Here is a 72089-nt window from a genome sequence, read left to right as displayed (position 1 = left end):
GTGTGCTTCAGCATGCGCTGACCACATTCTGTCATGTTACATGGCCTACCACTTCATGGCTGAGTTGCTGTTGTTCCCAGTTGCTTCCACTTTGTTATAATACCTGTCAGGAATGGACTCACCAATGGTGGTGGGACTCACCTGCCTCGTGGGCTGCAGTACCAGGGCTGGCCAGCGGGTGCTCTCGGCAGCCAGAAGCTCACTCCTGCAATCAAGCCATCACCTGAGGCTGATTGCAGGAGGTGTATTTAAGGAATGGCCAGGCCTGCAGTCAGGGCCTTGGTGTATTGTTCCCATGAGCCCCTGTACCTGCATCCTGTCTGCTTCCTGCCTGATCCTGACTCTGCTTGATCTTGACTCTGCTTGAACTCTGCCTGCACTGACCTCGGCTACTCCTGACCAATCTTCTGCCTACTCCTTGTACCTTGTCTGCAGTTAGCTACCGACCCGGCCTACCTGACTACGTTGTGTTCCATATTTATATATATATCAGTTAAGGTTTGGGTTTGTGGCACCTTGTTGTACGTATTTGTGTTAGTTTTGGGTTTGGTTTGTTGCACTGCGTTTATGTCTTTGTTGCCTTAATACATTATATTGTTTTACACGCTATACCTGAAGTCTGTGTTTCCCTGTGTCGGTCCACACACCTCTGGTCATACCCGGAGCCCTGACAATACCACTAACAGTTGACCATGGAATATTTAGTAGCAAGGAATTTTCATGGATGGACTTATTGCAGAGGTGGCAACCTATCACGTTACCACGCTTGAATTCACTGAGCTTCTGAGAGCGACCCATTCTTTCAAAAATGGTTGTAGAAGCAGTCTGAATGCCTAGGTGCTTGATTTTATATACCTGTGGCCATGGAGGTGATTGGAACACCTGAATCCAATGATTTGGAGGGGTGTCCCAATACTTTCGGCAATATAGTGTATATCATATTTTGCCTTAAAAAAGGGATTTTTGGTTTGACTATAATATAAAGCATGTTCATGGTCTATATTTACATACAGGAAAGCACTGACACTATAGAATATTTTAGCTTCTTAGATCCCTCTGTAAGAGGAAGGAAAACACTCCCACTCCGTTTCTAACAAGGTTTTATACATATGGGAGGTGTAAGGGTTGTGGTACATCTCAGGTTAATAACAAGAAGAGAGGTAAATTTGAAGCCCACACTACTGGTAAGACATAAGCTAAAGGAGTTTACGACATACATTACAGAGGGTGTGATTTATATGATATAATGTCCTTGCAGTTAGCAATATGTCAGTCATACATTACAGTCAGTATTAAAGAGCATGTCAATAACATTAAGAAAGGGTTAAAAATGCAATATGTTTCCAAACATCTCAGAGATCGTCATTCCAAAAATCCTGAGAGGCTCCAGTTTTGGGTACTAGAGAAGGTAGAGAGACATTGGGGGGGCATTATATTAGGTGGATGAGCCAGAGCAGAGAAAGTCATATTGGATATATGTGTTGGAATACAATGTTCTTGTATTTTGTACAACTACATCAGTATTAGTATTCAGTAGAGAAAAATTCTTTAACCAGTAGATGGCAGTGTTTTCATAAGCTTGCAGCTGCATCTTTTGTTAAACTCTATTTCTTTTCTCTATAGTAAAGTTTCCTGTTTGTAGTGAAGCAGCAAATAAAAACATGCAGACTGTGCATTGTCTGTTATGTAGGGCTATATACAGAATCTTTAAAAGGTTATGGGCCCTAGACACTCAGTTATAGCCAGCTACAGCAAAAGAAGTGCAAGATACAACAACAGTGAGAAGACGACAACAGAATAAAAAAATGGCCAGTAACATAGATGCAACAAAGATTTAATTCGCAAATCTAACAAACCAGAACTACCAGTCTTGGAAATTCAAGATGGAAATGCTGTTAATAAGAGAAGGTAGAAGTCAGGATAGAACACCCTTCAGATGAGTGGATAGAGAAAGACTAGAAAGCTCAGAGCACAATCTTTCTTAGAAAGAAGATGATCAAATCATACATACAATATGTAAGAGAGAAACTGCTAAAGAAATGTGGGAAGGATTACAAAAGGTGCAAGAAATAGCTACTCTCAGCAATAAACTGTATCTGATTAGAAAGCTATACCAAACCAAGCTGATGACAGGCCAATATATGCAGTGTTGTGGCACTATTACTTAGTGGTTTACCAGAAAGTTATGAAAGGCTTGTCACAGTACTTGATGCATGTTCAGATGATAAACTGACATTGGAATATCAAAATAGAAGCCAGTGCAGCGCTAAAACATTACATAGTGTAAAACTGAAGAAATATTGTTTAAATAATTACTTGTTAGTGATGATATTAATAAATCAATATTAAGTAATAGTGATAACAAAGTCTTATAACTAAAAGTCTTCATAAAGTAGTGAAGGCTTGACACAATCAGGTCAGCATACAGTGCTTCAAACGAGTTCTATTGCACAAGTGGTATCCAAAAATTTCACGTGGCTTTATCCGTGCGGAAGATTGATTAAAATGTGCAGTCACCAGATGCTCATAATTAAAGTGCAATATGTTGAACAAGAATCTGCAGGAAGCCCCCTTTAAATGGACCTGACAGACAGCATGGAACCAGGATCCCTCCTCTGGATATAAACCTCCTCTGCAGCCATGCTTCCACTGGGGTCCTGGGAATCCTTAGCTCAAAACAGAGCTAAGAAAGAAGATGCTCATAGTATAGTAATGTTGCCACTTTATTAGGCAAAAGGCATTATATAACTCTTCCATGTGGAAAAAAAAGCAAAAATTGCAGCATAAAAACAATGTGGCTAAACAGCAACTCTCTAAAATGGCCGCCGGACCTTTGTGAGGCTCCGGTGATGTGACGTCATGGCGTACGGCTCCTCCTTGACGCGTTTCGTGCACACGTACGTTCTCAAAATGGTTGTGCCTTTTGAGAACGTGCTTGCACACAAAACGCATCAAGGAGGAGCCATACACCGCGACGTCACGTCGCCAGAGCATCACGAAGGTCTGGCGGCCGTTTTAGAGAGTGGCTGTCTAGTATTCAGTAGAGATATATTCTTCAACTTCAGCTGGTTTATTTGTGGTATTTTGTTTCCACTATTGTCGCCATGTTTGTGACTTATAATGGGTGTCCCTGAGCCGGAAGTGAAGCTTAATGTGTTCCCTTGGGCCACAGGGATGTTTCTGGAATATATTCTTCCGATTCTTGGGAGTTAGCCATGTCCATGATTACATCACTTCCGGTATTGTGATTGCAGCCACCGGGAGAGTTCCCGTGGGAATGGCAGAGGGGGGAGGCTATATATTTCAGTGTGGCAGCAAGTCCCCACACCTACTGAGGAAGCCTAGAGGGTGTAACGTGTATTGGGGCCAGAGCCACACTGCAATTGTTGCATGTAAGATGCACGTGGTCTTGGTGAGTTTCCTGTGCATACTGTGAAGGGATATGTTATTCGGGGAGTTTGTACATTATGAAGCACATATCATAGCACTCAGAGTGCTGTTTTAATGTGAGTGTTTTATTGGAGGTTTTTTAAATAAAGTGTGGTTTAAGCAGAGAACACTATGGGGTTTATTTACTAAAGCTGGATCGTGCAAAATCAGGCTCACTTTTCATGGAAACCAATCAGCTTCCAGATTTTTTTGGCAAATCTTAAAGGATAAGTTCACCTTTTGGACAAAAATAATAAATGCACATTAATTTGCAGGTAAAAAAATGTGTATTTATTATTTTTGTCCAAAGAAGCCTGGAAAGCATTGCACCAGTGATCAGTAGATCGCTGGTGCCATGCAGGTGTCCTGCAGACCTGTCAGAATATCTGTTTGCCATACTGGATTTACGGTCAAGCAGATATTTTGACAGGAAGCTTCAATGAACTACCACCGTGCTCCACAGAGTCGTGGTAGTTCATTGAAAACTATAAGCCGACAGCCACTAAGTCTAAGTTCACACTAGCTTTGTTAGCAGGCGTTAGACATGCGTTTGGGAAGCGTTTTTAATGCTCCTCAAATGCCTATAAAAATTCTACACATGGCAGCACACAGTGCTATTCACACTGAAGCATTAGTGTTGCATCACGGCAAAATTGACGCATCATGTCGAGTTAGAAGGAGTTGAAGCCTCTGATTCAAGTCTCTGGTGATGCTCCTCAAATGCCTGACAGGAGTTTGCGGGACATTTGCGAGGCAGTTGCGAGGCATTAATACCATTAACCACTTCCCGACCGGCCGTTGCATATAAACGGCCGGACGGTGGCGCTGCAGGGTCGGGTGGCCGTCTATAAACGGCCTCCCCGCACCCTGCTTGTGCGCGCTCCCTGGGAGCGCGCAGCACCGCGATCCGGTGCCCGCTGTGTCCTCCGGACACAGTGAAACACCGATCGTCGGACGGGACCTCTGTACGAGGTCCCGATCATGTGATCACTGATTGGCCAATCAGTGATCACATGCAAAGTAGTAAGCAAGATGTCACTTGTGACATCATTGCTTACTACGTGTGAAATCTGTGAATGATCACAGAGGTCACATGGTACAAGCCTATTCACAACAGGCTTGTACCATGTGACAAGCTGTGACCAATCACAGCTCAGTCAGTACTTCTCAATGAGTGCATGAATGCACACAGAGAGAAAAGAGAAATGATTGCTTTTACATCCTATATGGGTGTAAAAGCAATGTGTAAAAAAAAAAAAAAAAATCTTCATCACCCCCCACAAGTAGTACAGTGTCACCATGGTGACACTGTACTGCTAGGGTGACAGTATGTAAAAAAAAATAAAAAAATTAAAAATAAAAATATAGAAAAATAAAATAAAAATGTAAAAAAAATTTTTAAAAATTATAATTTTTGTTATAAACTAATTTGGATTTTTTTTTTTTTGCTAAAAATATAACGGAATAAATTTTGGCAAAGATTTATGATGAAATATTATTTATTTGCAAAATTTTATAAAAAAAACACTTTTTTTCAAAATTTTTGGACTTTTTCATTTACATAGCAAAAAAAATAAAAATCCCAGCGGTGAATAAATACCACCAAAATAAAGCTTTATCTGTTTCAAAAAAATGGTAAAAAATTAATTTGGGTACAGCGTTGCATGACCGCGTAATTGTCATTCAAAGCGTGATAGCGCTGAAAGCTGAAAATTGCCCTGGTCAGGAAGGGGGTAAAAGTGTCCGGTCTTGAAGTGGTTAAACTTCATTATAGGCATTTGTGGTTTGGTTTTAACGCTTGGCAAATGCCTATCAAACTCCTCAAAAACACGTATAGGGCGTTTGGGGAGCATTTGAGGAGTATTAAAACCGCTTTCCAAACGCCTGTCTAACACATGTCAAACGCTATAGGGGCATTTGGCAAAAGTTAGAAATTAGTCCTGTGTGAATGAGCCCTTAGACTGCTGAGACTTTTAGGCACTCATTCACAGAACTCTGTGGGCGTGTGGGCGGAGCCACGCATGGCCACGCGGTTTTCAAATTTGACAGATAGTACGGGGGAACTTCTCCCCATACTATATGTCAGAGGGAGGGGAGGGGAGGGGCGACGGGCGCTGCTGCAGCTATGGGAACATGTTACATGTTCCACCCTAAAAATGGGTGGAACATGTAACATGCTCCAAAGGTGTTCTTATCCTTTAATTGAACAAGCTAAGGTTAGAAGCTGATTGGTTTCTATGCAGACGTGAGCCTGATTTTGCACTCTCCAGCTTTGGTAGATAAACCCATATTCGTCTCATTTCTGGCCTGGCCTGTATGTGTTCAGCTGCGGGAGGAGGAAGGCATGAGAGTGGAGTGGAGGAGACAATGCCTTGGGAAGAATACTAAACAATATGGTAGTGTGACCAGAGCACCCCTACCTTGAAAGAGGAGGTTACTAAATGATCCACGCGGAGTAATATGGGTTCAAAAATTACAAACAATATTTTATTTGATCACATAGATCATAAGGAGGTTAAACATGAGCACGGTGAACATGTCAAACAGATAAAATCATTTTAAAAGCACTTAGCGTCTTCATTTCAGGGTCATTTTGGCAAGTAGAGTACCATATAAGGCAATATAGGGTAATGGTGTGGTTTGATCCTAGATTTCCATAAATCTCCAACTTGTATTAGAATGAACCATATATTCTGCAGATATGTTCTCAATATGAGCCAGGATGTGTAGAGTAGCCTCCTGGTGTGTAGAAACTGGAACATAAAAATAAAAGATAAAAAATAGATATATATGAAGATATGGGAGCTGAATCGCACCTAAGCCACACCAAACCTCCCTATACAGTAGTCAGTGGACACTTTCATTACCTTCTCAGTTGTAAGGCTGTCATACCCGCTTCTCAAGTGTGGGGACTTCCTGGGTAACCACCCCAAGTGAAACAAAGTCCACAGTACCAAATGATTCTGGGGATATATATAAAGATTATTGTATAGATCACAGGCATCAAGTAAAACCCTGAAAACAGAGACAAAATATAGGTATATTACCATCAATAAAGATCAAGAAGACTCCCATCGACTTGAAATAGGATCAGGTCCTTGATGCTTGCTCAAAGGTGCATATGGGGGTGGGAAGCCAGGTAGTCACAATGCGTGAATTCCAAACACATATATTATGTATGTAGCAGGCCGTGACTACCTGGCTTCCCACCCCCATATGCACCTTTGAACAAGCATCAAGGACCTGATCCTATTTCAAGTTGACGGGAGTCTTCTTGATCTTTATTGATGGTAATATACCTATATTTTGTCTCTGTTTTCAGGGTTTTACTTGATGCCTGTGATCTATACAATAATCTTTATATATATCCCCAGAATCATTTGGTACTGTGGACTTTGTTTCACTTGGGGTGGTTACCCAGGAAGTCCCCACACTTGAGAAGCGGGTATGACAGCCTTACAACTGAGAAGGTAATGAAAGTGTCCACTGACTACTGTATAGGGAGGTTTGGTGTGGCTTAGGTGCGATTCAGCTCCCATATCTTCATATATATCTATTTTTTATTTTTATGTTCCAGTTTCTACACACCAGGAGGCTACTCTACACATCCTGGCTCATATTGAGAACATATCTGCAGAATATATGGTTCATTCTAATACAAGTTGGAGATTTATGGAAACCTAGGATCAAACCACACCATTACCCTATATTGCCTTATATGGTACTCTACTTGCCAAAATGACCCTGAAATGAAGACGCTAAGTGCTTTTAAAATGATTTTATCTGTTTGACATGTTCACCGTGCTCATGTTTAACCTCCTTATGATCTATGTGATCAAATAAAATATTGTTTGTAATTCTTGAACCCATATTACTCCGCGTGGATCATTTAGTAACCTCCTTTTTCAAGGTAGGGGTGCTCTGGTCACACTACCATATTGTTTAGTATGCATTTCTTGGGTTTATGGATCCACACTTACATGTTAAGTGAACCGGAGATATGACTATGACACTTGTCATTCGTGTCATTTCAGGTGGCCTCTTTCTGTTCTATCCTTGGGAAGAATAACATATACCCTCGTGACCTTGATTCTATTGTGGGATCCATAATGCGAGGTGAGCAGCTAGTTTGCACCGGGTAGTCACATGCATGGCATGAATAATTCAGGATATGCATAGAAGATTACTTTTTTGCAAGCACTTATTGTTTTGATGTCAGTGCGTTTATGCCATTTTTTGTCAATATTTTCTATACACACTATTGTTTTCATTTTGTGTTTACATGTACCTTTATCTGTGAGAGTGGAGTTGCTGGAGGAAAAGATGGAAGTGGAATGGATGAGATGCCCCTTGGCTATGATGCCACATGACCAGTGGCGGACTGACCATTTGGAACCTGGGCACTGCCCGAGGGCCCGAGGTCAGTAGGGGGCCTCATGAGATGCCCCTGGTACCTTTTTCATAGGCTTTTTTGAGTTTGGGCAAGGACACAAGGGCCCCATGATCCTCTATTGCCCGGGGGCCCCATGAGTTGACATGAGATGAGTCCGCCCCTGCACATGACTTTACAACCTTGCTTCATATTGGGGTCCACTTTTGCAGGTGAGCAGATATATTGTACTAGGTGGTTGGAGTAACAGCAAGAAAGCATTGGAAGTTTCTAAAAGATGTTTGGAACTTTGCATTTTTAATATCAGTTTTTTTATTTATAATTTTTTGCTACATCTTGTTTATGTAAATAATATTTATATTGTTGAAACACTGTTACAGATATGACTCCTACTAGTCAGTTGCTGCTGGATACATGGCTGAACCTTTTTTGTTTTATTGCAGAAACAACAGGAACACAGAGACAGAAAATTACATTATACTGTGTAGGTCCACTAGGAAGAACCTGACATTATACAAGAACACTACAACCTAGTGGCAGAACTGTTAATTAGAGGATAATATAGTATAGGAGAATGGTTGTTGCACCTAGGTCTGTATAATCAGCATGCTAAAATATATTAATATTGTTTGTATCTGAGCACAGATATTTCCAAATTTTATTATCAGTTGAGAGCTATCATAATGCATGCTGAATGTCATGTCTAGCACCTGACCCTTAGTAAAATAACACCAGAGCAGAGAACCATAGTTAAATTCAGATAAAAGGCACTTCATATTTGCCACTTCTGGTTCACCTACAGTTCCTTGCAGGCCCAGACTGGCCATAGGGCACACCGGGCCGCTGGGCTTAGGATGATCAGGCCGCTCAGCGGGAGGTAAGCAGCAACCACTGTCTAGTCTAGGCTAATATAGACCGCTCACCTCCCGCTGTACAGCTATGCCCAAAGCAAGGCCGACAGGAGGACTGGCAGTGATGGCTTCTGAAGACAAGCAGGAAGCACCGCTGACACGCAGACACCTCCTCGGCCGGCTGCTACACTGAAAGGAGAACGGCGGCCTCTCTTCTTCACCCACCAGCACACTGTGACAGGTCTGTAGCGGCGGTGGATGGGGCTGCCTCTGCTGGATGGGCTGTCTCCTTGCTGGATGAGCTGTCACTTTGCTGGACTAGACGAGCTGTCTCTTTGCTGAATGGGCTGTCTCTTTGCTGGAGGAACTGTCTCTTTGCTGGACGGGCAGTCTTTTTGCCCAGACTGGATGAGCTGTCTCTTTGCTGGAGGAACTGTCTCTTGCTGGACAAGCTGTCTCTTTGCTGGATGAGCTGTCTCTTTGCCTGGAATGGGCAGGCTGTCTCGTTGCTGGATGGACTGTCTCTGCTGGATGGCTGTCTCTTTACTGGATGGGCTGTCTCTTTGCTGGACTGTGCTGTCTCTTTGCCCAGTTGGGACCAGCAAAGAGAGAGCCCAGTCCAAGAAGGAACATCCCCATCCAGCAAAGGGACATCCCTGTCCAACAAAGGGACATCCCAATCCAGCAAAGAGACAGCCAAGTCCAAGAAGGGACATCCCCATCCAGCAAAGAGACATCCCGTCTTTGCTATATGGAGATATCTCTTTGCTGGATTGGGCCATCTCTTTAAATATATCGGGGGCACTGTGATTAGATCTCTAGGGGCACTGTAATGTAAACAGGCACTGTGATAAGGCACTGTAATATAAAGGGAACTGCACTGTAAAGGGGCCCCTGTGTCAGCAACTGCCCCCGCGAATGCCCTTGCACCCCCCCTCCGGAAATTGTCTGCTCCGTCTAAAATATCCGGGCCTATATTTTGTCCCAGTCCGGGCCTGGTTCCTTGCAGCAAAAATATTTCAATTAATGTACATGTAGCACTTACCCCCAAAGTGGCCACTGAGAATATTCACAAGCACAGTCCCATACACAATGACAATTAAAGAGGTTCTAAAGACTCAAGGTTTTTTACTTTCATGCATTCTATGTGTACAGCGGCTCCCCCCAATCCTTAGCTGAGCCCCCTTGGATTCAGCAATGTGCAGGATAGCCTCGGCTGTATGGGGACTCTCCCTCCCCATTGACTGAGACAGCAGCGGGAGCCCTGCTGCTGTCAATCACAGCCAGTGACCTAACAAGGAGAGAGTGGGGGGGCGGGACTGAGCTGGGGCTTTATGTGTCTTATGGACGCATAGAGCAGTGTCTCTGGAGCAAGCACACAGCAGTGCCCTCAGGGCAAGTGGTTTTCTCTGGGGGCACTGCTTGAGGGGGAGGAGCCAGGAGCGCCAGTGGGTGACCCGAAAAGAAAAGGAACTGGGCAGCTGTGTGCAAACTACTGCACAGAGCAGGTAAGTATGACATGTTTGTTATATACAGTAAACAAAAACCCCACAAAGCTTTAGTATCACTTTAGGACTCAGTATAGGGGATGTCCTTTTCAGAATGTATTTCTAAAGAATGTTAAAAGAAGAGGGGTTTAGGGTCACAAGATAATCCAAAACATTAATAGAAAGAAATGTATCAGGAATCTCGTACAGCAGATGCAGAGTGGGCAGTATATCCAGAACCCTACAGCAGCAGTCTATACCAGGGGCGGACTGACAACTCATGGGGCCCCCGGGCAATAGGGAATCATGGGGCCCCTGTGTCCTTGCCCAAACTAAAAAAGCCTATGAAAAAGGTACCAGGGGCATCTCATGGGGCCCCCTACTGACCCCGGGCCCTCGGGCAGTGCCCGAGTTTCCAAATGGTCAGTCTGCCCCTGGTCTATACAGCATCCTCTGGCACTTAATTCCCTCTGGCACTTGCACAACTAAAAGTCCACAGCAAGTGTCTATACTCACAGTATCCCAGGAACTGTCTGCCACCCAGCATCTGCAGGTAGATCCTCAGTGAGGGAAATAACAAACCTTTTCCAGATCCAGGACTTCAGTACAGTGCTGTCCAGCAAATTTATTCATTAGACAATCTTACCCAGGTCCTGAGCCCAGCAGCTGCTGAGGCCCAGACTGCAGTTTCCTTTCTTACTGGAGCTGCCTCCAGGAGCAGCAGCTTGGAACCCTCTCTTAACCCTTTAAGGACCGTAAGATTTTGGAACGCCAAAAGAATCAATTTTTTTGTTTTTAAAGTTCGTACACTTCAGTTGCTGTAACTAAGCCATTTCATGAAATAATTGGCAAAAAGCTAGATCCATTTGTTGTTTGTTGATAAGAACTAATATTTTGACTCAAACAAAAAAAATTAAAGAGTTTTAAGTTCTTTATCAGATGATACACGCAATTAAAAACATGGGACAAATATGTCCCTTGGTCCTCAAAGGATTAAGGGAAAGAACATTCTGTTCAGGCCTCCTGCACATTTATCACCTCCCCAGTCACCTACTGGACATCTCCTCCCAGGGATTGACTGGGGCATGACAAATATTAAACTGATAATTTGAATCTCCCTGCCCTATGCTCTGGAAACTTCTTTCAAGGGAAAATAATCAAACTCTCAACTCAGGAAACCTTGAATAGACTAACACAATCAACCACCGTACTATTTGCTACAATGGAACCAAAAACTAAATTTACCTAACAACCTAAGTAGCAGAGGGCACTTCATCAATTTACATTCTCTTACCACCAAAGCCACTCAATTTATTTTACATAGCGAAAACAAGAATCAGTTTAATAAAAGATTGCTCAATATGAGTTTTTCTGCTCGATATACACAATATACTATAGAACCAAGCCCCATATACCTGAAAAACAAACAACAATAATAATACGAGCAAATAATGATTTTACAACGACTGTAGAGTAATGATTAAAAAAAAGGCTTTACTATTTGGAAAGTAGACTGCGTCATACACCATCATTAAAGCAATCTGTAATCTTGTGAACTACAAAATATTTCCTATTCAGCCAAATTCATGCTCCAGTGCATACTAATGTGAATCAAAAGACAGACTGTACTTTTCCTGAAACTGCCCTCAAAGGAATTCATTAGATTGTACTTAACATGACTGGGAAAGCAGTGAAGAACACAAAGGAAACTATTTCTTTTTAATTGATTCTGCCATGGTTAAAAGTTGTCAACCTTAAGTCAGCGAGTGTCACATAATCGTGGTTGTACTTAATGTAAAGTCCCACATGTCAGATTCTACAATAAAAATGAAGCTGTTTAACCAGATTTTTTCGGGGACATCTAAAATTCCTAAAGTGGAAGCATTCTCTGTATCAAAGCTGCAGCCCCTTACCCCTGGGCAGATAATGAGGACCCTTAGGTGGCTTAGCGGGTTAGCATTTTGACTCTCAGGGCAGAACTCTTGGCTTGTTGTGTGGTAAAGGGAAACTAGGTACCAGTTACTTCAGTATATTTTTAAAGCTTATTCACCAAAATAAAACTCAGAAAAGAGGGCTAGGGCACAGGAAAAATTAAGCTCAAGACTTCTCTTTTAGTTGAAGAACAACATGCATTGTTCACCATATCTGCTGTAACAATTCCGACCTATAGGAAATATTTATTTATTATTTATTTCAGGTACTTGTATAGTGCTGTCAATTTACGCAGCGCTTTACATATATATTGTACATTCACATCAGTCCCTGACCCTCAAGGGGTGTACAATCTAAGGTCCCTAACTCACATTCACACATACACATACTAGGGGCAATGTAGACAGGAGCCAATTCACCTACCAGCATGTCTTTGGAGTGTGGGAGGAAACCGGAGTACCCGGAGGAAACCCACGCAGGCACAGGGAGAAGATGCAAACTCCAGGCAGGTGGTGCTGTGGTTAGGATTTGATTCAGCAACCCTAGTACTGCCAGGCAGAAGTGCTAACCACTTAGCCACTGTGTCATCCCTTACCCCTGGGCAGATAATGAGGACCCTTAGGTGGCTTAGTGGGTTAGCATTTCGACTCTCAGGGCAGAACCATTGGCTTGTTGTGTAGTAAAAGGAAACTGGGTACCAGTTACTTTAGTATATTTTTAAAGCTTATTCACCAAAATAAAACTCAGAAAAGAGGGCTAGGGCACAGGAAAAATGAAGCTCAAGACTTCTCTTTTAGTTGAATAACAACATGCATTGTTTACTATATCTGCTGTAACAATTCCGACCTTTAGGAAATGTCTTTGATACTTACTGCCATGCAGACAGGAAATTTACAGATTTTAGCCACCATTTTCTGTGGCAGGGCAGTAGGTGCAACCACAGTCACACATATATACGTGATCCAGCCTGCTCCGGTGAACGCAGTGTTCACTGGATACAGCAGATTACTGTTAGCAGTAATCGGTAACCAGGTATCATGTGATTGCTATGATTGGTGCTTAAGATCACATAGCAACAATGAGTAATGAATGGCTTTCCATGAACAGCTTGCTTACTGTTTTTATCTATGATTGGCCCACAGCAATCACATGGTACCTGGCAACCAGTACTATGTGATTAGCTGTAGCCAATCACAGATTATAACCATACGCAAGATGTTCTTAAATGGGAAACCCATTCATGACAGCTAAACTTACTGCATATACAGTGATCATCACTGTATAAGCAATAACAATGTAAAAAGAAAAATATTGTAAAACAAAAAAGAAAAAAAATGTTTAAAAGATTGTAAAATATATATATTTTACATACTGTCATCAGTCAGTATCCCTGATAACTGCCACACCAGTAATATCATGACACTATACTGCACTATGCAAAAAAATTATTAAATTTTTTTATTATATTTTTTATTTTTAATATTTATTTTTAATATTTAATATTTTTATTATTTTAAAAAATTGTGATAAAAATTACAACTTTGAAAAACTTGCCATGCCTCTTACTAAATGCCTCAGGCTGTCTGCTTTCCAAAAACGGTCATTTTTGGGTATATTAACTATCCATTTTAGGGCCTCAAGAAATGAGATAGGCAGTCAATACATCAGGACTGATCAATTTTCAAATATATCTACCATAGTTTGTAGACGCTATCACTTTCACACAAACCAATTAATATACACTTATTGGGATTTTTTTTCACTAAAGACATGTAGCAGAATACATTTTGGCCTAAATTAATGAAGAAATTTGATTTTTTAATTTTTTTTATTGGATATGTTTTATAACAGAAAGTAAAAAACATAGGTTTTTTTTTAATAATGTTTGGTCTTTTTTTTGTTTAGATAATAAAAAATAAAAAAACCTATGGTGATGAAATGCTGCCAAAAGAAAACTCTTTTTGAGAGAAAAAAAGACAAAAATTTAATTTGGGTACAGTGTTGCATGATCGTGCAATTGCCAGTTAAAGTAGCACAAAGCTGAATAGGAAAAATGGTAAAACCACTGGGGGAAATTCCTCTGTCTGTGTCTACGCATGTTTGATGTGGATGGAGAAATCTGTTAGATTCCTTTTGTTCAGGATCTGAGCATTTGATGTGTATTTAACCACTTCCAAACCGGGCTATAGTCAAAAGACATTCTTGGTTGGAGGTGGAATACCAGGGTTATGGCTGCAGCGATGTGCCACAACTCCGGTATTTTTTTTTTTTTAGCTAAAAGTGATCCTAGCAGTGGATTTTCCGCTGGATCACTTTTAGAAGCGGCGGGAGTGGTCGACATTTCCCACCTGCCATAGGCTTATGATTCTTAGGCTTACCTGAATGATCGGTGAGCCTGAGAACCGATCTGACAATAGCAGTGACTGGACTTAGAGATGAGTGAAGGAAAGATAGCCTCCGCTCATCTCTATGGCCTAGGAGTACTGGAGAGATGTCATTACATCACTTACTGTTCAGGCCTAAAGTAAACAAAGCCATTTAAATCAACGCTTATTTTTATCTAATGCCTTACATTGTAGAGGAGATGTTGGGTTTTATTGACCCCATATCTCTTCATAAAGTGGACCTGTCACTGCATAATTCTATCACAAGTGATGTTTACATTCCTTTTGATAGGAAAAAAAAGTGATCAAAAGTGGAGAGGGATTAGAACACCTGTCAGTTTTTATTGTTGTCTGTGCCCCTGTTATTATTATTATTATACAGTATTTATAAAGCGCCAATAGTTCGCTCAGCGCTGTACATTACAAAGGGGGACAGAACATGTGACAGAACAATAACAATACAATGCAGAACATGAGGCGATTGAGGGCCCTGCTCTTTCGAGCTTACAATCTAGGAGGGAGGGGATGGTGGTACAGGAGGAGATGGCTGTGGGGGATGGAGTGGTAGGAAGAATGGAGGAGGTCGGCAAGTTAGCAGGGGGTGGGGTAGGCTTCCCTGAAGAGATGGGTTTTCAGGGTGCGCCTAAAGGAGAGGAGAGTAGGTGATAATCTGATGGGTTGGGGCAGGGAGTTCCAGAGGATGGGTGACACCCTGGAGAAGTCCTGGAGGCGGGCATGGGAGGAGGAGACCAGGGAACTAGAGAGAAGGAGGTCCTGTGAGGAGCGGAGTGTGCGTGCTGGGTGGTACTTGGATATTAGGTCAGTGATGTAGTTCGGGGCAGTATGGTGGACGGCTTTGTACGTCAGTGTTAGGATTTTGAATTTGATCCGTTGCGCAATCGGAGGCCAGTGGAGGGATTGGCAGAGGGGGTGGCGGAGATGGAGTTGGAAAGGTGAATGAGTCTGGCAGCCGTATTCAGGATCAACTGAAGCAAGGATAGTGTTAGGAGGGAGGGAGTTGCAGTAATCGAGTCGCGATATGATGAGGGAGTGGATGAGCTGTTTAGTGGTTTCCGGGGTTAGGAACGTGCGGATTTTGGCGATGTTGCAGAGGTGGAGTATGCACGAGCTTGTTAAAGATTGGACTTGGGGCTGGAAGGATAGGTTAGGTTAGGAGATTCCCCCTCTTTATTTGTCATGTTTACCATTATCATTGAAAGTGAAAGTAAGGGAAAATCCCAAATTTTGGGTTGTCCCCAGAAAAGTAATAGAGGAAAAATCTTCCAATGGGAACACTAGTTCTGGTGACCTGGGGTCCCTAAGGAATTCCCTTAATCTGCAAGGATTTCCTCCCACATCTTGTTTGGCTATGGGACAGGAAATGAAGCTAAATTTCCACAATGGGACACAGATGGTGAAAAGAAAAATCTGACCAGGGTTATAACCCTCCATTACTCTATCCAAAATGAAAAAGAAAATTTTGCCTATAGTTCTGCTTTAATGACATGAATTCATACAGTTGCTCTGTTGTGACCTACAAGGAGTGGGAAGGTGCTTTCTATAACAAAAGCTCCACTGAAGAGCCATTGGTATGTGTAGACAAATAATTTTAGTAAGAAGTGTGAAGTATTGGTTCTATATACGTTACAATAAAAACAATGGTAACAATCATCATTATTTCCATGTCTGAGGGTTCATAATAATCTAAATGCAAATATAAATCAAATCTACAGTATAAATCTTTTATCTTTACCCAAAAGTGGAAGAAAACCATAACTATACCTATTCGTAAAAATGTTCCTACCCCCTGCTCTTAACTATTCTGTCTAACCTGCGTAAAAAAGATCTGCATGCTTACCTATTTTCACTCCACTCCAGTCAGGTCAAGTGATCCTGAAGCTCTGGCTATGGGGGGGTTGTGGTGTCACCCATAGGTTCCCATGTCTCAGCCATTGTCAGCTCCCCCTCTTCTCCCCTGCAGCAGCCTTTTGTTGACACAGGGGAGCTGGAGCTTCTGGATCACATGACCGGAGAGGATTAAGAATTGGTAAGTACGATGTACACACACTCTTTTTTCTTACATGTTGAGCAAGATAGACAGCAAGAGGTGGGGAGGAACACTTCATATAAGATGCGTGAAATGATGTTTCCCTCATAATGTTTTAGCACACAAAGCTCTGATTGTCCATCTATATTGCTTTTCAGTGTATGCACTCGTATTCATTTAAATAGATAGTAGTACAATATTTAAAGTGTGTCTAAACCCAAGAACAAAAATGTAATAATGTAAGTATGTTATTTCAACTCAACCCAGTTAAAAGCATTGTACCCAGTGGCAGAACTACCAGGGTTGCAAATGCCGCACTTGCAACTGGGCTTTAGAGTTCTGCCACTGTAGGTGGGGGGGGGAGGGAGGTAAGAGCCTGGACTGTGGCTTTGTGTCTGAGTTGCTGGCTTCAGTTGTGAGTAGAGAGTGTCTAGCCCTAACAAACCCCCCACACACACACCCTCGCATGAACCGGAGGATTCAGATGTAAAGGAGAACTCTGCAGATTCAGATGTAAAAGGAGAACTCTGTGGACTCTGATATAAATATATAAATCCATATGATTAGAAATGTTTAATAAAAAAAATAAATGTATAGTGTACAGTGCACCGCTAAAGTGTTTGGGCTTGGCTTAAAGAAAAGGTGGCAACCCTACCCAAGACGGCAGGAAAGGGGTCTGCTGCAGAACATGTGAAGGGGTCCCAATGCGGGACCATAAAAAAAGGCCTCATGACAGGAGTAAAGGACATCAGGATCAATGGGAAGGGCTCCGGGCTTGGAGGGAAGGGCCCCGGGACCAGAGGTCAGGGGGGACCTTGGTGGTTTCTTCCATCAGGACCCTGGAGGTTCCAGTTACTCCTCTGATTGTACCATTATCAGCTTACCATCCTAGGTGCTAGTACCAATGCCCAACATTTCTGAGCATTACTAAATTACTCCGGTATATGAAATCAAAAGAGATGTCCCACAGTATCAATGAATTGGATATTCATGCAAGTATGTGGAAAAAGGGAACCAGATCCAAATAAATGACAGTCCCCACAGGACAATCTTTCTTTTAATACTGATAATCCACCATTATTTACATCAAGCCTTAGGACAGTAAGATTCAGTTATAAATAGTACAATTTCTGTGGTACAGATTAAAGTACATATTATTATTTTTTTTTTATAAATTCTCTTTATTGAAATTTTGTGCAAAAATAAACATTATAAAACAGAGCCTCTGGGCATTCCCCGGCTCAGATTAGAAAACAATAAATATAACATACAAAATAACAGAACAATAGCTCACTCTCAGCAGCTAACTAATAACCTGAGAATTATATAATTTAGAAGGAATTATAGGTCTCAGCATACACGGTAAGAAGAAAAGTAGGCAGTAGGAACCCTAAAAATCTCCGCTGAACTCCCTGGGAAGCAGACCATAGGCACAACGAATACACTAAGTGCCACAAGGGAAAAGGAGCGAATGGGAAACAGCTTAACCACAGTTAATTCAATTACCCAAAATCAGTTGCCACTGTTGAGGAGGATTCTAACCAAACATCCCGAATTCTATTACATTTCCTTGGACATCCCCTCAATATATACGTCAATTTGTAATAGGGCACCACAGAATTAACCAACATCTTCCAAAAGTTCAATGAAGATGCCTGAATCCTTTTCCATTGCAACACAATGGCCTTTCTACCATAGAAGAGTAATAGACCAAGAAGTGTTCTAACCGCCCTAGTATGTGCCAATGAATTTACTAAGCCAAAAAGCACACATCCACCGTCTGGGGAATAGAGATGGAAGTCAAAGAGTGAATAAATTCCCTCCAGAAGGTGGAGACGTGGGAACAATGGCAAAAATTGTGACAAAAATCTGCTGTGGTCAAACCACAGCACCAACAGTCAGATGTTGTTCCAGGAAAAATTCAATGGAGCCTGGACGGTATTAAGTATGACATATGTAAGATCTTAAACTGTATTAATCTGTCTCTGGTAGCTACTTGTTGTGTAAAAGGGTAATCCCAGGCATCCTCCCAGTCCTCCCCATCAAAGTCGCCAATTTCTGTCCGCCACTTCATCTGGAGAGATTGTAGGCCCACATGAATCGTAGGTAGCATGGCCTTATAGATAGATGACAATGGCTTTTTAAGGGACTCATTCCAAAGGAGAAACTCCAGATCATCCGTCATCAGATGAATTGATTCTGTTCCAAATTGCATACTGAAGGCATGGCGGAGTTGGAGAAACCGGAAAAAGTGTGAGTTGGGAAGATCATATTTGAGCTTCAAGCTATCAAAAGTGAGTAGTAAGCCCTTATCACATATGTTCTCTAGATATTTAATACCTCTTGAGGCCCACACCTGAGGATCCGGGGAAATCTCAAATCCAGGCAAGTTGGGATTGTACCATAGGGGTGTATGTGGAGAAAGTACATATTATTTAAATACTTATTCCATTATTTGTTCTTCTAAATTTTCCTAGAAATGTTGTCAAATTCTCCTATTCCCCAAGGCAGAGCATTCTGGAAATCAAATATTATTGTTAAAGAGGAAATATAACAATTCTGTGCAAACATCTTCATACAGTCCATGTGAACGAGAAGGCGGGGAGGAAGAGGGTTGGGAAAAGTTTTGTCCGGCTGTTTGTGTAGAAATCTCATTTAGTTGTGTGTGTACAAGTAGTAACTGTCTGCCCAAGAAGACAGAAAGGTAGCAAGGCCCTTTATAGGTGCATAATCTCTCAAGGATCTCTCAAAGGATAACCATGCATCAATTAAAAGGAAAAATGTTAATAATGTCCATTCAACCTAACATTCCAGGTTGATTGATACTCAAAACTAATAAAAATGAACAAATCCTGCTATATTCATAACTTAATAAGGGCAGCACAGTGGCTAAGTGGTTAGCAGTTCTGCCTAGCAGTGCTGGAGTTGTTGGTTTGAATCCCAACCACGGCACTACCTGCATGGAGTGTGCATGTTCTACCTGTGCGTGAGTGGGTTTCCTTCCACACTGCAAAGACATGCTGGTAGGTTAATTTGCTCCTGTTTAAAGTGGCCCTAGTATGTGTATGAATGAATGTGAGTTAGGGACCCTAGACTGTAAGCTCCTTGAAAGCAGAGACTGATGTGAATGTCCAGAATATGTAAAGTGCTGCGTTAGTTGACAGTGCTATATAAGTACCTAAAATGAAAAAAATCACTACATACACATTACATTTGACTACTCCAGAAAAGACTACAACATCACCCCACCAGATGTATACCAATTCAACATAGAGCATTGTATCGTACACACAGATGTAAGCTGTGGAGGGGTTACAATTTCTCAAAGTGTTTTGCAGACATTCTTCTTTAGGAGTGGGGAGTTCATAAAAAAAGGCTGAGCAGGCCTTGCTCATAAGATCTAGGCAACAACCATTGCCAAGCACCCGAGGATGAGGGGGTGAGTATAACAGGGTGGGCACCAAATCCTAGATCAAAACAACAGGTGGATAAAAATCACAGATTGTGGGAAAAAAAACTGACAGGGGTTATAACCCTCCCTTACTACCCAGGCTCCTGGCGAGTACCAGCCTAACCTACTTTTGCTTTGATAGCTGCAAAGCTAGAGTTCGAATTACACACACAACTGACAATGCAATGAGCGCGATTGGGAACTACTTAGCACTAAATCCCAGAAATCATGAACAAATAGTAGTTGTCTGCCCAATCAGACAGAAAGGTACTAGGGGACTTTATAGGGTGCATATCTGTGTCCCAATGGAAAAATTTCCCTTCATTTCATGTCCCATACCCTAAATAGGAAGTCTCTTCAAAATGAGGAAATCCTCTGTTGCTTCTGGGGTCGCTAGAACTAGTGTCCCAATTGAGAGGATTCAGCACTATTCCAGTTCAGGGGACAACCTAAAATTTGGGATTTTTTTTTACTTTTAGAGATAACAGGAAACATGACAAATACAGAAAGCAATATACCCATCTGCACTCTGTCCAAAACTAAAAAAAAAAAAGTTTTTCCTTTAGTTACACTTTAATATTCCTCTAAAATAAATAAAAATATTTTAATTTATAAATTGATTTTTAGCCATGGGCATAATAAATGATAATATAATAAAATAATAAATAATTGTATTGTAGTTACTTTTAATTAGGCTGCAGCAATCCAAGAATAATTACATCACACTGACCTGAAGATCTCTTCCTGCTTCTGGCACCATTCTGGAAACTGCTACCCTGGGTAAGAGGTGGAGTGCAGTTGGCATCACTCCACATGGGACAGGAGCCAGCACTATAGAGGAGGCATCAGCACTCTGGGATGGCATGGGATTGCTGACTATATATATATATATATATATATATATATATGAATTGCCATATAAAATCTTGGATGGATAATAGAATCTGATACCACTCTTCATGCAAAAATTGTTCCACATCTCGCAGAGATGCTGGAGGCGGAAAATGAGTCCAAATATTGTTCTCCAAAATTGATCATAGTGGCTTTATGATATTGAGGTCCAGTGAGTGTAGTGCCGCGGGAAGGTGCAAGACTTTGTCTGCATGCTCGTCAAACAACGAACACCAGCTGTGTGATACGGAGCATTATCTTGGCAAACGACGCTGTCTTTGGGAAACAATGACTGCACCATGGGATGTACATAGACGCTGGCAGTGACTCTACCTTTCATGGTGATGATGGGGCTTACAGAATACCAAGATATGGCTGCCCAAACTATGATTGCACTACCATCATGCTTTACTGTTGGCACAAGACTGTCCTGGTCGTAAGCTTGGGAAGGTGTTTGCCACACGTAAACACATTCGGTGGTTGCAAACAGTGTGAAGCTCAATTCATCGAACCATAATACAGTCTTCCATTGATCGAAAGTCCACGATTTATGGGTGTTGCACCACTCTCTCCTCTTCCGAGAATTAATATTGGTCACTAGTTTTTGCGGACATGGGCTTTTGAAGACTGAGATTTAGCTTTGCAGTCACTTTTGCAGCTATTGTTTTATTTCTGGTCACAATCCTGCGCATTGTCCTTTTAGCTACATGGCTTATCAGACAACATTTTCCAGGAAACTGTATATGCTGTCATAACCTTTGATACTGTACCTCACAACACCACAAATTAATTGGCAACTTCAGTCATAGAGGCATCAGCTAAGTGCGTACCAACAATTTGCCCTTATTGAAACTCAGTAAGCTCTGACATAACTCCTGTTAGCTAGGTGTCTCATCACACAGCAGAAGCAAAATAATATTCATACCTGCAAATTATGTAGTGTTCCATATTTTGTCCAATATATATATATTGGACAAAATATGGAACACTACATAATTTTGTGTTCAAAATAATAGCAGTGTGTTGAAAAAAGTGAATAAAGCTCAAAATCCTTCTAATAGCTTTTATTTCCATACACACAAATGCATTGGGAACACTACACATTATATTCCAAATCAAAACATGAAGAAAAATATATCAAATTTGTGTTGTTCCTCTAAAAGAAATTGAAGAAAAGTGAATATTGCGTCAGAAACCGCATTTTTGATGTCACCCCACAAGTTTTCTATTGGATTAAGATCCGGGGATTGGGCTGGCCACTCCATAACATCAATCTTGTTGGTCTGGAACCAAGATGTTGCACGTTTACTGGTGTGTTTGGGGTCGTTGTCTTGTTGGAACACCCATTTCAAGGGCATTTCCTCTTCAGCATAAGGCAGCATGACCTCTTCAAGTATTCTGATGTATTCAAACTGATCCATGATCCCTGGTATTCGATAAATAGGCCCAACACCGTAGTATGAGAAACATTTCCACATCATGATGCTTGCGCAACCATGCTTCACTGTCTTCACAGTGTACTGTGGCTTGAATTCAGTGTTTGGGGGTTGTCTGACATACTGTCTCCGGCCACTAGACCCAAAAAGAACAATCTTACTTTCATCAGTCCACAAAATGTTGCGCCATTTCTCTTTAGGCCAGTCAATGTGCTCTTTGGCAAATTGTAACCTCTTCAGCACGTCTTCTTTTCAACAGTGGGACTTTGCGGGGGCTTCTTGCAGATAGCTTGGCTTCACATAGGCGTCTTCTAATTGTAACAGTACTCACAGGGAACTTTACACCTTCTTTCATCTTCCTGGAGCTGATTATTGGCTGAGTCCTTGCCATTTTGGCTATTCTTCTATCCGTTCGAATGGTAGTTTTTCGCTTTCTTCCACGTCTTTCAGGTTTTGGTTGCTATTTTAAAGCATTTGCGATCATTTTAGCTGAGCAGCCTATCATTTTCTGCACTTCTTTATATGTTTTTCCCTCTCCAATCAACTTTTTAATCAAGGTACGCTGTTTTTCTGGAACGACCCATTTTCCTGAGAATTTCAGAGAGAAATGCACTGTAACCAGCATGTACAACATTTGCTGCCTTCCTTCCTTAAATAAGGGCAATAATTGCCACCTGTTTTTCAAAGAATGAATGACCTCACTAATAGAACTCCACACTGCTATTATTTTGAACATGACCCTTTCAATTAGTGATTCAATTACACAGAATCAGCAGCATGTATGTCATGACTGTTGGGTCTGTTGGATTTCTATTACTCTACTACACCTGCTAGTAAATTATTTGCCATGTAGAAATATAATTTCTACTAAAAACAGTGATTGATCAGGTTAGTGATGTCTGACTGCTATTATTTTGAACACAACTGTATCTCGCTACCACCATACTGTAGGTGACTCCTTCCCTGCTGTCTACTATCCCTATCTATCGGTCTGTGCTGACATACTTGCTTTGCAATGATCAGTCTGTGTTGTAATGCAAACGATAGCTCCAGCTGAGTTAACTCTCTCTATGCCATCCCTGGAAAATCTCTCTACACAGGCAACGCTTCCAGGTGTGGTACAGACACTTTCTACCATAGCACAACAGTTCTTTACTCTGCCATCCTGCAATTCACACAGTAATGTAGAGTATTCTCCGTCCATTGCCGGTAGCAACCGCTGCGATGTCCAGGGGAAATAATCCCGGAGGATGCCCCTACATATAGCGCTACCCCCATAGTAGCCACTTGTATCTTCCCCTAGATCTTCTCCCGCAGCCAAGCACACAGCATTTCCTATAGCCAGGTGCACACAACTTTTGCTCGCTACTCCAATGATCAATCTAGTGGTTTTAGTTTTTGTTGTTTTTATTTTGTTTTAGAACTGGGATAGGGAAGGGATAGAGTGGAACACTCTGAATTGAACTATGCACACTTGAGGACAGCTTTCTCTAAGTAGATCTGTGTAGCAGACTGTATAAAGAATGGAGCAAAGCCCCTCTGTAGAAATGCACAACTAAGTGGACAGTTACACTTCTGGACACCAGCTGGTGTCCCCTCTAGGTTACACCCAGCAGCTGACTATGAAGGTCCCAAGGGGGTTAAGCAACACAAGTCTCAGCATCCCTATAGAACAGCCTGTACTCACAAGGCCCTTGCTGCAGGTCCTTACTCTGATAGCAGACAAGATCTGTAGACATCCCCCTCAGTCAGCTCTTAGAAGCACCCTTAATTTCAGCATTCTGGCCCTTGGGTCGCCCACCCGAGGCCTCCTGGCAGCATGAGCCAGGGGAGGCATCCACATCCCTGGCTGGAACTCCCTTCTCAGGGGAAGAGGTAGAAGAACCCAGATCACATTAAACCCAGATAAAACTGGATACTAATATTTGTAGGTAAAGTTGGTGCAGGGAATATCAGATTGTCTCTCGGGGGATCAGGAAGGAATTTTTTCCCCTGCAGGAGCAAATTGGATCGCGCTTTATTGTGGTTTTTTTCCTTCCTTTGGATCAACTTTGGGTATAGGATTGTTATATAGGGTTGTATAGTTTTTTTCCCTTTTATTGGTTGAACTAGATGGACGTGTGTGTTTTTTTTTCAACTGGACCAACTATATGACTACAGTATATTATATGTCCTCACTGGATATAAATACTATTACCCAGCATGCTCATGGGCAGCACTTCCTGTAATTGGCTGGTACTGCATCCATATTCATGCTTCTGATCCACATGGGTCACTCCTGTTCACCCAGAACCTTCCAAGGTCATCTGGCTACAGAGGAGCCAATCACAGCAGCAGCACTGTGAGTCACACAGGATATCCTCACTAAACAATTGTAGCTTTCTGTTAAGCAGCTGCTATGTTATGCCTATACGCTATACTAAACTAAGCTATATACATCCTAGCAACCTATCTAAGAGCGTGCTACATATATATACAGTATATTGTATATTTGTACACTTTTGCTACAAAAGCCTTGTTTGTAATTTTATGGTCTTGTAATTGTCTATTTGGTGTTCCCAGCAGTTCTTTCCATATTATAACACTGGGATTGGTCATGTGACTATAGAAGGAAAACCACTCAGTAAGTAGGGAGTAAGTGGGATTCCTGTGTGAGCTTCAATACAAGGACAGCATGCAGGATTCTAAATTAAGTGTGATAAAATCCCTTTAACTGACTAGAGGAGGGTTTTTTTTTTTTCTTCCCAAAAATGATGATAAACTTTTAAAGGAGTATTTCATGAAGCAAATTTGAAGCACCTTCAGCAAAAACCACCAATACCCCCTTACCGCTAATACCATAACAGAGGTTACCGTGCGATACTTGGCTTGACTGAGACTGTACCAGCAGATTTACACCCCCAGTACTGAATATCCTTCTGACAGCCCACCACATGCTCCATGATGAGAATGAAGAATGTCCATAAAGATAGGAGTTGCCACCTTTATCTTACGTATGCACTGGAGAGAATGCAAAAAAGAACTGAGATGACCCCTTGGATAGGCCAGGCAGTGAGCAATGAATTTTTCAATAATCTGCTGGCTTTCGTAATAATATTACTTACATTGATGTAGAGGATGGCTAGGTGGCATTGCTGGTTTTCTTGCTTTTATCTATATTCATACCATTTTAAATCATGCAGAAGCCCAGGAGTGCTGCTTTACTTGAAGCAAAGTTCACTGCACCTGAGCACCCCAAACCAAAAACACTGTTTCATTCATTTTTAATGTTCAAACAAACTCTCCAATAGCTAAGAAAATCCCTACTCCCATGAAGATTCCTGTGATGTATGACATCATTTGCCTAGACCTGGACATGGAAATGTTTAAAACAAGTAAATATGACATACTTTCCTATCTATTTACCAATGCTGGCAGGATAAGGATTAAACATAGTCAATGTTGACTGAGAGGGTGAAGTTCTACTTTAATGTATCATGAGTCAGTCCTATTAGAGAATTTCTGTGGATAAATCTCTGGATAACTTCACCCAGGAATCCATTGGTAAAAAGCAAAATGGCTCTTATATATGTATTTCATCTGTGTATTTAGCTGTTTTCCTGGTGTTCAGCTTTAAGGTATTTGCAACACAAGGTCCTGTAACACAAACGTAAAGCATATTTTCACTTTTGCAGTCAAATTTGAGAAAACCCCATTATAGGCAATTGTGTGTTCCTATGTACAGTGAATACTTAAAAAAAATGTTGAGATATTTCTTGCCTTTTAGATGTTTCTCAGGAGAAGGCCTCATGGCAGACTTTACGAATTTCTGAACAATTTCAAGGCAAGTCTTTCCCAAAGCCTTTCTGAGTTTCCATTCATTAACAGGCAATGCTTTGTTTGGACAGACAGTGTTGAAATCTAGTTTACAACTGATAATGAGATCCGCCAGCTTACATATGACAAACACAACTCACCCGCTGCCCCTCTCAAAAACAGAGAGAATCAAATAGGATTTTGCAGTGCTTAAGTTATCAGAAAAGTGAATCTAAAATTGTAAGCAACAAATTGTAACTATTTTTAAAGTTACACTGCATGAATGAGAACAGTGCAAGTAGGTGTTATTCAAGTTTGGCTGCCAAAGCGGAAATACACTTTGACCTTGTTGTAATATTTCTGTATTTGGCAAATGATCTGTCTACCTACCAGCAGACATACAGTGGGGCAAAAACGTATTTAGTCAGCTATCAATTGTGCAAGTTCTCCCACTTAAAAAAATGAGAGAGGCCTGTAATTGGCATCATAAGTAGAACTCAACAATGAGAGACAAAATGAGAAAACAAATCCAGACAATCACATTGGCTGATTTGGAAAGAATTTATTTGCAAACTATGGTGGAAAATAAATTTTGGTCACCTACAAACAAGCAAGATTTCTGGCTCTCACAGTCCTGTACCTTCTTCTTTAAGAGGCTCCTCTATCCTGCACTCATTACCTGTATCAATGGCACCTGTTTGAACTTGTTATCAGTATAAAAGACACCTGTCCATAACCTCAAACAGTCACACTCCAAACTCCACTATGGTGAAGACCAAAGAGCTGTCGAAAGGACACCAGAAACATAATTGTAGACCTGCACTAGGCTGGGAAGACTGCCAATTACAGGCCTCTCTCATCTTTTTAAGTGGGAGAACTTGCACAATTGGTGGGTGACTAAATACGTTTTTGCCCCACTGTATAGTAAACATACCACAGATGGCTCTGGCTTTATGACTGCACTTACAATGGAGTACCAAATGAAATAATTCCATTCTTAATCAAATTCTCATGTACCTTTAGTGCCTCATAACAATGCATCATATTATATTGTGTTCTATAGACTTCTCCCTATGTGTGCATAGGCCTCCTCAAGTTTAATGTGCTAATAAATAGAAATGGAAGACAGCCTAATATATTCAGATGGATGACATCACTTATGGGAGCAGACACACTTATTATGGTAGTACACATGCTTTTTCATGGAGAACAAGATCTCCTTTTGTCAGAAGTGATCTGAGGATAGAATTGTGTCCTTCAAAACATTATTGTGCTGCCAGATGTGTCTGCATAAATAATGGACTTCACAAACTCACTTTCTATGAGGGAACCCTTCTAAGCTATGGTCATGATGGCAAAGTGCAGACTGGAAGGGGTGAACAAAACAACCTTTAAAATAAAACCATCTCTAAGAAATAAACAATACCCTGATTGGTAAAGACGTAGAGTTCTAATTCCTCTAATTAGATATGGCAGTATGACAATGATATCATAGAAACTGCAACAGAAATATCTTTAAAAATATGTATGTGATATATGGACTAAAATAAAGTTTCTATGACAACTTAGGAATTGCTGGCAACTGCTTACAATAATCGCATGAAAAATCCGACAGGCTGCATGTACCCGAGTCATTCAACAATTGATTTGAGTACAATCAGCCTGCCTATAGATGGTTAGAATCTTGGCTGGTCCCTGCTGAAATGGTCGAGAATCGAACCATCTATGGCCGGCTTAAATCAGTTTCCTTGCTGTTATTAGCCATATCAGGAGAAAAGATAATGTCTATACTGACAGATACCATCACAGTCTGAGATCCATCAAGTGGAATAAAGATCTGGCAGGTTAAAAAAAATCTTATCCTATCAAAAGTGTGTTCTACCTGATTAGCTGGCTCTAGAGGGACCTGTAAAGCACGTTTCTTGCCTCTCTCTATTTTAAGCATGAACACACGTTTAGGGAAGTATTCTATCATGTCTGACCACCCTTGGATATCTATGGTGGCCTAAAAGGTCTATTATAAAGGGTAAGCCCCATTCCAGTAAAGTGTTTGGAGGTGGAATACACAAAGATTTGAATTTTAGCTCACAGTAGGGTTGATATACTAAAACTGGAGTGCAAAATAGGGTGCAGCTCTGCATAGAAACCAATCAGCTTCCAGATTTTTTGTGAACATTTTAATTCTGTAAAGTATTATTTGACTGTACAATGACTCAATGGGGGAGATTTAGCTAAACTAGTGAACTCAGAATCTGGTGCAACTGTGCATGGTTGCCATTCAGCTTCTACCTTCAGCTTGTTCAATTAGGCTTTGACAATAAATCCTGGAAGCTGTTTTCTATGGAGAGCTGCACCAGATTTTGCATGCTCCACTTTTAATAAATCTCCCCTTATATGTTCTTTAGACTTACGTACAATTATGTATGCCTTCCTACATAATCAATTCAATTTTTATCCAATTAAGTTGGCTCTTTCACTGCATAGCTGAAGTTTGTACAAAAGATGGGTGGCCATATAGGGGTGTGGGTAACTTAAAATGGAGCTCCATCCAAAAGGGGAAGCTCCACTTGTTTGTACCCTCCCCCCCCCTCCACTGCCACATTTGGTACTTTTTGAGGGGAATCAGGTACCTGGTTTTGACAGGTGACCACTCCCACATCTGCGGCAAACTGAGCCCGGAAGTTCAGCCCCCTTCCTTCCCTTCCGCAGTCTTCTGGGACACTTCACATGGCCCAGAAGACAACAGGACCAATCACAAGACACAGTTCAACTGGCGCATGCACAGTAGGAAACCGGTTATGAAGCCGCAAGGCGCTGGACCTGTGGACAGGTAATTGTCCATATAATAAAAGTCAGCAGCTAGATTTGTAGCTGCTGACTTTTTGGGGGGAGCTGGGAACTCCTGTTTAAACATCAAAGGGGAACTGTAATGGGTAATGTCAATATCATTACTCCATTTTTTTGCACTCCAAATTTTCTAAACCATTTAATGTGAGTCATCAATATGTGTATTGAATGTAGTGATGCCATATTCAGTACTACATACAGGTACCAGGCATCGATCCATGTTTGGTATTTAAAAAAGGTGGAATTTGAGGCTTGATAATTTTTTCAGTTCAGTCCTTACTTATCCTAAGAGTTAGACATTCTTTTTACCATGTTTCTAGCTCCCGCTCTTCAAACTGGCAACAATGCTGGAAATATACAGTCTCTATAGGGAGGGAGATCACTCTGTAGAACAGTACTGGGACTATTGGTGCTATACATGTATGCCTGACAGATCCTATAGTGAGATTTGCTATCTGAAGCTCTTGGCCTGCCAACCCCGTAATCTTCATTGCTAAACTTTCCAAACAAGTAACTGAAAAATTAAATGAGGCCAGTGTACATATTCCCATATTTTTGTGGATTTTCCTTCAACTAAAGGCAAAACTTTAGTTTTAGTTTTCAATAGAGTGGAGAGTGATTAGACCCCTGTCAGGTTTTTATTGCTGTCTGTCCTTGTTAGGGAGATCCACCCTGTTTGTGCTGTTTGCCATTATAATGTTGGGTTTTCCCCAGAAAAGTAATAAAGGGGAAATCCCCCAATGGGGACACACTATTTCTGGTGACCTGGGGGACCCCAATGGATTCCCTTAATTTGCAGCAATTTACTCACTTACTGTTTTGGCTCTGGGACAGAAAGTGAAGGTAAAACTCTCCAATGGAACACAGATGGAAAAAAACTGACAGGGGTTATAACTCTCTTACTCTCTCCAAAATGAGCAATGTTTTAAATATAGTTCTACTTAAAACTGGGACCTCTTTGTTCTGGTTTATTTTGCATGTTGCAGCTATATGAATTACACCCTTGTGATAAAAAAACATAAAAGTGAATTTTGTGCTTTTCAAAGAAATAGTCATGACTTCCATAACGGCATAAAAATGTCATTTATTTATTTAAAGCACAATTATATATTGTATATGCATATATTGCTTTTCCTCAAAAAATATTTATATATTTATTGTCTCTAATAGCTGCAAAAGATGAAACGGTAACATTGTTTCAGGTTATATAACACATTTCTTTACTAAACGATAGGGTAAATAAATGTTCCGCATATGTACCATGCAATATGTTCTCTCTTTTTGGATATTTATGTGGGGTACTTCCTTACAGAAAAAACCTACATTACAATACAGGTATATGTTCTGCTCTAATATATGAAACAGTAGAGACAATGTTGTGGGCTTGAATCAGATTTTCCAGCTTCACATTATCACAGTGAGCCCTTAGTTCACCTATGCCAGAGTCTAAGCAGAAAAATCCTGTTTGTTTTAAAAGCTATCACTGTATTAAATTGAACAGGGAAGATCAGATCCAGATGTACAGACAGATCTATTTTTCTGATAAGCACAAGTGATCAAAGGAGGTCAAAGAGGGGGGTGACCCCAATGGTAACCATCAGCCAGTAAGAGGAGAATTTCGTCATGACAAGGAACAGATGGACTTTTCTTTTAGGTCACACATTACAGGTTCAAGAGAACAAAGACCACCACTTAAACTGGGCAGAGTTAACCAACAGGTAATATTTTAAAATGTTGGTTCAGGCCACAATGGCTTGGCGACAGTTAAGCAAGTTATTCACCATAAATTATTATTTTCACTTTTCCTAAATATGTTGGGCATGGAGATAAGTGAACAAGCCATGTGGACCAGATTGAAATCCTGATAGTTATTCAAGGATCAAGAACAGATGGACATTTAAACATTCATTCACCTTGGCTTTTCATTTTTACAGGTAAAGATTTATAATCTGATGTACACTAATCCAGATTCACCCCCAGAACTTGCATTTTAGCACCAGAGGCTTTGAGGAAAAGAGTTTTGGCTAACTTGGGTAAACATTCCTAGAGAGGCATAGAGAGGGCTAATTTTCATAGAGGAGTTGTAGTTGAGAAGCAGTAATCTCATTCAAAAAGCCCATCTGGCTACCAATTACCCCCTAGAAAACAGGCATTCAGGGGATGGCAGTATCGCCATCTGAATTCCTATTGGCCACTTCCGAGCTGCTCTGTGTGTAAACAAGCCCTAAATGTCTCTAATTTGTAGCTTGTACACTCTGACTTTTAAGCAGATCTGTTTTTCTTTAGAAAATTATGAAGATTTAGTAATTGAAACTTTCCATTAACAGCAATAGTTTTTCAGTGACTTGCTGTCACAACACAGGATAAAGCTGGAAATATTAAAGGGAAAGTATGCTTTGTATCTAGCAAGCACGTATTTTCAGGTATGCCACAAAGCATGCTTCGGTGTGACTTTTGCACATTTGCGTTTGCTTTTCCATATTTTTGTTATTGAACGAAATGTAGAAATTTGTAGAGTGACTACAAGGGAGAGCTCTGCTTTTTTATTGCAAACACATTGCCTTCCTGCTGGAAGATATCAGCCACATTGGGAGTGTATTGTTTTGAGTTGGCCAGTAGACCCATACTAATGTGCCATGTGAAGGAGTAGTAAAGCACAACAACTATGTATCACTGCAATGCAGGAAACTCAGCCTGTACTGGGCAAATATGCCTACCTCCAGCTATATATAAAATGGCAAACTATGCATAGAAGCAAGTTTTTTCAAATATTAACATACACGGATAGCAAGCTTGCCTTTTGTACCAGCATATCTCAAAACGTAAACATTCCCTTTAATACTTTTTCAATTTTGCATGCCAATACATGAGTGAAAGTAGGACCACACACTCATTTAGAAATGTAGCTTACTCTGTGTTTTTTATGAAGTGGTACTATAAAAACAAATTTAACTGTTTCATGAGAGGATAGTCCTGATCAAATGATAGCCTTTTTTAGACACTAAACATACTAAACCTTTATTAATAATCTGGGGTCAATGTTTCAAGGTTCAGTTTAAGGTTTCAGGTTCATAATTTGTTAGAGTGTAACCAATAAATGTTTATAAGATAAAAAAAGAAATAGAAATGACATGGTACATTTAAAGCTGCTTTTTATGATAGGACAGAGGTAGACAGGTAGATTGATATACTTAGTGCATTGATCTTGTCAGCACCTTGCAGTCCTGGAAATTCTGGTTGGTTCTTCACCGTAAATGTAACATTCTAAATGTTGAAACTCCAAGCAGCATAAGTTTCAGTCTGCATATTTCAGCCGTAAAAGCTAACTTTAGAGGGCAAAAGAATTAGGTTTAAACCCTTCATCAGCAGATAGGGTTGTAATTGGAAGCAGGCTGTTATAAGAAAGCTACGTTTTGATATTTGCTTTGTTTATAAATTGAGTTGCTTAAAAGCTAGTTGATTGCTCGTTTCCAGCTTTTTAACGAAAGTAGGACTGCAGGGTTCCACGGCGACGAACATCACAGGTCCAGCAATGGAAGCCACCTCCTAAGGAATTCGCATGGCGAATACTCACTTTAATGGTGGAGATACCTGCCGATTAAAACAAAGTTTATATTTATGATTAACTGAATGTATCCTAAGGAACATATTCAAACAATGTGTAAAGCTAAATTACTTCATTCTAAAAGTAATTGTCATGAAAAGGTAAACACCTAAAAGACCAGTAAACATTTCAGTTGAACCTTATTTGGAAAATACTCCTCTGACTTCATTATTGCGCAATCCAGCCTTCACCCGGGTCTAAACCAACTTAATTTTGCCTGGTGGACCAATACAGGTCTTATATGCATAGCGGATTTGTGCAACCATAGAGGTGTCTTGTTGAAAGAATCCTTACAAGAAAAACATCAGTTTGCTGATATCAAAATTTTTAGGTATTCAGATTGTAAATTTTTCGAATGCCTTAAAAAGCAATTCAGATTTGACCACTTCCACCTCAATGGAATACTTATTTAAACTTCGACAAACACACAGGTCACATATCTAAACTTAACAATTTGCTGACCAGTAGTCATATGAATCGGTTTTATATGGACAAATGGGAAAAGGACCTGAACGAATTGAGGTAGAGAAGTGGTGCAAACTGGCTCAATGTGCTTCTAAATCATATATTAATACCTCTCTGATCAAGGCCAGCTGCAAGGTCTTTTTAAGGTGGTATATGGTACCAGCAAGAATAGCATCTTGTGTCCTAGGAGCCTCTTTACTATGCTTTAGGACAGTGGTTCTTAACCTGGGTTCGATCGAACCCCAGGGGTTCGGTGAGTCAGTCTCACGGGTTCGGCGGAGGTGAAGACCCACATCCGACTCATATGATTCGTAATGACACGCCCCGCTTGTCCATCATTGGCTGCAGGTGGTCACGTAACATCGCTTAGCCCAGTGGTCGGCAAGCCGTGGCTCGCGAGCCACATGCGGCTCTTTACACGCTTTAATGCGGCTCTTGTGTGCCGGGCGCCCGCTCCCCTCCCTCCTCTCAGGCGGCAGGGACTCTGCAGCGTGATCCAAAAAAAAAAACAGCCAGGGCAGCTCGCTCAAATGCAATGATTGGCCAGTCTCACTGCCACTCACATCCTGATAGCCAGTGATTGGCTGTCAGGATGTGTGTAGGCGGGGCAGCGTGACGAACGTGAGAGGAGCTAGGCTCCTCTCACAGTCCGCCCTGAAGACCGGAACGGCGCGAGAATATGGCGAGAGGAACGCGCGGAGCAAAGGTAAGTGAATTGACACAGGGGGGACTTGGCTTACTACTTGCTACTTACTTACTACTACTATATAAGGGATGAATTAATATGGGGGATGAATTACTATATGTGGGATGAATTACTATAGGGGGGATGAATTACTATATGGGGGATGAATTACTATATGGGGGATGAATTACTATATGGGGGATGAATTACTATGGGGGATGAATTACTATATGGGGGATGAATTACTATATGGGGAATGAATTACTATGGGGGATGAATTACTATGGGGGATGAATTACTATGGGGGATGAATTACTATATGGGGGATGAATTACTATATGGGGGATGAATTACTATATGGGGGATGTATTACTATGGGGGATGAATTACTATATGGGGGATGAATTACTATGAGGGATGAATTACTATGGGGGATGAATTACTATATGGGGGATGAATTACTATGGGGGATGAATTACTATATGGGGGATGAATTACTATGGGGGATGAATTACTATATGGGGGATGAATTACTATATGGGGGATGAATTACTATGGGGGATGAATTACTATATGGGGGATGAATTACTATAGGGGGGATGAATTACTATGAGGGATGAATTACTATATGGGGGATGAATTACTATGGGGGATGAATTACTATATGGGGGATGAATTACTATGGGGGATGAATTACTATATGGGGGATGAATTACTATAGGGGGGATGAATTACTATATGGGGGATGAATTACTATATGGGGGATGAATTACTATAAAACAGTGGTTCTTAACCTGGGTTCGATCGAACCCCAGGGGTTCAGTGAGTCAGTCTCGCGGGTTCGGCAGAGGTGAAGACCCACACCCGACTCATATGATTCGTGCAGTAAATATTCATTATTATGTTTTTGTTTTTGTGTGAAAATCATGTTTTAATGGTTTTGTTCTTTGTTCTTAACGGTTTTGTTCATTTTGTGCACCTATGTATAAATATACTGTATACCTATGTTTTGAATTTTAAAAATCATATTTTATTTTTCCAATTAAGAAGGGTTCGGTGAATGCGCATATGAAACTGGTGGGGTTCAGTACCTCCAACAAGGTTAAGAACCACTGCTTTAGGAGATGCAGCCAAGGGGCGACAGTCATCCATACATGGTGGTCTTGTCTGAAAGTGAGGAGGTTCTGTATCTGTACATATGACTTTATCTTTTCCCTCTCTCAAGTGAATCTTGGTTAAATCTCCCCTAGAGGCTTTACTGGGCCATTTGACACATGAAAAGACTCATTGCATTCATCTTTGTGGTGGTAAGAATCTCTATTGCAAGGCCGTGGAAATCCTCCACAATCCCATTTGGATTGTTAAAGGCCAAACTGTCATAGATTATGATAAATGAATGTCTCTCGGCTCATTCAAATAATAAGTTGGTATTTTTTTAAAAACCTGGGAACCATTAATTATATCTATCGAACTGTCTCTTAAACGGAGTGGACGACCAATGTACTGTTGTAAAGGGTGTCCTCTCCTCCTTCCTGTCCTCCTTCAGTTTTCCTTTACTTTATTTCTTTTTCTCCCTCTTATTGATGATTTTGTAGCAAGGCCATAAGGCCAATTATTATGGGTTAATGTACAGTCTGCATGGGATTCCCACGGTATCTCTGTCAGGTGTGCACCATTTTAACGCTCCTACTAACTAGACAAATTTAGTGTAAGAGGAACCATTTTGGTTATAATGTTGTTTCAAATTTAATACTCCTCTACCCATGATGAATTTGGAGGGTGGAGTGGATTTCTGCTAATCCCATTGTTACGTGATGCAGTCTTATGCACAATGAGGAGAAAAATGTTTGTACCTGAACACACACCATGTTTATATTACTGTGTATTATTATATGCATTCAGAGCACTCAAACTGCCTTATGACTCTATGCTGGCTTTTGTGCCCTTTTTAACTGAAAAACAATCAAAAATATTGTAAAAGAACCTTATCTGGATAAAACCTAAAGCAGTGCTAGCTAGATTTTGTTATGAGATACCAAGAACGGTGGACACTTACCCAACTTCTCAAACATCTTCTGAATGGAAGTTTCATTGGCATCCACCATTACACGTTTTTCATCCAACATTAGGACGTTCATTGATAGCCATTTTGAGGACATCCACAGAGGATGATCTATATAAAAAAAAAAACATGAAATAATGCAAAATAACCAGGATCTTTTGTGGTTGTTTTATACCGTTTCATATTTTGTTACATATATAAGAATAATTTATGGAATTGTAGTTCTTTTCATTTGCAGAGTTTACAAAAGGATTTTTCTAAATTAAGCAACTATTTGGCTAATTTGTTTCAGAAGATATGCCAGCCACAAACTGCACTGACTGATACAAAGATCTTGTTTCGGTCAATGCATTGAAACCCCCAAAGAGGTTATGTTTGGTATTTGTATTTGAATATAATGGCTCATTATTAGATGACAGCATGCATGTAGAGACGTCAATGCCTACCATCTGGGATGAGTGGAGTGGGGGGAATGACAACAGTCCAGCCAGCTTTCTTGAACAAGTCAACCTAAGAAGAGACACAAGAAACTAATTTTAGCACATGTGCTACCAAAGGAAACACGTATGCTCATGCACTTTCATACAGTTAGTCTACCCTAATGTCTTTGACCTACCTGATGGCAGGGACGATCTGGGTTAGAAAGTACAAGGCCTGGTCCAATAATGTTGAAGGTGGCATCGATATGCATAGGATTTGGGTCCTTAAATGAGATAACGTGCACCTTGTACTCTGGAGCCAGATGTCTGCGCATCCATTCAATTCCAAGGTAATTTGTCACCTGGTAATAAATTTGAAAAAATCGAATTATCCGCATGAATAATTTCCAGAGCACAAAAGCGTAAAATCGAGGGTTCACAGCAAAAAAGAGACAGCTCAATTTTTTCACTTTTTAGGTTATATATCCTATTTTGTTCAGAAAAGTCTGCTCTTTCAGTTGGAGGCAGGAGGCAGCACTGAGCGATAGTTCCCATGTTCCTCAACAGAGGACCTGCTTGTCTAGAATGTTGGACAAAGAGAAACGAGGCAGCTCCAAAATGTAAAAATTCACCTTGTTTGATAAGATATTTTTGTATGCCAACAAAGTTGTAATATGTGTAACTACATGGACAACAAGTGGGCAAAACACTTAAAAAAAACAGTTTTTTAAGTTTGTCTAAAGTTAGTAAAACATAAGCTGCCTCCTTATTTCTGTAAGCCATTCAATTCTATTATTTTTTGTCTTCTTGTTTTCTTAGCATAGACACCAATATTTGTATTTTTAATTCTGGGTACCAGGCCTCATATAATGTGGTCAGGTTAATCTTAATGAGAATGCTAGCTCACATCTTTAATTACTGAGGCACATTAATTATGCAGGGTCTGTGGCTGATTAAATACTTCTAAGGGACTGAAATAATCCAGTTAGCCATGGAACCAGTAAAGATTAGGTGTGTCATTAAGTTATTAAAGGAAACTATAATTATTTGTGGTCTGTTTAGTTTAAAATATCTGGTTTACAAGGTTTTTAACTTATATTCTATATCTTTTCTATATTTATATCTTATCTATATTTATTTTATATCTTTTTTTATTATTTGCATACAATTGTGATTGTACAAATATAGGATAACAAATTATACTGATTTTGCTGAGAATTCTGGGTTGTTTTAAAAAAGCCCAGCCTTGTCTCATTTTCTTTAGATAAGTCTATTTGCATATAAAAATCCAAAAAAGAGACCAAACCAGTGGGAAATGAGTACACTGTAACAGCAAAGTTTATTACATATGACAGTATGTGCTCCTTATATGCCTATGTGTGTAACAGAGATAGAAGGGTTATACTGTATGTGTAATTAAGCTCCTGCTATGTTTACAAGATATGTAATTGACACCAAAACATTAACTCACCTTGTAAAATGGGAAACTGACCTAGAGCCCCGCCTGCTGGTTGCAAGTGGTACATTTTGTAAATTACAATAATTCCTAATTATCTGGCTGAAAAATATTTGCCTACATGTTATTTCTTAGTCCTGTACATAGGATATAAAGAAAATATATTTAGCAGCATGAGCTGCCAATCTTGTTGCTGTTAAGTGGAGGCTGTATAAAATGTACTGGATCCAGCAATGCTCTTCAGAAGCCATTGTGCCCAAGATGTCAGCATGTAGGAAGCAGGGACGGACTGATCATTTGGAAACTTGGGCACTGCCCAAGGGCCCGGGGTCAGTAGGGGGCCCCATGAGATGCCCCTGGTACCTTTTTCATAGGCTTTTTTGAGTTTGGGCAAGGACACAGGGGCCCCATGATCCCCTATTGCCCAGGGGCCCCATGAGTTGTCAGTCCGCCCCTGGTAGGAAGGCAGTAAAATAAAAGGCAATGAAACAAAGCATGACAATGGCTGGCAGTAAGAGCAACCGTACCTGGCTTCTCTGTGCAAAGATGTCTCTCCCGGCTCTCATGAAGTCAGCAGCATCAAAACAGGGCTCATGTTCTGTAGTAACAAATTTCCCCTGAGCAGCCAGTTTGTGTCGGTCTTCAACAGTACGAATGGGATATTCCTGAAAGGCAGATATAGGAGAAGTCAGCATCCGGAATTGGGGATGAGTGCAGATCCTGACCTTTCCAGCATTTCCCATGCTGTATTCATCCCACACATACAACATGTGCTATACACACAAAACAATCCACACAATTTAGCGGTGTCAGAGGTACACAGATATTACACAAGAGTTAAAAAAAAATTATGTTCGAGACCCATAAGCAACCGTTATTGTAATTCAACTTCCCACAGCCAGGTATAGTAAGCCAAGAAAAACACAAACAAAAACACTATACAAAATGTATATTTTCTAATAGCAGAACTGCTTAGATTTGTCAGAATGACATACTGAATATATATTTATCTAATCTGTAGCGCTGAACAGGTTGCCAATATAAAAATGAGATAATTTCCGAAACCAGATAGAATATAGAATTATATAGAATGTGTCAAAAATATGTAAAAAATAAAAAGATACAATATCCTAAATATAATTTATAAGTCCAATTTTGGACTTTAAGATATTTTATTTATTATATTTCATATAAATTGAATACACATTCTATATAATTGTGGAAAGATTGTTTTAATTAAATGTTCCCTTTGGTTGCAGTTGTATTGTTTTTTTTTTAATTCTGAGTTACTATAGATTATAATATATATATTTAAGTGTATTTATTGTACTTTAGTTACTTTATGAATGTGCAGTGTGGAGTTTCAGTTATTCAGTATTATTTTGGGTCTGTGCCTGGCTTTTTAAAATCCCACTGATAGTTGGTAAAAACTTGGTGTTGTCTGTCCCTGCGCCCACCACTGCATCACCCTGACTGATAGAATAGCTTAGAGCTGTCTAGTTTAGGAATGACCTGTTGAACGGACACACAGGTCCTTTTTATTAAAATGAACATATTTGAATGTAAATCGCAAAACCCAATTTTTGCACATAAAATGTTTGTTTTTAAATGTTCATATTAGTTATGTTATATTAGTATTATCAGTTTAAATGGTAAAAGTGGTCTGTTAACTAAATATGCTATATAGCTACGACTTCTGAAATAGATTTTATCCTCCTGTATCTGCAAGCCTAAATTTAAGCAACTTCCTAGCTGCTATTTCCTTTCAGGTATTAATCATATTCTAGATCATGTAAAAAAATATTCCATTTTAGAACCTGAGAAATAATAAACTACCTAGATGGTGAATACATCCAGCAGTTGAGGTCATGTGCAATGTGGTAATCATAGGTTATGGCTCACACTAAATTGGACCATAGCGCCCTCTGTTGGAGGAAATACAGGTACTGTACCGCAGTTCTGTTCCTTTAGTCTACTGTATAGAACAGGATGTCTACCATAGGATAAAGGGTGGGATAGAGAAAGGTTTCCTGTATTTCTAACTTTAGTCTGGATTTTAGATATTAACAAGAATGTCATAACATCTATTCAATTTAAAAAGACTACTTTTTTTGCATACCTAATATTTTCAGACAGTTTTTTACTTATAGCAGAGCTATAATTCTTTTTGTATTACAACATCTGAAAGTAATTTTTGTATTTTAGATATTTTTAGTGTTAGCCTAAAATAGGATTCTAATGGCAAGTTTTAGTAGGGACTTTAAGATGGATGACATAATAATCTGGCCATAATAAACCTCCTACTATTGTTTTCTTGTAGACAGTAAATGTAGCAATCAGATTTATTGGGAATGTCTAGGGAGATAAAAAATAGAAAACTCAATCGTGCAGAGGAGTTGATTCAAGTCTTAAATTTTTTTTTTAACTATAAATACATGAACTGCACTATATTGTGTGATTATGTGTAAGAATGGGAATATATATTTTATAGTAGGACTGTTTCTAGTGGTTGCAAAAGATTTCATGATATGTGAAGTTTAATGGAGAATGGTTATAATAAGCAGATTATATGTAAATTAATATTGAATAGTCTGTATTGTGCTGTATGCTAGTGCAGTTGTAAATTGTTGTTCTCATAATCTGAATAAAGATCTTTGCTCAAGGTATCTATAAATGTTACTAATCTAATAATATCACTTTCATTGTTCCCTGTAGAATGGACTGATTTCCAGTACATCTTCTTCTGATCAGCCAGTAATGAAATTTCTTAAACCGGCCATAGATGGATTGAATCCCAGCCAGTTCAGCAGGGACTGGTTGAGATTCGATCCATCTATGGGCAGTTTGGTTGTACTGAAATCAATCCATCGATCGACTTCAGTACAACCAGCCTGTCAGATTTTGTGCATGCGATCGTTGCAGGTGGCTATAGCTGCTGACAATGATTGATGTGATCTGTTGGCAGGGAAGGCTCCCCACTAGCAGAAAACAGCACTGCGGGATGTATTCCCTCATAAACTCTCACTGTGGTGGTGGAAGAGAAGAACATTGTATAATCTATGGGCTGCTTAATGCAGAGAATATAGACCCTATTCCAGTGTGCATTACTTTAAATAAAATATATGGTTACATACGAGTAATATGAGATCACATGAAATGGGACCATGTTTGTACACAGACATATACAACACAAATGGCATAGACACAGGTTGCACAGGACACACCGTATACCAGCACACACAAAACACACCTGCCATCATGCTGCAGAGAGGAGCCAGGGCCCCGCAAGAAGCCGCGGCTTGTGCTCTTCAGCACCCTCTGATGGTTGGGGAGTGCAGAGAGCTCCCCTTTTTTCAGTCCTGCCACCAAGGATACATGAGAGATAGTGCAAATGGAGGAGTAAAAGCTGGAAAATGTAGCATGTTCTATGTCTAGAATTTCAGCACAATGTAAAAGTTGTGAAAATATGCATCTTGTTGTTAGAAGTAGATCCTAATCTCACCTCTGCCCTGAGGGCATTCTTTTTCTTAGTTCTATATAAAGGCTATGTCCACTAGGAGCTGGTAATACAGTACTGGGTGGAAAATAGCTGCTTGAAGCACCCACAGGCATCTTATACCTCACCCATGCTCCAATGGCGAGATTGTCCAGACTCTACTTTATATTTCCTGAGGCCATCAAGAACATACGTGGTTTTAGACAATTAAGACATGTAATCACACTCTCTGCTGGATTTTCTCCAAGTTGGCCATGCATGCATAAATTTCTAATGGGAATCCAAAGCTAAACAGTCTGCATAGAGGAATCTTCTCTGACACTTATTATATTCTTACAAGTTGAGCACCCGTGGCTATCTGTAAACCTGAACCAGATGCAGACATTGTTTGGCCAACAATTTTCCACCGGGCTCCTTCAATTTTTCAATCAAAGATTGTCATGCCGGATAGTGCTGACAGAGCTACCCGTGGCTCGAATTTCAGCCATGTATGGCCAGCTTTAAGCCCCGTACACACAATGAGAATATTGGCCGAATGATCGTTCATTTTTTTTGCATGATAGTCTCCATATCAAAAATGAAGGGGTTACCAAAGTTACGAAAATTCTCGTATGACAGAGTGAAAATTCAGAAGTGATGTAATGCACAGTATTGTATTTTCAGATGAAAACTGTACTGCTTAAATGAAAATCGTGCGATCTGGTATCATACGAGAAAAAATGTAGCGCTTGTCCCTTCGAATAATTTGGGAGGAAAGCTTTGAATTAACGATCAGATTATCGTACGATCACTTCAAAAGCGTTATCTGTTGTACAATTTTTTGATCATGTGTACTAGGCTTTAGCAATTGGTAGATAATTAGCAGAATCAGGCCATGATTACATCCAAACAGTATGTTTTATCTGATGGTGGTGGTAATGACAGTGAACTGCAGCAATTTAAAGCAGAGCTACATTCACTTGACTACTTTTAATCCTTATGCTGCTAGCATTAGTAAACAGGAAAATGTCTATTTACTTGTTTTAAGCTTTTATTTTCAGTTACTTCCTGGTTTCAATGCCTAGGCAAATGATGTCATACATCCCAGGAGTCTGTAGGATGAAAGGAGGGATTTTCTCAGCTAAGCACACCCTCCTGTCTGCATGCCTGAGCTAAGAGTAGATGGATTCCATGAAGTAAATGCTACATGAATGATCTGCCCTTCATCTGCTCAAGATGGGCACAGTCACATATCCTAGGTGGGTGTTTTTCAAAATGATTTCTCAACAAAATAAAGCATTGAGACATGGGTGGATGGCCTTTGAATACTAAAAATGTATTAATTAGCATATTTGGTTTGTGATGTTTAGATGCAGTGTATTTCCGCTTTAAGGAAGAAGAGCTTGGGGATCTGGGTTGACAAATCTCAGCATGTAGCAGAGGATTGGACTTGCAGCTTCCCCCCAGTAGTGATTTATCAGCTTTGCATAGACTTGGCCTTTTTGCACTTTGTAACCATATGCTGTACAGCTACTTTTCTGTTGCCTCATCTAAATGTCCTCAGTATGTTCTGACGCTATATTATGTAAAAACCCCGGAGAAGAAAATCACTGGGGATGCATATTTCTGATTTACTTCTGATTTATTTCCATAGCCACTAGAAGGTATCACTTTGACAATACTTTCCTTATAGTCCTGGCTAATATAATACATCAATTTATTGCTTTCTGAATCCTTCAATCTCTAATGTTCATTCTGCATTTCTTTCCAACTTTTCTTTATCTGAATCAGGACAATATTTTCTTGTTCTATTTGTTTTTAAAATGTAAGATTTAGAAACATATACATTTTCAAAAATCCATAGAAGAATGTACCTGGTCATAGAGCTCATCAGCCATTGTTGGTTTAGGTGCTGTGGTCCACTTTGCCCCACGACGGAAATAATCCTTAATTAAGGGACGGTAGGCCCTGTATTCAAAGAAGCGGGACCTCCATGCCATGGGAGCTTCAATGATCTCATTACCAACAACCAGCAGGATGTCTCTAGGCATAGCAGCATACAGACCTGCAATTGAACAAAATCACGGTTCATTATCATTGAGAGATTTGTCTTACCCACACAAATCCTAGTTAGATGTATCTAGATTGTTTGGGGGTTGAAAGGTCAGAAAATCTAAATATTTATTCTCTTCTCTGTTTATGAGGAGGATGGGAAACTGTTTGATATAATGAATGCTGTCTGTCCTGTGCTGACAATTCTCATTATCAGTTGTCAACAGGGGCGGACTGACCATTCGAGCACTCGGGCACTGCCCGAGGGCCCGGGGTCAGTAGGGGGCTCCATGAAATGCTTTATAGGCTTTTTTGAGTGTGGGCAAGGACATAGGGGCCCCATGATCCCCTACTGCCTGGGGGCCCCATGAGTTGTCAGTCCGCCCCTGGTTGTCAACTAGATTTGAACACTGCTTCACTCTACCACAGCCTGCTCTAGTGTCCCAGACTGGATTACCGTCTGCCTGACCTGGAAGACATTCCATTAATTATAAGACTACATGGACTGTTCATGCGCCTGTTTACTCTGTTTGTACTAGATTTGAACACTGTTTGTACTAACAAAAAGTTAGAGATTAAAGGATAACTTCAACTTTTTTTTTTACATGTTACACCCATATTCAGGGTGTAACATGTTACAAATGCACTGGCCCCTCATCAAAACCTCACAAAGTGGACCACACCTCTCAAAGTATAGGAAGCATGAAGGTAATGCATGAGAGGAATCTAACCCCACAGGAGAGCATGGGCGGACTGACAACTCATGGGGCCCCTGTGGGAGTTCCACCCACAAGGGGAAGTTCCACTTTAAAGATTGGTCCCCCGCTCCCCATTGAGGATTGGCACCTTTGGGGAGCGTGGGGGGGGGGAACAGGTACCCGAATTTGACAGGTACCTGCTCCCACTTCCGCTGCGATCGCCTAGGCGATCAGAAACGGAAGTTGTCCTCCTACTCTCCCTCCCCAAAGTCTTGTGGGACACATGACAGGTCCCAGAAGACTAGAGGACCATTCATGAAGCACAGCGCTACTCGTGCATGCGCAGTGGGTACCCTGCTGTGAAGCCGTAAACTGTTACAGCCGGATGCCCACACTGAAGATATCGGCCTCCTGGAATACAGGATGGCTGGTGAAACGGGCTGCAGCGTGGGCAACGCGGGATCGTGGGACAGGTAAGTGGCTGTTTTTTAAAAGTCAGCAGCTACAGTTTTCGTAGCTGCTGACTTTTAATTTTTTTACAGTGAGAGTGGAACTTCGCTTTAAGTGGTCACAAATGTCTACTATTCTTTCAGTTTCCTTTAAATGATTTAACATTGTCCAGTAAAAACACACACTTTTTTTCTTGGATCACTTTCACAGAAAGTCATTGTAATACGGCAATACCACGAGCACTCAAGAATGTTTCAGGGTGTATCCGGTCACCTGGCAGAGGGGTGGTTAATTTGACCCATCTATATTACGTCAGGGAGCAGACATTCCCTCAATGGTTAGCGTAAGCCCACGCAGATTGTGGAACTGGTTATTATGGTTGAAAGCCATTTGCTGTCATGACAACACACACACTGGTATGAGAATCCCAGCAACAAAGCTTCTACTCATGAGCTCGGAGTGGATTGTTTAATGAATGTCCTTTTCATCTGCTGGCCTGTGGGAAGACAAGTGCCCCTCACTGTTCTTTTGCCACCTCAACAAGATCTGACCGATATGCTCCGGGGCTTGCCTAGGCTAATAATAACTGGCATGCTTCAAAACAAAATAACACAAGGCCAAGCTTATATCATTTAACCTGATTAAAAAGTGAAAGTTACCACTGCAAATGTTTATTCCAGAGTATTACAGCATGAGGGATGTTACACAAAAGACGTATCAGCCTCCTGTGATTTTCCCATGCTAAAGAAGAAGGATCAGTCACTTTTATTTGGACAAAGTTGACCTCTTCTGAGTTAGTTCCACATAACACAAAGCAAAGTCCAAAAGTGGGTCATTCATTAAAACGTGACAGTTTAATCCAGTGTTTCTCAACCTTTCTTCAGTCAAGGCACCCTTTAAAACTATGGATAATCTCAAGGCACCCTTTAAATCTAAGGATAATCTCAAGGCCCCCTTTACAACTATGGATAATCTCAAGGCCCCCTTTACAACTATGGATAATCTCAAGGCCCCCTTTACAACTATGGATAATCTCAAGGCCCCCTTTACAACCATGGACAATCTCAAGGCTCCCTCTAAAACTATGTATAATCTCAAGGCCCCCTTTGCAACTATGGATAATCTCAAGGCCCCCTTTACAACTATGGATAATCTCAAGGTCCCCTTTAAATCTAAGGATAATCTCAAGGCCCCCTTTACAACTATGGATAATCTCAAGGCCCCTTTTACAACTATGGACAATCTCAAGGCTCCCTCTAAAACTATGGATAATCTCAAGGCCCCCTTTACAACTATGGATAATCTCAAGGCCCCCTTTACAACTATGGATAATCTCAAGGTCCCTTTTAAATCTAAGGATAATCTCAAGGCCCCCTTTACAACTATGGATAATCTCAAGGCCCCCTTTACAACTATGGACAATCTCAAGGCTCCCTCTAAAACTATGGATAATCTCAAGGCCCCCTTTACAACTATGGATAATCTCAAGGCCCCCTTTAAATCTAAGGATAATCTCAAGGCCCCCTTTACAACTATGGATAATCTCAAGGCCCCCTTTACAACTATGGATAATCTCAAGGCCCCCTTTACAACTATGGATAATCTCAAGGCCCCCTCTAAAACTATGGATAATCTTAAGGCCCCCTTTAAAACTATGGATAATCTCAAGGCACCCTCTAAAACTATGGATAATCTCAAGGCACCCTTTAAAACAATGGATAATCACAAGGCACCCTTTAAAACAATGGATAATCACAAGGCACCCTTTAAAACAATGGATAATCACAAGGCACCCTTTAAAACAATAGATAATCTCAAGGCACCCTTTACAACTATGGATAATCTTAAGGCATTCTTTCAAATTCTGCACAATCTCAAAGCACCCCAATCTAAAATGTAAAAAGCTATTCTTCATACATCCAGTACACCCAACGTTAGAGGTGATTTATTCTTCCAATAATACTGACTAGTGTTCCAGTGTGTCTCTCTCATTATCTCTCCCTCACGCTAATGTGACCCCAGTGCTGATGGAGAGAGGAAAACAAGGATGATGTGCATGCACCCCACGTCCTCCTTAACAACTAATGATGTCATTGGTTGTTAGGATGCTGGCAGCTAGAAAATCATAAAAGTGCACAATAAAAAAGTGTGGCTTTGTGTACTAAAAAGGATTTAGTACAAAAATTATACAATTTTTGGGCATTTTGCCAAGGCACCACTGAAGAAGCCTGAAAGGCACCTTGATTGAGAAAGACTGGTTTAATCTACCACACACAAGTGTGTGGGGGACATCTCCCGGCTGAAAGCTGCACTTTGGGCACAAAAACTTTGATTTACATATCTTTCTTAATGGTCATAAAGGACATAAATCCAGTTTGTGTGCATTAAAATTCCTCTGCATATCCAGTTATTACCTTTTAAAAGTATCAGTGACACCATCACTGTGCTTTACCTAACCTGTGCAGAGAGCAAAGCTGTGGGAGGGACCTAGCAACTCCGCCCACTACAGTATCCCTACAGGAGAGGGTGGAGATAAGACCAGTCATCCTGTACAAGGGGGATTAGGAAAGAATTTTTTTCCCTGCAGGAGCAAATTGGATCATGCTTTGCTGGGATTTTTTTGCCTTCCTCTGGATCAACTGTGGGTATAGGATTATAACTTTTTTTTTTAATGGTTGAACTGGATTGACTTTTGTCTTTTTTTCAGCCAGACTAACTATGTAACAAGGAGAGAGAGCAGCAGTGACAGGTCTTTATTATAGGACGCTCCTGCACAGAGGAAATGTTTCCCATTGGATTACTGCACAGATCTGAAAGAAATACTCAAAGCACATCAAGATTCCAGGAAGAATACACATGACTCTTTAGAATATAAGCAGGATTAAACCTACAAAAAAAATTGCCACTGAGACCAAGCCCCTGATGGGCAGGACGAAACACGTGCCCTGATGATCGGTGCCGATCCGTCTTCTGACAATTGCCAGTTATCGGCAGTACTTTACTCATGCTGTGACAGCATGAGGAAAGTGCAGCTGATAACTGGCAATTGCATTTACCAGTGATCTGCTGTGTCATTGGCAGGGACGGACTGACCATTTGGAAACTCGGCACTGCCCGAGGGCCCAGGGTCAGTAGGGGACCCCATGAGATGCCCCTGGTACCTTTTTCATAGGATTTTTTGAGTTTGGGCAAGGACACAAGGGCCCCATGATCCCCTATTGCCCGGGGGCCCCATGAGTTGTCAGTCCGCCCCTGGTCATTGGACACAGCTGCTCATGTGGCAAAAGGCCGCTGTGATTGGACTTTTACCACATCACGTGATCAGCTGTGTTCTTAGGACACAGCGATCACAGAGATTGCCGGGTGCGCACCCCCGGGGGTGCACAGGAGGGCGCATTCTGAGAGGACGTCATATGACGCCCTCCCACAACTGGACAATCGCGCTGTAGCCGTCAATCGACTATAGCGCAGTTGGCAAGTGGTTATGCTATGAGAATGGAGACATGTAACAAATATAAAACAGGTGTCATTTAATTTGAAGCCCAATACTTACTGTATTAGTAACTTACCTGTAGATTCGAAGTCAGGTGTTTTATATTGAACTGACCAATCAATTAATTCAGGTCTTTGGACAATAACGCCTTCATGTCGTAAAATATTGCACATTTCCTCGATTTCCTGTACAGCTTTCTTCACATGTTCATGAGGAAAGGTCTGTCCTCCATATTTCTGGTAGAAAGGCCAGTACTTATCATACGTGTTTGCCTGATATGGACAAAGAAATGCGCATTTTATACTGGCACTTTAAAAATATTGTTCATCTGATTTTCTCATGGAACCACCACCATAAATCTAGTAATGCGAGATGTCAAGTTAGAACATTGTAATTTGTCGATCAACAGACATCTGTCACCCTTGTCAATGTCTTTGACTTCTATGTTATATAATACAGTCATTTCAGCTTCTCTTTTACTCTCTGGCAAAAATATTTTAAGAAACAGATGCAATACTAGATGTCACGGACAGCTGCCTCTTGACGCTAGTTAATGGCTTTGCCAGACCAGCACTGTCACTATTGCATTTCTCAGTTAACGACTATGACGACTGTGCTTTTAACCCTTCCTACTTCTTGGTTGGTTTTTTAAAGGGCTGCCATAAAGCCGTGGCTATTGGGGTGGTTCCATCCCCTCTAGCCAAACCCCAGAACAAGCAACAGAAGTTCTGTAGTTGATTCTTCACATTTTCCCCATTTAAAAACCACAGTGTATTCAGAAGGGAAGAGTCCCTTGGGAAGATGTCTCGTACGGTCTGCTGTTCCTGTCTCTAAATTATGAGCTCTGCAGCCAAACAAGAGCCCCAGCTGTCCTTATGTCCCATGCTTCTCATGTGATATTTCTCACATTCCTCCCATGTCCACGTATGTACACTAGAATCAATTAGGGTCTATGTAATAATCTGCAACAGCATATACTGTAATACCACTGTTCTATTCCTCTCATTCTCTTCAAAATATATCCTCTAATGATATTACATGAGTGTTGTAGCTAACAGAGAATGGGAAAATATGTTTTTCATTTAAAGACAACAAAAATTTCAGCAAATTATAGGCTTAAAATAATAAGTATATAATGCAAAAACCATGCTTTGTTCTTCAATTTTATTTAAATTTTTGTTTACACATTTATTAACTGATCTTTTATAATGTATATCTAACTGTTTTTATTGTGCATACATTTTATTTTACAAACTTTTACTAGGTTGTAGAGGTTGTAAAGTCTTTTTTGTTCTTAAAACAAACATTTATTTATTTATTTCAGGTACTTATATAGTGCTGTCAATTTACGCAGCGCTTAACACATATATATTGTACATTCACATCAGTCCCTAACCCTCAAGGGGTGTACAATCTAAGGTCCCTAACTCACATTCATACATACACATATAGGGCCAAACATGGTGTACTTACCTAGTCTGTGCAATGCCATTGCACAGAGCGGACCCGAACCTCCTCTTCTGGTATCCCCAACCAACTGTGTCTGCGTCTCTGTGTACCACAAAAAGAAGGTGCTTTCTATGGGGGTGCACCTGCAGGCTTGCTCCCAAGTTGGACTGTGTACGTCCATAGACGCACACAGTGCAACTCAACCCCGCCCCTCATTCTCTTGTCACAGGATTTGACTGACAATAGTAGGAGCCAATGGCTCCCGCTCCTCTTGGGCATATTTTTGAGAGCATAACAAATCCACAGCGCTCACAAAGACTAGAGCGGGCTGGAAATAGGTAAGTATACACATCTTTCCTACACAGGTTAGCCAGCACAGGTGTTAGGAGAGGGGAGGAATCATTTTTAAGACTAGTTAGGTTTTTCCCAGAATTCTACTTCAAAGTGGTTGTAACTCTTATGCCCCGTACACATGGTGAGAATATCAGATGAATGATTGTCCTTTTTTTTTTTTTTCCGCATGCTAGTCCCATATCTAAATTACGAAAATTCTTGTACGACAGAATACAACTTTGGAAGTGATATAATGTATGTAATGTATTCTTTTGTCTCTGAGCATGCATGGTTTTGGTCTTCTGTTTTTTTTTCAGATCCTCTTACATAGGTTGTACCTGTTTATCTGCAGTCTTCTCTCTTCTACATTCATTCAAAGTGCAGAATTTATACAGTTTACCTGAGCTGTCAGAAAACAGGGGGCGGGGAGCTGAAATTACAAACTGCAGAGCTCATTGAGGAGAGTTCTGAGAAATGATTGGAGAGAAGGGACACACATCCCTACATGCAGCACACAGGAACAGAGCTGAGGCTGTCAATCAGCTGGAGGTCCCTCCCCTGTCACAATTTTGCTCTTGGTGTCAGGAAAACTTGTCAGAAGTGTCTCATGCAGATAGCAAAGGAATGAGGCAGCAAACAGAAATAACACTTAGTGCTCTTAATTGAGATAAGCACACACTACTGAGGGATATACAGTGTAGATCCTGTGAACTAACATTAAGGTTAGAGGAAATAATTGATTAAAAAAAACATTTTATATATATAGATAGATAGATAGATAGATAGATAGATAGATAGATAGATAGAGAGAGACACAGACAGACAGACAGACAGAGGACAGACAGACAGACAGACAGATAGATAGATAGATAGATAGATAGATAGATAGATACGAGGGGATGTTAATCTATGGAGTCTATGTGTCCCCACATGGAAATGATATCTTATAGAAAGGTGAATGCGGTGCTTAAACCAATATTAGCTCAGCCTGGGTTCACATATGTGCGGTGCGGTATATCGTATGTGATTCGCACAGGAACTGCACTGCATACCTGTGCAAATCACATGCGATTTGTGTGCAGTGCAATAGGAGCCATACATTTTGTATGGCTCTAATCGCACCACACCAAAAACGTGCAGGACCCTTTTTTTGGTCCAAACTAGAATCGGATTGCATGGGTATTCACACCCATGCGATCCGATTCTGCACATCGCACTGCATTTTGAGGACTGATTTCAGGGTGTTGTTAACTTAACATACACACCCACAGCAGTTCACATGAATGGGGTGCGATTCTGATGTGATGCGGAATTCGTACAGAAAACGCTGCGAATTCCACACCGCATCAGCATGAACCAGGGCTTACGGTGTCATCCTACTGCTGTTAACTAATTAATTGACATACTGATTATGTGCAAATAAAAAAGTATGGGTAAAATGTGTTATCAGTTTTTTTTTAATTGCACCTAATCAGTATGTCAATTAATTAGTTAACAGCAGTAGGATGACACCATGAGCTAATATAGGAGTAAGTGCTGCATTCACCTATTTATAGAGGGTTATGCTTTGTTCATATTTCATGTCTGAGGTTTACAACCACTTTAAGCTATTCAGTCTATTCACTGCATAGCATGATTGATCCATAGGCATTACTTCACTTCCATCAGTTGGCAAAGAAAAAAAATAATTTTTAGTCCTTTACCACATAAGATATATTTGAAAGCATTATACGTTCTCTTTAAATGTGATTATCGATGTTTGTATTGCAAATATACATAAATAGTTTGACAGATTTAGGCTACGTTCACACTAGCCTTGTTAGCAAGCTGCAGACAGGCATTTGGTAAGCATTTTTACCGTTTCCCAAACGCCTGGGAAAATTCTGCACATTGCAGCACATGGTGCTGTTCAAACGGGAGCATTAGCGTCGCATTTGCATCACGGCAAAACAGACGCCTCTGGTCAAGTCAGGAGGAGTTGAAGCCTCCTATTCAACTCTATGGTGCCGCTCCGCAAACGCCCAGCCGGCATTTGCGGTGCGGTTGCGACGTGGTTGCGGGGCGTTTGCGGAGCAATAACACCATTCAAACTTCATTATAGGAGTTTGTGGGGCGTTTTTAACGCTTGGCAAGCGCCTAGCAACCGCCGCTAAACCATGCATGGGGTATTTGCGGAGTGTTGAAAACACTCCGCAAACGCTGGCCCAACGCTTGTCAAACACTATAGGGGCGTTTGGCAAGAGTTGGAAAAACAGTCAAGTGTGAATGAGCCCTTAGTGTATTTAATATGTAAATCAATGAATCACAAGTCTTGTATTTATGTTAAAATGTGTAAAAGTGTTACATTTAGGGGTACTACAGGATTCTGGAATTACCCCAAGTCACATATTGCCAAAAAGGTTGCAGTGGGAAAAAATTTACAGTGCTGTCATGCTTCACATGACTGTCATATGCCTTTAAGTGTTCTCTATATGTTGTCTCTGCTCCCCCCTTTCCTCTGGTTTAGTTAATGCTGTTTAGATTGCCCACCCTTTTTCCCAAAAATGCATTGCAGCTTCTAGCCTCATGTCATGAAGCAGTTCACATTATGATCTTTTGACCTATCAGATGTTCATAGTTGTAAGATTCTCTCAGTTTATAGAATAAACTTCACAAGATCTACAAGATATCTTCTGGATGGAGTCACTGACTGTGGTATTCTACTAAGATTGGAGTTATCACTGTCTCATCACAACATTAAGTTACAGAGATCACACTATCAATGCTTAGATTGGAGAGACAGAACAAGTACCAACAGGGATGTGCTTACAAGAGGGTAACCCAGTTAATTCGCCCAATACCATGCCCAAGAAAAGCATGAGCTGAAACCATGTATTATCAGTACATTTAAGTGTGTATCCACTGGCAAAGAATCTACTAGCCAAATTCTATGAAGTATCCATACTATATCCACAGACGGTTTTTATAAATACCGACACCGGATGGCAGTCTAGCAGAAAAGCTCTGAAATCCTTCCGCTGCTCATGTAAATGCCTGTGCACATGTTACCCCTGGCAGAATTGTGGCCTTTTTGGGAAATGTGTTGTGTCAGTGGGGGTTAATACCTGCACTGTGAGAAAGTAGAGACAACAGCTGACTGTTTGCCACCGCCTGGCATAAATCAGTACGTTGACACCAAATCCTATATATAGATGTCAATTAGCAGCTTACCTTGACTTCCACTGTAAATGGAGGAACACTTGCATTTTCTGGTCTCCCCACAATTACTTCTTCTAGCGGGTCCCACTCATTGTAGGAGCAGACAGGAGAGTCTTGGAGGATGGTTTCGTCAGCAGTGCAGGCTTTTTGGGTAGCTGCAGCTGCCTGGGTGCTCTGGAAAGTTCGCTGCACCCATCCGACGAGGCCTTTACTCAGCTGAAATGATAAAAGAACCTCAGTAAGGACAAAGCAGACCTAAATGATTTTAATTAAACACTATGCAAGTGTAATATATTTTTTTTTCTTTAAATGTGAATTCACACTATAGCGGTGAGGGAAATCGCATGTGATTCGGACATGAATTGCACCACATTCCTGTTCAAATCACATGTGATTCTTTGCTGTGCGATTTGAGCCCATTAATTCTGTATGGGCTCAATTCGCACTGCACCCGCATGAAAAAGGTGCAGGAACCAGGGGCGGACTAACCATTTGGAAACTCAGGCACTGCCCGAGGACCTGGGGTCAGTAGGGGGGCCCCATGAGATGCCCCTGGTACCTTTTTCATAGGCTTTTTTGAGTTTGGGCAAGGACACCGGGGCCCCATGATCCCCTATTGCCCGGGGGCCCCATGAGTTGTCAGTCCGCCCCTGGCGGGAACTGTTTTTTTCGCCACACGGGAATCGGATCACATGGGTGTTCACTTTTCACTTCTTAAGCCCTGTACACACGATAAGAATATTGGATGAATAAGCGTCCATTTTTTTTTTTTGTGCATGCTAGTCTCATATTGAAAGTAAAGAGGTGACTAAAGTTACAAAAATTCTTGTACAACAAAGAAAATTCGTAAGTGATATAAAGTATTGTATTTTCAGACGAAAACTGTACTGATTAAACGAAAATTAGATGATCTTGTATCGTACGAGAAACATTTTTGTGCTTGTCCTTCCAAATAATTTCAGATGAAAACTGCGTACTAACGGTCAGATTATCGTACGATCGCTTTGTAAGCGGTATTTTTCGTACAATTTTCTGATCGCGTGTACTTTAGTACAGACTTCTGAGAAAGTCAGCAAGCAATCACACAAGCAGAAAATTACATGTATGGGGAGCATTCTGTACACCATCTGTCTACAGAAGGCCTCAAGGTTGCCATATTGCATTGAATTTGACAGAATATTACAGTGCTGCAAAATGAAAAGGAAATGTAATTTTTAATGACATTCAATCACAATATATCTTGTATAATATTTGAATATGCTATATTTTTTATTTGCATTTTTTTTCTTAAACAAATTTCGTTAACCCTTAAGTCATATCTATCTATCTAAATCTGCATTTTAATAATTTATATGCTTTGTTTTACCAATATCAAAATCAAGGTATGGCTCTAATTTGTGTATTCCAGTTGGTATATAAATGTTTTTCCATAAGTGTAAAATCTTCAAAGACATGCAGTAGGTTAACTGGCTCCTGTTTAAAATTGGCCCTAGGCGTAAATGTGAGACAGGGACCTTACGGCCCTTGAGTGCAGGGACTGATGTGACTTTACAGTATGTAAAGCCCTGAGTAAATTGTTCATGCTATAAAAACACTAATAATAATAATAATCAAAAGTTATAACGCACGTTTGAGATTTGATAGTAGAAAAGTGTATGTGTTAGCGTGCATCCACCTAGTGGTGATTGGGTGTACTGCTTGACTGCTGTACAGCATAGTTGGGATGCACGCTCCTGCATAAGGGCCTCTTGTCTGAGTTGAGATTAATGGCCATGTAGTAAGGTCTTTCATGCCACGCTGCACGTACACATGTGACATATTTGATCAAGCACTCCAGAGAGTTGCACAGTGCTCTTGGAGAACCAATGGTCAAAGTAAACCATGTAACAGCTGCTGTAAACAAGATTATAGCTCCTATCTTATCAGGCACCTCTGAGCTGAGCATGCGGTCTTCCTATGGACAGAGAACTTCCTATGGTTGCCTGACTGGAACAGCTAGCTTGCTTTGCACAGTTGTTTAACCCCTTGCCTTAGGTTGAATTCTATCTGGACTGGACTCTAGTGGGCACAATCAGTAAAATACAAAATAACGTTTCCCTAAAATAAGCAGAAATGGAGGCAGTATAATTCAACACACCTCCTGGGGTTGATTTACTAAGGCAAATAGGATGGTCACTTTGCAAGGGAAGTTGCACTTTCCAAGGGAATTTTCCTCAGAGTTTAATGAATGAGGTGAAGCTCTGCTGACTTCCATCATCCAATCATGTGCTAGCAGAAAATGCTCCATTCCTTGCACATGATTGGATATTCTTTGCAAAGTGAATTTCCACTACGTTCTAATAAGCTGTGGGGAAAACTCCCCTGCAAAGGTCAACTCCCCTTGCAAGTGAACAGACGATTTGCCTTGAGTAAATCAACACCCTTGTGACATGGAATGGCTGATTATTGTGATAGATTTGTCTTTATGGTAAGCTCTTTGTTAACCTTTACATTGACAACGCTAATATTTGAGGACTTAGTATGGGCTTATCGTAAATTTGCAGCCAGTGGTGGACAATCACCAAGGGGCTCTTGTATAAAACCAATTTTTGGATCCCCCATTGAACTGCCTCTCAAATAAACAGACGTGTATAAACTGACAGCTAGATGTGTCATGTTTAAACATAGGTGACTCTGGGAGGGGTTCCAGGCACCCAAAGACACCCTTCTATTAAAAATGAGTCCCAGGGGACCATTGTACAGCTGCACTGTCTGCACACAAGCCCACCCCAGTTTGCAACACATTCAATGCTCTTGGCTGCTTTGGGAGCTGGGTGATTTTAATTTTAACAAGGATCACTCCAGCAATACACATGCATGTGATCTTAAAGCTAACCACATAACTATGATCCTGGACCATGCGAATGTTTACCATTTATGAGATTACAACCAATAAAATGCCATTCACAAGGAACATATAAGGTTCAGTGTAAAGTCAAATAGCCTGATTTCCATCTAGTGGTATGAAGCCAATTCCCAATCATGACAAGGAAAGATACTAGTCTACATTGGCTGAAGTTCATTTCTAAGGCGTGCTATGAAAAGTTATTAATATTGGAGTTGATTTACTTAAGGAGTAAGTAAATAGTGAATATTCACACAGCTTAGTAAATAAAATGAAGATTTGTTTTTTTACTTTGGACACCCAACCATGTGCAAGAGAATAAAATATGGAATTTTGCTTGCAAACGATTGGATGATGACGCGAACACAGCACCACCATATTTACTATTTACTAACCTAGGTGAATATTCACTTTGAATTGGGAACATTCACTTTATTAAGTAAACAGTTTCAAGCATGTAATGGACCTCTAAGGCTAATGTGCTATAGCTGTAGACTGGAACAGGTTATTAACTTGTGGCAAGTATATTACTGCCCCCTGTATACATGCTGGAAACATACATTTTCTATCAATCAAAAAGAAACCATAAGATCACGTAAAAGCTAACACAAAGGTCAATAACTCATGTTTACTGCCCCTGGGGAACTACAGGTTCCAGCACTCTGGGGTATTGGAGGCAAAGCTGAATTGTAATTTATTTTTACTTATTACAGGTATTTATATAGTACCATCAATTTATATAGTGCTTTACATATATTGTACATTCACATCAGGTGTACAATCTAAGGTGCCTAACTCACATTCATACACATACTAGGGCCAATTTACCTACCAACATGGCTTTGGAGTGTGGGAGGAAACCGGAGTACCCGGCGGGAACCCATGCAGACACAGAGAGAACATGCAAACTCCAGGCAGGTGGTGCCATGGTTGGGACTCAAACCAACAACCCTAGTACTGTCAGGTGGAAATGCTAACCACTTAGCCACTGTGATGCCCAATTTCTGTTTTATTTAGAAGATCAGCCTAACTCACGGCTCAAATAAAGCAAGACTAATGCTACTTATCTTACCATTATCTAAAAAAAACTAAATTAGCATTCTGCAATCTAGAGAAGGCGTTGTTATACCGTGGTGCTGAATTTGGGCAGGGGGCATTCCGGCATGGCCTTTTCACTGGGAACTGTATTTTTATTAATAGCTGTAGAGTTTCAGCCCTTCCTGAAATAATCACATACCAAGCGTCTATTAGGTGGATTACATTGCAATGACTTGGGGGGGGTTATTTACTAACAAAGCACACGTATGCAGGAACCAGAGCCTGTTACTTTGTCAGCTGTGAAACCCAATTTCTGCAAACGATCCCTAGACAGTGTACACAACCCCTTCTGTTTGCATATTTATATCTATATTAACATTGTTACATAAGAACACAAAGGCATATGAATGTTTATTTTCATTGTTGTAGCCATTGTAAAAACATCTATATTATAAAGCGCTGCACAAACTGTTGGCGCTATATAAATTATGTATAAGAATAATAATAATATAATAATAATAATAATAACATCCCTACACAAAAGGTACATGTAATTAAGCTGTAAGGCCAAATTTTGGAAATGATTCAAGTTTAGTGTAGCTGGACACAGACATTAGGGGAGCTTAGATTGAGCAATAATGGTATGTTCATGGAAAAGCAGTCATCATGGCCAGTGCCACAAGGTCAATTGTCAATCAGGCATCATGGAAGCCATGCACTGTTGTCTGAACTGCTCCCTCCTCCATAGACATATCTGTAAATGGTCAGATAACCTGAATATGCCATTTTAAATTGATATATGACCAGAAAGGAACCTTGCAAACATGCTTGTACACCCAAATGACATTTAAAATCTATGGTTAACTTTAAAGCGTAACAAACCAATTTTTATTCTTTAGTTTTGCAGCATTGGTGAAGGGTTTTTGTTCTTGTCAGTGCCCCCGTTCATGCCCTGAATACAGCTTTGAACTGGAAGTAGTGAGAAATCTCCCCAATGAGAGAACAGCACTAAAAAAAACTGGATATTTCTACTTTGCCAAAAAAAATGTTGGGCTTTAAACCTTGTATGATATACTACCATTGTATGGATAAAAATAGAATTTAAATTGTTCTTTGATTTTCTTGGGCATTTTAAGTTTCAAAGAAAACATTTTCACATATTCCCTAAACAAGCATAAAAAAGTAATCAGTTTTCAACTGCCAAAATTAAAAAAAAAAAAGGGAGGGAGTGTGGATTCCTAAAAAAAATGTCCTTAGGCCAGGTTTACAAGAATGCAGAAAAAACTGCTGAACTATCATCTTAGGAACACACAAGACCTTGTAAACCTTACTGGATTCTAATTATTTGGTAGTATTCTCTATGTATTACTGCAGACTAGGCATATGAAAATGAAACAAAATGTTGGAATTCCCTATAAATAATTCCAATACTCCATAGATGGAACTTGGAGCAATGCCTATTGCTGAAACTGCAGTGAAATTATGATCCACTGTTCCCAGGCTCATTTACCACTTGCATGGATTTGATGAATGAATGAGCTAAATTCAGCTGAAGGTGTGGATATGGAAAGAACAGCACAAATCTGATAACAGAGACATTCAACAAATCGCAGCCTTGGCAATGTGACCAAGAAAGATAATATGCCAGTTCACAAGGTTAAATTCATTTCATGGATGCTGCTTCTATAACAAGATACTATGCCAGTAATGCAGCTGTCACGTGGTAACATGATTGCATCTAAACATATATCTGGCTGCATGTAAGTACATTACTGGATCTGATGTAATATGGTATAAGTTGCAGTAACCGGTACATCTGAGCCAGGATTATGCAATGTGTACAGTAATGGCATTTTTTAGGTATGAACTATAAGGATACAGACCATGGATCCTATGTAGTGGACAGCTTCAGCTCCCCTGCTTCCTCCTCTCACACATCTTACACGCAGCATGGTGCCTGGGCTACCTAAGGGAAGGAATGTTCTCAATGAATGAATGCGACAGCTAAAAGCTGTATGTTATCCCAACTCAAGCCAAGTGGTCTGGGAAGGGTAGAGCTGTAAAAGCTCTTTATATGAACTCCACAGCCTCTCCATTGGCTGCTGCTGATAACAGGTGGTGATAGTGTCAAAGCTAAAGGTCACAAATTCCCAGATTAGCAAGTGTCTCTTCCAAGAAACATAGCACCTTTACCCTTTTTTAGCTGCAGTAAGACAGTGGGAATTAATGTGTAGAAACAAAAAGCATGGGAACATCTGCCAGGCCAATACACATAATGCAGCTACAGAATATGTAACCAGCAGCTGTTATTATAGGAACAACTGGTGACTGAGAGATAGTCATGATTCATTCACATTCCATCACATCTCATAGTACTACGCTACCCCTTGACAGGGCTGATTTACTAAAACTGGAGAGTGCAAAATCTGGCGCAGTTCTGCATAGAAACCAAACAGCTTCCAATTTTTTTTTGTCAAAGCTTAACCTCCCTGGCGGTCTGATTATGTCAATATTTCTGTACTCAAAGCGGTACATTTTTTTGCATGGAAATATGTTGTTTTTTTTTTGTAGGCCTGTAATTTTTAGGAATAACTCACTGAAATCTGTCTGAACAAGAGTCTAGTAAACAGGATAAAATTTGAAACACGAAATCATAAATCATAATATAATAAATAATCATAAAAAGTAATAATATAATAATAAGAAATTTAATTCAATAATATAATCAAACCAAAAACACTGAAATTTGAAATAGAGCGCCAAGTTCGCACATCACTGAGCAAAGTCGCAAAATCGTTTTCAGTGTCTGATGACGAATTTCCCCACGAATCATTATCACTCAATTCTGCAGGAGGTTCTGATTTACTATCGCTGTTCTCTAGCTGGTCTAAAATCGCTTTTGACCTAAAGGGACGCTTTTTGAACGCCATGGACGTTTCTCAGTTTCCAGGCAGAAAGAACAGTAAAAATGCAGGCAGGGCACAGGACAAAGCACTCGGGACAAAATGTATGTGACATGCTTTGATACAATAATGTTATACTATCAGATTTTAGTGTATTGAGTGAATGGCACTTTTGAAATTTTTTAATTTCCCGCCGGTTCCGTCCCCCATATGTTCCGACGCTCGCAGGGAATGGAACCCGGAAGATGGATGCCGGCATCGGCCGGAGGAGACGGCCAGGGACGCTGCAGGGGGGACATCGCAGGAGCGAAGGACAAGGTAAGTGCTGGAGGGATCCTGGAGTAACGCTGCAAGGTATTCCCGAGTGTAGCTCAGGGTTACCGCTTCCGGTACTGAAAGTTAACCCCGAGCTACACTCGGGAATACTGCCAGGGAGGTTAATTGAAAAAGCTGAAGTTAGAAGCTGATTGGCTACCGTTCACAGCTGCACCAGATTTTGCACTCTCCAGTTTTAGTAAATCAACCCCTATGTTTCACTAATTTATATCTAGTAGAATATTTAAAGCTCTTCGTATACAAGAGATGAACCTCACCTAACCAGCCATTTACAGTTGGACTGAATGATAATTTCATGCCAGGACAAGGGATAGGCAGAAGTAATGGCCACCTTGGGAACTTCAGCAGGAGGGAAGGCACAAACAGGGCAGGACCTACAAAATATACTGCTAATTCAAATTTATAAGGGGGTACATTGGCAGTTTCATCTTGGGTGCTAAAGGACCTTGTCCTGGCATTGATTTCATGTCTAAGGGAGGCCAATGACCCACCAGCCAGCTGCTGTCTGGGACAACTATTGATTGAGCTGGTTAAAAATAACTGCCCTTATCACTATGTTTTTACCCTGAGCTAACTGGCGGCATCTTTGCTGCTTTCCTTTTACATTGATATGAAAAGAAACCTTCAGCTGAGCATTGAAGCACTGGATGGAAGGTGGATAGCACGTACACAGCCAACTACCATGCTATGAAACCACTTCAGTAACCCATTAAATAGCAATCTGAAGAAACAAGCAATTTTGTGACAAAACCATTTCTTAAAAAGATCTTCTTTGATGAATGTTAGCAGATAAAATCAAACTGATTAGCTATAATTATTTTTTCATTGGATAAACACTACTTTATTGAAAGGACCATCTCTATTTACTCTGCGTCACAAGTATCTGTTAAACATCGCAGTGCCGATGAGCCCGTACAGCTCATTCACTAGTATGTGCTGCTTGCATGCTCGTACTAGTGACAGTGCTCATAACAGAACAGATAAACAAAGGGATCTTCACACTGTACAGGGCTGAACCCCCATGTGAATGAGACCTAAAGCTGACCACACACTGGTAGGTTTTCATACAATTGGTTATGTGAACAATCTTGTCAGTATATATATGATACTTCCATCAGAGACTTAATGAGTGTCATTCAAAAGTACTTCAAAATTTAATTCAAAAGAAATTCTGGGGCTCCCACACCCTTTCCAGAGTGGAGGACATCCCCAGGTCAAATGTGAAACTTTAAGATGTTCCAATAAGGGGAAAATACAGATAACAATGTATAAAATCAGAATACATTTATTATTACAAAATCAGATAAAATTGTTAAAAACATCAGAATTGGGGGCGCTCGTGAGCAGCAGCCAGGATGGCTGCCTTTTAGAATTGCTCCTCGGCCTCCGGACACATCGGACAATTTCTGACCCTCGGGGGGGTCCCTCTGCTTTCTCTCTGGCCCATTGTCCTCCCAGTACCCCGATAGGCAAAAAAACACTGCCCACCCACACCTCCGGCACTCGGCGGGCCACGACGGAATTTGCGGCCTACCCACCGGAGGTTGCGGCTGAAGCCGCAGCCTCGATTTTGGGCCGGCCGCCGGAGGCTTCCAGGACCCCGACCGCGAGTTTGCGGCCGCAAATGAAGCCCCGGCCTCGATTTCAGGTCCCCTGCTGCTGCTACCCACGGATGGGCCGGATCCTGGCGGTATGGAAGACCTGGCATCAGAGACATCCCTGCAGTCTCCCATTCCATCCTTGCGGGGTGCTGAGCTCCTGCGCCGCTTCAAATTCATGCTGCAGTCGGAATTGTCCTCTGCTACCTCCTTCGACCGACTCGAATTTGACCGCATACATCATGCTTTGGGCCCCAGATGACCGGATGGGCCCCCGAGGGACATTATCATCAAGTTTACTTATTACCGCACTAAGGAAACTATCCTCTTGGCGGCCAGAAACAACCCTGATCTCAGCTTCCAGGGGCATCGCTACCAGCTCTTCGCAGACCTCTCCCAGACCACTCTTCAGAAGCGCCGCCAGTTGAAACCCTTCACTTCGGTCCTGGTGAAACTTAGTATTAAATACGCCTGGGGCTTTCCGTTCCGCCTCACCTTCAACTACCAGTGCCACAGTCACTCTGTTCCCACACCGGAGGAGGCCCATTCTCTCCTAGAATCTTTACACCTTCTTTCGCCGGAAGCTGCTGATCAGAGCCCAGCTCATTCATCTGGATCCCCGGCGAGGCCGCTTCCTCCAGGCCACATCTGGGAGCGGTTTTCCAACAGGAAGAGGGCCCTCCCTCAGACCCCTCTACAATCAAGTCCTTCCTGTTCTTCTCCGGGCTGAAGATGCATCTTGGACCTCCCACGTATCGTTTCATCGATGGACTTTTCTGACGGGACCGTGAGTTTGGCCCTTAGGGCTTTTCCGGTTTGTTAGCATTCCAGGTTGGGACTGATCTGGCTTGCCTTGGGTTCCATCCCTGGTTGGGGGGGGGGGTCTCCTCCTAGAATTAAGGATTATGACTTTCTGCTGTTGCAGCCTATTTTAGGTCCGGGTGATGTTATTCGGGTCTCGGTTGGTGGCATAGGGTGATGGTTTTCCTCTGGCTCCGGGGTGGGAGGTTGACCTGATAGGCCGACTGGGTGGGAGGGGGTTGGCCCCCAAGGTTCTCCGGGTTTCTATGGGGAGGTCATCACAGAAGTTCTCGCTCCTGGGACTCATAGTTTTATTATTTTGGTACCCCGTTATATTATGTTCATTGCCTTTTTGTCCCCTGAGGGCTTATGTTTTTGATGTTTCCATTTGCAGCCATGTGTCCGGTGGTAGAGCCACCCCTAACTTGTATCCTTCAAGTGTAGGATGCATGTCACCATTGGAGTGACACGATTGCACTGTTGTATATACTTGTTGTGTCATTTTCTTTTTTTCTTTCTTTGTTTTTTTTTCTTCTCTGGTTTTTCTGTTTTTGTTTTATGCAGGGTTCCGGGACGCCGTCAACGCCGGTGTCACCGTACCGGAAGTGTTCCAAGCTATCATATCTTTACGGTCCACCGCGGCCCCAAATCCCGATGGCTTCTTCGGTCTCTATTATAAGAAATTTTCAGTCCTGTTGGCGCCCATTTTGGCTGACTATTTTAATGAGTTACGACAGGGCTTCTTGCCCTCTCCAGACGCGCTTAGAGCGCATATCTCAATGATTCCTAAGACGACCGATGATGTACAGGAACTGCAAGCCTTCCGGCCCATTTCTCTTCTTAATGAAGACCTGAAGATATTGGGCAAGATCCTTAGTTTTCGCATCAATAAATATTTGGGTAGCCTGGTCCACAGGGACCAAGTAGGGTTCGTCCCTGGGAGGCAGGCGGGTGATAACTAGAGATGAGCGAATCGAACTCGGCGAAGTGGAATTCGTTTCGAATATTAGGAAAATTTGCGACGAATCCGAAAATTAGCAGACTTCGGATGCGCGAATCGAAATTTTTCCTAAAATGGCGGCAACATGTGCGGCGACGGAGCGGGGATGTCTGGGAAGGCGCGCAGACAAGGCGCGCTGACCCATAATGCATTCATTCATGACATGTGATCGCATTAGCCAATCAGCAGCCAGCCAGCCAGCACTGTGTAATGGTCGAGCTATAAATGGCGGCCATTTTAGAATTCTCCATTTGCCTCCAGTCATTCAAGAGAGGCAGAGCTGTCTGTATTGAGGGAGAGAGTTAGGGACACAGAAACGTTACTTAGGGCCAGAGAAACGTTACTTAGGGCCAGAGAAACGTTACTTAGGGACACAGAAACGTTACTTAGGGCCAGAGAAACGTTACTTAGGGCCAGAGGAATGTTACTTAGGGACACAGAAACGTTACTTAGGGCCAGAGAAACGTTACTTAGGGACACAGAAACGTTACTTAGGGACACAGAAACGTTACTTAGGGCCAGAGAAACGTTACTTAGGGACACAGAAACGTTACTTAGGGCCAGAGAAACGTTACTTAGGGCCACAGAAACGTTACTTAGGGCCACAGAAACGTTATTTAGGGCCACAGAATCGTTACTTAGGGACACAGAAACGTTACTTAGGGACACAGAAACGTTACTTAGGGCCACAGAAACGTTACTTAGGGCCACAGAATCGTTACTTAGGGCCACAGAAACGTTACTTAGGGCCACAGAATCGTTACTTAGGGCCACAGAATCGTTACTTAGGGCCACAGAAACGTTACTTAGGGCCACAGAATCGTTACTTAGGGCCACAGAAACGTTACTTAGGGCCACAGAAACGTTACTTAGGGCCACAGAATCGTTACTTAGGGCCACAGAAACGTTACTTAGGGCCACAGAATCGTTACTTAGGGACACAGAACCGTTACTTAGGGCCACAGAAACGTTTCTTAGGGACACAGAATTGTTACTCAGGGACAGACACAGAATTGTTACTGAGGGACACAGAATTGTTACTGAGGGACACAGAATTGTTACTCAGGGACAGACACAGAATTGTTATTCAGGGACAGACACTGAATTGTTACTCAGGGACAGACACTGAATTGTTACTCAGGGACAGACACAGAATTGTTACTCAGGGACAGACACAGAATTGTTACTCAGGGACAGACACAGAATTGTTACTGAGGGACACAGAATTGTTACTGAGGGACACAGAATTGTTACTGAGGGACACAGAATTGTTACTCAGGGACAGACACAGAATTGTTACTGAGGGACACAGAATTGTTACTGAGGGACACAGAATTGTTACTGAGGGACACAGAATTGTTACTCAGGGACAGACACAGAATTGTTACTCAGGGACAGACACAGAATTGTTACTGAGGGACACAGAATTGTTACTGAGGGACACAGAATTTTACTGAGGGACAAAGAATTGTTACTCAGGGACAGACACAGAATTGTTACTCAGGGACAGACACAGAATTGTTACTGAGGGAAAGACACAGAATTGTTACTGAGGGACACAGAATTGTTACTGAGGGACACAGAATTGTTACTGAGGGACACAGAATTGTTACTCAGGGACAGACACAGAATTGTTACTGAGGGACACAGAATTGTTACTGAGGGACACAGAATTGTTACTGAGGGACACAGAATCTGTTACTCAGGGACAGACACAGAATTGTTACTCAGGGACAGACACAGAATTGTTACTCAGGGACAGACACAGAATTGTTACTGAGGGACACAGAATTGTTACTGAGGGACACAGAATTGTTACTCAGGGACAGACACAGAATTGTTACTCAGGGACAGACACAGAATTGGTACTGAGGGACACAGAATTGTTGCTGAGGGACACAGAATTGTTACTGAGGGACACAGAATTGTTACTCAGGGACAGACACAGAATTGTTACTCAGGGACAGACACAGAATTGTTACTGAGGGACACAGAATTGTTACTGAGGGACACAAAATTGTTACTGAGGGACACAGAATTGTTACTAAGGGACAGACACAGAATTGTTACTCAGGGACAGACACAGAATTGTTACTGAGGGACACAGAATTGTTACTGAGGGACACAGAATTGTTACTCAGGGACAGACACAGAATTGTTACTCAGGGACAGACACAGAATTGTTACTGAGGGACACAGAATTGTTACTGAGGGACACAGAATTGTTACTCAGGGACAGACACAGAACTGTTACTCAGGGACAGACACAGAATTGTTACTCAGGGACAGACACAGAATTGTTACTGAGGGACACAGAATTGTTACTGAGGGACACAGAATAGTTACTGAGGGACACAGAATTGTTACTCAGGGACAGACACAGAATTGTTACTCAGGGACAGACACAGAATTGTTACTCAGGGACAGACACAGAATTGTTACTGAGGGACACAGAATTGTTACTGAGGGACACAGAATTGTTACTGAGGGACACAGAATTGTTACTGAGGGACACAGAATTGTTACTCAGGGACAGACACAGAACTGTTACTCAGGGACAGACACAGAATTGTTACTCAGGGACAGACACAGAATTGTTACTGAGGGACACAGAATTGTTACTGAGGGACACAGAATAGTTACTGAGGGACACAGAATTGTTACTCAGGGACAGACACAGAATTGTTACTCAGGGACAGACACAGAATTGTTACTCAGGGACAGACAAAGAATTGTTACTGAGGGACACAGAATTGTTACTGAGGGACACAGAATTGTTACTGAGGGACACAGAATTGTTACTCAGGGACAGACACAGAATTGTTACTCAGGGACAGACACAGAATTGTTACTGAGGGACAGACACAGAATTGTTACTGAGGGACACAGAATTGTTACTGAGGGACACAGAATTTTTACTGAGGGACACAGAATTGTTATTCAGGGACAGACACAGAATTGTTACTGAGGGACACAGAATTGTTACTGAGGGACACAGAATTGTTACTCAGGGACAGACACAGAATTGTTACTCAGGGACAGACACAGAATTGTTACTCAGGGACAGACACAGAATTGTTACTGAGGGACACAGAATTGTTACTGAGGGACACAGAATTGTTACTCAGGGACAGACACAGAATTGTTACTCAGGGACAGACACAGAATTGTTACTGAGGGACACAGAATTGTTACTGAGGGACACAGAATTGTTACTGAGGGACACAGAATTGTTACTCAGGGACAAACACAGAATTGTTACTCAGGGAAAGACACAGAATTGTTACTGAGGGACACAGAATTGTTACTGAGGGACACAGAATTGTTACTAAGGGACAGACACAGAATTGTTACTCAGGGACAGACACAGAATTGTTACTGAGGGACACAGAATTGTTACTGAGGGACACAGAATTGTTACTCAGGGACAGACACAGAATTGTTACTCAGGGACAGACACAGAATTGTTACTGAGGGACACAGAATTGTTACTGAGGGACACAGAATTGTTACTGAGGGACACAGAATTGTTACTCAGGGACAGACACAGAATTGTTACTGAGGGACACAGAATTGTTACTGAGGGACACAGAATTGTTACTGAGGGACACAGAATTGTTACTGAGGGACACAGAATTGTTACTCAGGAACAGACACAGAATTGTTACTCAGGGACAGACACAGAATTGTTACTGAGGGACACAGAATTGTTACTGAGGGACACAGAATTGTTACTCAGGGACAGACACAGAATTGTTACTCAGGGACAGACACAGAATTGTTACTCAGGGACAGACACAGAATTGTTACTGAGGGACACAGAATTGTTACTGAGGGACACAGAATTGTTACTGAGGGACACAGAATTGTTACTGAGGGACACAGAATTGTTACTCAGGGACAGACACAGAATTGTTACTCAGGGACAGACACAGAATTGTTACTGAGGGACACAGAATTGTTACTGAGGGACACAGAATTGTTACTGAGGGACACAGAATTGTTACTCAGGGACACAGAATTGTTACTCAGGGACACAGAATTGTTACTCAGGGACACAGCATTGTTACTGAGGGACACAGAATTGTTACTGAGGGACACAGAATTGTTACTCAGGGACAGACACAGAATTGTTACTCAGGGACAGACACAGAATTGTTACTGAGGGACACAGAATTGTTACTGAGGGACACAGAATTGTTACTGAGGGACACAGAATTGTAACTGAGGGACACAGAATTGTTACTCAGGGACAGACACAGAATTGTTACTGAGGGACACAGAATTGTTACTGAGGGACACAGAATTGTTACTCAGGGACAGACACAGAATTGTTACTCAGGGACAGACACAGAATTGTTACTGAGGGACACAGAATTGTTACTGAGGGACACAGAATTGTTACTGAGGGACACAGAAGTGTTACTGAGGGACACAGAATTGTTATTCAGGGACACAGAATTGTTACTCAGGGACAGACACAGAATTGTTACTCAGGGACACAGAATTGTTACTCAGGGACACATAATCGTTGAATTAAAGAGTATGTCAGACAACATGCAGAGGAGTGGCAGAGGAGGCAATGTTTTAGGAGCGAGCAGACGTGGCAGCAGAGGAAGGGGTCGAGGCAGCACTAGTCGCAGCCAGAGGCCATTGCTCCCGGTGTCATCCAGCGGTCGTGTCTCCACCGACAACCCTGCCGTCATCGATTGGTTGGCTCGGTCGTCTTCCTCTTCCCAGGTCACCTCTGACACCTACAGCCAACGGTCGGTGGGTACGTCAGACACAACCGTTAGTTGGCATGGCCCGGGAGCAAGCCCACTGAAATCACGTGTCCTCGACCTGCCCCTGTCCTTTGGTGTTCCCTCACCAAGCGAAGTATCGCATGCTGTGGGCTCAGCCCCACTGTACAGTGAGGAAGAGCTAACAGAGGGCGGTCAGGAACGGGGGGAGACATCCGCCTCTTCAGCAGCCAGGCGAAGAAGTACTGGCGAGGAGAGTGGCTCGGTAGCCGGTCTAGAGACAGGTCTGTCTCCTGACCCACACGCAGCCGAGGGGGCTAGTAGTGAGGCAGAGACCCTAATTGATGATGATGAGGCTGATCGCACTTGGCAGCCTCGTCGTCATCAGGCTATTGCTTCCGCATCATCAGGAGAAGAGGGTGGCAGCTTGGCAGCGAGCAAAACAGTCGGTGGGTTGCCCAGGAGGCAGCAGGGTCGCAGCAGTGTCAGTGGAGGCAAGCGGCCACGGAGTAGAGCACCAGCTCCACTGCAGCCTACCACCACGGCCAGTAGTGGTGCCGGTGTGCACGGAGGAAGTAGCAGTCAGCCAGTGAGGAGTATCGGGGGCAAAGTTTCCTACTCGGCGGTGTGGCAATTTTTCGTCAAGCCGTCCGAGGAAGTAAACGTAGCCCTATGTCGACTATGTGGCCAGAAAGTCAAGCGTGGCCAGGGGGCCCATATTGGGACTACAGCGTTGCGGCAGCATATGCAGCGTCGCCATTTGGTGGCCTGGGAAAACCGTGATAAAGATACGGCGGTTCTGCCTGCCCCAGCCCCCGCTCCATCACCCGCTCCGTTACTTGCTCCGTCACCCGACGTCAATCGCCCTCTATCAGCCAGTCAAGGCTCCAACACCTCTGCTGAGGGGAGTTATCTCTCGTTGCCATCTTCCGCTCGTTCAGATGCTCCTTCTCCTGCTACTCCTCTTCACGGATTCCGTCAGCAGTCTTTCTTGGAATCCGTTTCCAAGAGACAACAGTTTGCGAGCACACACCCGACGGTGCAAAAGCTGAACGTCCTCCTGTCCAAGTTGCTGGTGCTGCAGTCCCTCCCTTTCCAAGTGGTGGACTCAGCACCTTTCCGAGAAATGATGGCTTGTGCCGCGCCGCGGTGGAGAGTGCCAAGCCGTCATTTCTTCGCCAAAAAGGCAGTGCCAGCCCTGCATTCACATGTAGAAGAGATGGTGGGCCAGTCTTTGAGCATGTCGGTCTCTGCCAAAATGCACGGCAGCGCCGACGTGTGGAGCTGTAACTACGGTCAGGGACAGTACATGTCATTTACGGCCCACTGGGTGAACGTGGTGCCGGCACAGCCGCACCAGCAACTTGGAATGGTCACGCCGCTTTTGCCTCCACGTTTGCACGTCCTTGGTCCACAAAAGATGTCCGCCTCTACCACCTCTTCTTCCGCCGTGTCCTCAGCCGCCACCCACGTGCCAAGTCCCATTACCCGACCGGCATATCACATGTGCAGGGCGCAACGGTGTCACGCTGTGCTGCACCTGGTATGCCTTGGCAAACGTAGTCACACAGGGGAGGAACTTCTGAGTGTAATGAACAGAGAAATCGACAGATGGCTGTCTCCGCGCAAACTGAAAATCGGAACCATGTTGACCGACAACGGAAAGAACATGGTGTCTGCTCTGCGTCAAGGAAGGTTGTGCCATGCGCCATGCATGGCTCACGTGTTCAATCTGGTTGTCAAGCGGTTCCTAAAATCCACCATCCCACTGCAAGACATCCTTAAAATGTCATGTAAACTTTGCATGCATTTCAGCCATTCCTACACCGCAAAGCACACCCTCCTTGAGCTGCAGCGGCAGAACGGAATTTCACAGCATCGCCTGATCTGCGACGTTGCAACAAGGTGGAATTCAACCCTACACATGTTAGACCGCCTTTACGAACAGCGAAAGGCCATCACCGATTTCCTGATGTTACAAGCGGATAAAGGTACTCCCCTGTGTAACTTTGATGTCAGCCATTGGCAGCTCATGACACCTGCGCTTGCTCAGGCCCTTTGAGGAGGCCACGCTATTCGTGAGTCGGCAGGACTATGGGATGAACGACGTCATTCCTCTGTTGCACGTCCTGGAACAAATGCTGTTAACAATGGCTGGTCAGGGTGCGGTAGACGTGGCGCACAGATCTCAACGCCACATGACCCCTGTGGGGGCAGAACAGGAAGAAGAGGAGGAGGTAGAGGAGGACATTTGTGCTCAGGAATTATTGAGTGAAATGGGTGGTTTTTCCACTCAGCGGACAGGAGTGGAGGAGCAGGAGCATCTGGTAGAGGAGGAGGAGGAGGAGACAGAGGACCCAGACGCACCGTGGCAGTATGCTGTGGAGATGGAGGCAGGGAGTCCCTCGCATTCCTTGGCACAAATGGCCCATAGCATGCTCGGTTGCTTGTGTAGCGACAGCCGAATAATAACCATCAGACAGAGGGATGACTTTTGGCTGTCCACATTGTTGGACCCTCGCTACCGTTCAAAAATGGTGGCCTTTTTCACACCTGCTGAGAGGGAGGCCAAAATAAAGTACTATAAAAACCACCTATATAGTCAGCTGGTCTCTGCCTTTCTGTGCCAACGTCCATCCTCAGACACTGTGGGCCCTGTGCGCTCGCGTTCCGCTGCCATGGCAGCAGGGGAGGGGTGGGGTGGTAGGAGCAGTGGCAGCTCCACCAGCAGCGGCTGCCTCAGTCTGCAGTCGATGATGAGTAGCTTTCTTCACCAGCGCAGTGAGGAAACTACTAACCAGCCGCAGCAGCAGCAGCATCAGGTGGACCTGGAGCAGGACCTCAAACAACAGGCTTGGGCCTACTTGGACAGCACCCTGCCAACCGAGGTAGACAATCCCCTTGACTACTGGGCAACGAAACTTGACCTTTGGCCCCAACTAGCTGAATTTGCCCTTGAAAGGCTGTCATGCCCGGCCAGTAGCGTGGCATCGGAGCGCGTGTTTAGTGCGGCAGGAGGTATTGTAACTCCGCGGAGGACACGACTGTCCACCCAAAGTGTGGAGAGACTCACGTTTGTGAAAATGAATCAGGCGTGGATTAGTCTGGATTTCAAACCACCAGTTCCTGACACAACTGACTAAATCCGCCATGAATCATGCCCCAAACATGTGCCACTTTCAGGTCTCCTCACACTGCTGGTGGGTTCCATTTTGTCATAGGGTGCTGGCAGATTACGGGCCTCCCATTGCTGCTGCCAGGCCCGTAATCTGCCATGGGCCCCTGTACCGCCTCCTTATGCTGCTGCCAGGTCTAGAGTCTCTCATGGGTCCCTGTACGGCCTCCCATTGCTGCTGTCTCCATCGCCACACTCTGCCATGTGCCACTTTCAGGTCTCCTCACACTGCTGGTGTGTTCCATTTTGTCATAGGGTGCTGGCAGATTACGGGCCTCCCATTGCTGCTGCTAGGCCCGTAATCTGCCATGGGCCCCTGTACCGCCTCCTAATGCTGCTGCCAGGTCCAGAGTGTGTCATGGGTCCCTGTACGGCCTCCCATTGCTGCTGTCTCCATCGCCACACTCTGCCATGTGCCACTTTCAGGTCTCCTCACACTGCTGGTGGGTTCCATTTTTGTCATAGGGTGCTGTATGGCCTCCCATTGCTGCTGCCTCCACCGCCGCACTGTGGCTCCACACTCTGGTTTTGGCCCCGTGACTGCCCAAATGAGTGAAGTGTGCGGTGATTCTAAGATCGACGGCACTCATCTGCATGTCATACTGACTGACAGTATTATTTCTCTTCCCCAGCAGACTCCAAGGGCATTTAAATTAAAGGTACAGTGTTCTGCACTAATATAAAGGCTCTCTGAAGCCTAGAAACACCCTTTTATAAGTTAAAATCGCAGCGAATATATTCGCATCGAATCGAATTTATTCCTCGAATTCGCCGAATCAGCCGAATCGAATTTTTGAATACTTCGCTCATCTCTAGTGATAACGTTCGTAAGG

The 72089-nt window shown here is 42.0% G+C and overlaps 1 protein-coding gene across 1 annotated transcript; it reads right to left on the bottom strand.

Moving 5' to 3' along the window:
* Positions 1 to 29999: 29999 nt before the first annotated feature.
* Positions 30000 to 58736, bottom strand: GATM (glycine amidinotransferase). The gene is made up of 9 exons (XM_089685703.1): positions 58585 to 58736; positions 52792 to 52995; positions 47876 to 48071; positions 42981 to 43171; positions 38159 to 38296; positions 36373 to 36537; positions 36203 to 36266; positions 35751 to 35867; positions 30000 to 32531 (listed from the first exon to the last, which is right to left on the bottom strand). The coding sequence occupies exons 1-9, from the start codon at positions 58651 to 58653 to the stop codon at positions 32419 to 32421; spliced, it is 1257 nt and encodes a 418-aa protein (XP_089541829.1). The 5' UTR covers positions 58654 to 58736; the 3' UTR covers positions 30000 to 32418.
* Positions 58737 to 72089: the final 13353 nt, after the last annotated feature.

The sequence above is a fragment of the Staurois parvus genome, unplaced genomic scaffold, assembly GCF_062004578.1.
Source record: "Staurois parvus isolate SC_StPar_1 unplaced genomic scaffold, SC_StPar_1.0 ptg000381l, whole genome shotgun sequence".
Taxonomy (NCBI): domain Eukaryota; kingdom Metazoa; phylum Chordata; class Amphibia; order Anura; family Ranidae; genus Staurois; species Staurois parvus.
This window is presented reverse-complemented; position numbering and strand designations above follow the sequence as displayed.

Coding starts and splice junctions, on each gene's coding strand:
- GATM (XM_089685703.1), bottom strand. CDS start 58,653: ATGCTGCGTGTAAGATGTGTGAGAGGAGGAAGCAGGGGAGCTGAAGCT. Junction 52,996..58,584: donor TCCACTACATAGGATCCATG/GTCTGTATCCTT, acceptor TTATCATTTCAG/CTGAGTAAAGGCCTCGTCGG. Junction 32,532..35,750: donor GAAGATGTTTGAGAAGTTGG/GTAAGTGTCCAC, acceptor TTTAATCGGCAG/GTATCTCCACCATTAAAGTG.